Source organism: Siniperca chuatsi, linkage group LG9 (genome assembly GCF_020085105.1).
Source record: "Siniperca chuatsi isolate FFG_IHB_CAS linkage group LG9, ASM2008510v1, whole genome shotgun sequence".
NCBI lineage: Eukaryota > Metazoa > Chordata > Actinopteri > Centrarchiformes > Sinipercidae > Siniperca > Siniperca chuatsi.
The window spans coordinates 22,504,953-22,565,900 of record NC_058050.1 but is presented as its reverse complement, the minus strand read 5'-3'; the positions used below and the strand labels follow the sequence as shown (position 1 = coordinate 22,565,900).

General features: G+C 41.4%; 1 protein-coding gene across 5 annotated transcripts; it reads left to right on the top strand.

Annotated features, from left to right (window-relative positions):
• The first annotated feature begins 629 nt into the window (after positions 1-629).
• LOC122881690 (zinc finger protein 516-like) lies at positions 630-49,551 on the top strand. 5 transcript variants are annotated; one of them, XM_044208210.1, is made up of 6 exons: positions 3,185-3,478; positions 29,456-31,830; positions 35,081-36,394; positions 40,170-40,274; positions 42,879-42,949; positions 45,795-49,551. In XM_044208210.1, exons 2-6 carry the CDS (start codon positions 30,066-30,068, stop codon positions 45,852-45,854), a joined length of 3,315 nt encoding a protein of 1,104 aa, XP_044064145.1. In that variant the 5' UTR covers positions 3,185-3,478; positions 29,456-30,065; the 3' UTR covers positions 45,855-49,551. The 5 variants fall into 5 exon arrangements, with proteins under 5 accessions (XP_044064140.1, XP_044064143.1, XP_044064144.1 ...); XM_044208205.1 differs by lacking the exons at positions 3,185-3,478; positions 42,879-42,949 and adding an exon at positions 630-764; XM_044208208.1 differs by lacking the exons at positions 3,185-3,478; positions 42,879-42,949 and adding an exon at positions 1,479-1,634.
• Positions 49,552-60,948: the final 11,397 nt, after the last annotated feature.

Here is a 60,948-nt window from a genome sequence, read left to right as displayed (position 1 = left end):
CTGGTAGAATCAGTGGACAGTATATTTGGGTAATAAAAGGAAGTGGGTTTTCCCACTAGCCTAGTGAATCAAGTGATTTAGACTTTAATTCAGTCATATTCTTTCTTGGAAAGTGGCCATTACAATAAGATACAATATTTTTTCCACATACAATATTTTTTTCCTTTTAAACAGCTGTCTGGGTGTTGCAGCAGGGTGGATCAACGCGGGTGACTCTTCGGCCATCTGTATAATGACACTCGATTGGCAAAGAGTTCAATTCCATCGCCATCTATGATTGTGTCCCTTTGCTTTGCCATGACATCATTTAAAATCTTAACATTAGTCTATATGAGTTGGTAAGATCGACATTCTCACACTCTTGACGCACTTTTTGTGAGTCCTTAGCAGTATCATCAACTTTTCGCTGATGAGACAATAGCAGATAGTTCCATTTAATGCGGGAGAAACCATTCGGCCGTGGAAAAGGGGGGTCAGGGACTTGTCAAAACACGCACGGAGGCACCAAGCTCAGCATTTTTTATGCTGGTTGTTGCTGTGGTTAAAATGCCACGTCTTAGTTTAGATCTATAATTTCAAAACCAAACGTATTGGCGATATGCAAATAATCGCGGAGAGGAATCCCTGACCCCCCCCCGCGGGACAGAATGGACTCGACCTACTCAATCATGCACTTCAGCATACACTGCAAAGAGCATGCTTTCACCTTTAGAATTGTCTATGCTTCTTGAAGACACCCTGGATTATTCTTTTGGATAAAGCAGGTACGTAGATCTTTGATTTTCTCTCTTTTATACGCATACAGAGTATCTGCTTGACCATCTCGTGTGCTTTGAATGGGCTGTAGGTGGAAGGCGATCTGATCTTGATTTATAAATAGGTTACATGCAGGCAAGGGTGTAGTGGTTGATTTTTAAAAAAAAGCGTGTATGACCTCCTGTCGGTGATCATCTCAAGGTTACAGAGCCAATAGTGTGTAACAAAGAATTTAGAATTTCCACTTTTCATAGACACTAGGCTGTAACTTGCGGCAGTTTGATGATACTTGTGATGTATGCGAGTCATCATACTTAATGTCACGCTTTAAAAAGCTGCCTGAAGTCAGTTATTCAAATAAAAAATGTAGGAATAAACTGAGCATGGCCGTACTCATATCCTCCACCAACATCCCTGAGGTTAAGCAAACTTTCCACCAGCTCACCATACACACTCATCTCTTCCTTTAGTAATTTTTTTTTTGGGAGAACACACTCTTTCAGCGCAGCAGCAAACACACAGATTTGTGGCAACAGTAAAAGTGCATGTAGAATTTTTTTTGAAGACAGCTCAGCGCAGAAAACATCAAGGAGATGAAAGAACAGTGAAAGATTGTTTTATTCACACGGAGACAGACACACAGGGTGGAGGTGGACGTTATAGGGAGGGGTAGGGGGGTGGCATCCATATTAGGAAGTCGTATCCTACATAATAGACATGACACAACTGCCACTGAGCAAGGCACAGGTGCCAGCAGCCGGAACGGCTCTTCTTGTCATCAGTATGAGGATCTGAAACCGCTGGAAGATCTCTGGTGTGTTGCATTTCTTCTTTCAATCTCTGCGCCAATTCAAGCTCTAACAACTCATCTGCATGCGGTGTGTGAGTATGTGTAAATGTGTGTGTGTGAGTCGGGGGGGTGGAGAACAGGCAAGAGAGGAGTGAAGTGAGGAGGGGTGGGGTGTTTCGTGTGTGTGTGTGATGGGGGTGTCTGTGCATGTAACCCCCTCCCAATGATGATACACCTACAGGATGTGAGCCTGCTGTTATGGTAAAGGGACACAGGGCTGCGGGGGGGGGGCAGTGCAAGACAATCCGAAATGACGTTTTCAGGTTTCTCTTTAACTCTGTTATCCGGCGTGTACATACAGGTGACTGTATCAAAATGAGGGTATGTGGACAAAAGTATGCAACCCGACAACAGATAGTGCTCTCGGCCTGTGGCACCAACATGTCTTTTTACGCACGACACCGCCGATTGGGCATGCATGGTGGTTTGACTGCTGGTGAGCTGGGGACAATTGTTCAGTCGCCTCTTCTCTTCTCTGGACACTTTAGACTAAACACACACACACACACACACACAGGAACACACCAGCCGATCCTGCTGATAGGAAGCGATGGAGACATAAATGAAACAAAGACACAGTGTAATGTGTGTGGACTGACGTTTAGTGACATGCAGTACACCGCAGGGACAAACTTTTCTGCTTCTCCTTTTTCGCCCTCGATCTTCGGTGTTTCACACACAGGGCTTCTTTCCATTCACGGTGCGTTCAGGTGCTCCCATAAGCTCCGCCATTTCCATGATTGGATCGCACGAGTTTGATAAGAAATACCCTTTTTTATTTTAGACGGGGGAATAAAGCTGTACTGATGATCGCATGTGTTTCATCACAAGACCCATCTACGTGAGCCTAAACCAGTGCACTTCCTTATAGATGAGTGAATTATGAGAAATGTAGTGCTCATGGTTCCCAATCAATTTCATTCTAGAAACAGCAACAAACAAAAGTTGGTATTCTAATATGAATAAACACATTATTTGTCACGTGTATTAGATTGATTTACCTGTAAACTTGATGAATAAAGCATATTAACAACTAGGGCTGTAACTGACAGCTGGCGATTATTTTCTCTGCTAATCAATTAATCAGTTAGTCTCTAAAATGTCAGAAAATCCAAGTCCAGGAGTCCAAGATAAGTGTCTTCAAATGTCTTGTTTTGTTGGGCCAACAGTCTAAAACCAAAAGCTATATACTATCATATGACAAGGAAATGCAGCATGTCCTCACATTTGAGAAGATGGAACCAGAAATTGTTTGGCATTTTTGCTGGAAAAGCCATTAATTGATCATCAAAATATAGTTGCTGATTCAAATTATTTCTATTAGTCAATTCATCGACTGGGCTAATCATTGCAACTCTGTTAGCAACATAGTATAAACCTACGCAAAATACCAGTTCCTTATAACAGCATAACATTAACACACCAAAGATCCCACAAAACAATGCCCCCACCTTGGACCCCTAAGACACATAGGCTCGGTATATCTGATATGAATTACACCGAATCACACACTCTGATTTCCGACAACACCTGAAGGCAGCACCAGTGAAACGAGAAGAGACGTGAGAGAGCGACAGCGAGGGGAGAGAGAGAGAGAGAGAGAGAGAGAGAGAGAGAGAGAGAGAGAGAGTACTGTACTGTACCCGTACTGTAGGAGATAGGAATTCGCCAGAGATAATAATATTTTTACGCGATTTTTGCAGAGTTGAACCGCGGGTCGCTATTGTCAGTCGCTGCACTGGAAGACGGGCTACAGTGTGCCTCCTCTTGTCTCTGCTGGATCTGGACTCTTGCTTTTGGAGAGCTGCACCGGTCTTCTTTTATTTTTTGGTGTGTGTGTGTGAGTGTTTGAGCTCAGCGGTGTTTTAACTGGTAAGGAAGTGACTGTATATCATTATTATTGTTTGTTATTTTGAGGGTGCGTTCGTCGGGCTGCTGCTGCTGCTGCTGCTAGTGCAATCTTTGGCAGTTACAGACTCTTTGGTTTTAACCTAGTCATTTCCTCTAAGAGTGTAGAGAGGACTACTAGATTAAGAAACGGGCAGCTACAATATACATGTGCTGCAACGGAGATTAAGGGTCATTTTGAGGAATGTTTGATAAGAGAACCTTGCGAAAAAAGGGCGACAGTATGATACAGTTAAGGGTGCTATACAAATATTAGGCAAAATTAAGTTCTTAAAGGAATTTCATAGTAATATTACAGGCGATATAACAATGTTATAAAGTAGTATAAGACAGCTATAAACTTACTAACTAGTAGCTGGAGTCCCCAAATCAAAATTATAGCTATATATAGATGATAATAGGAGGTAAAATATCCATAAAGGTAAAGATAAGGTCACATTAAGAAACCTACTGTATATTTATTATAGGAATATTATATGATTGTCATAGTGATCCTCCCTTAGGGGCAGGCAGGAGTAGTTATCAGAGGAAATAGTTGTAAAAGAATAGTTGGCAGTAGAGAGGAAATAAAGACTGTGCATGTACGTGCGCGTGTGTTAGTACTTGGTGATATAGGCATTTTATTCTGTATGGTATTCCTTTAGTATTGCAGTAATAATCTTTCAAACTCACAGTGTGCACAGGATTATCAACTGTGAGTTTTCTGTACTTGACAGCATCCCCCCCCCCCTCCTTTGATAGCGACTTTCTGCAGTGTGCTGTTTTTTTTTTTTGTCTAGTTGTGTAAAGATACAGCATTTTCTCCTGTGTAAGGTCACACTCACACACATAGAGAAAGAGATAGAGAGAGAGGAGGGAGGGAGGGAGGGAGGAGGAGGAGGAGGGGAGGAGGAAGAGAGACAGAGCGTTGTTTTGCAGAAAGGATTACATTGTCTTCCCCATGTCAGATTTCAGACATTATGTTAAACATTTCTTCTACAGCCTGCAGCTCTCACTCTGGTTATACAAGCGAGCACAACACCCTACAGCAGCGCACAACGACAATAAATGAACTAACTTCCCCAAATTGACTGTTAGATAATAAATAGCCCTTAAGAGCGCCACCCGTTCTCCAACCCATGGATAGTACCAGGAATAGATTTTAGGTAAACACATTTAGTCAGTGAAGCTTTTGGGAAAATGTTAAGAAATGCTTTTCTGAACACGTCATTAATTTCTGTGTACTGGCAGTGCTGGCAGACTTGAGGTCATACTTGTTTTTTTTTTACATGTCTGTTCAAGAGAAAGCCACACACCTGAAGGCTTAAATCTACCTCAAGGTTTCAATGTGGGAGTGTTTTTCTTAGATGGTTATGTCATCTAAGTGTCTGAGATCACATGTTGGGCATTGTAAAGAGAGGCAAAAAAGGGACATCGCTTGACTAATATCAAGCAGCTGCAAAATGACAGAAAAATGAGATTGTTTAGAGAGCCTGATGCAGATGCCTCATATTCACAAGCGGATCCCTCGAGAGCTCACACATGACTCGAGCGAAGCTTTTTGTATTTGATTGCCTTCCACCATTGTGCCTGTTTTCATACACTGAATAAATGCTGCATACATTTGACTTTGGTCAATAGGACTGTTTGTCTTTTGTAAGCAGCTTGTGTGCTTACTTTTCCATCACCATGCTTATCATGATCAAACTTTCAACTCTGCCACAACTTGACAGTTTTGCAAATTAACCCCCCGTTTCTGTAGGAGTAAAATTAGCAATTTAATTTTTTTGTCGTCTCCCTTCAGAATGTGGAAGTATTTTATTGGTGTGGTGAGAAACAATGAGGACAAGGCAGGGCTTTGTGGTGGCAGAAATGCATTTTTAACCCATGTGAATGAATAGCGCCTCACATTCCACAGCAGCAGGCCCTTTACTGAATGGCAGCACTAACTCGGCTGTTTTCATTACTCGTTACTGCCTTGTGCCTTTTCACCATGGACATAGTCATTTACCTTCACCAACTGAGAGGGGAGTTCAACACTATAAAGACTCTGTCATAGGAGATTTTCTTAGGTAATATCACTGAGCTGGATATGGGACACTTTTTTCTGTTCTGGTTCTGCTAAATTTTGGCTTCCTCAGCAGTTAATAAAGCTGCTATAATAAAAAAATGTATATTAACAATGGATCAAATGACTATGTGTAATGTGAAAGGTGTTGCTCACAGTGATGAACCCACTGTGAATGATCACCCACATTGCAGCTCCCCTCACAGATTTATAGTGACTTTTCGCTCATTGTTTTGGTTTTCTGGCCCGCAGCTTTACTGTGTTGATTCAATCTCAATGCTCTCATAGCGTCTTTTTCCAGCAAAAAAACGCTCTAACAATCCACGCTACGTGCTCAGAGCTAAACATGACGAAGTTAGCGACTAGCTAGCTATCAGAGGGGAGCATTTAGCACCTAAAGAACCAGATATTTCCATTGAGGGTGGAGACCACACCAGAGCTAAAAGCATATTGAAGAATAGATACATTCATGAGGTGACCAGAAACAACCCGAAATCATCTCCCTGTTAGTATCTCTGTACTGTTCTGGAAAACGGCAGTGGCTTCAGTGTCTAGATCTCCTACTAGAGACCTCTGGAGTGATGAAAACCCATTTTTTAAATGTAATACTGAGTGTTAGCATGGACCACGGTCTCTGTGGGTGGTTTCCAGCACCTTGTGGAATTCACGTCAGGAAGAGTTCCAGAGCTAGTTGGGTTGTATGTGTGCATACTTATGTCATAGATTGAATCCATGTTGTCCTTTTTAAAGTGCAATTGCCCTGCTTTGACTCCACTTCTTTAGCTCTGTCCAAACTGCTCATGTTAACTAGAATGAATATGAAAAAAAGTAAAGACATCAAGTCACAAGACAGACATGTTTTCCTACCGAGTCAGTTAGGCTGAAGTCCTGTCCTGTTCTTTCTCTCGTCCTTGTTATGCTTTAGTTTGTATCAAACCTTTCTACATGAAAGCAAAGATGTATCTGCCTTCACTGGCTTAAATAACTTTTGGCATACTGAGGTTGGATTATGGAAGCAGCAAACAACAAGTGCAAACCCATTTTTAGCAGCTGTTTCTTTTTTGGGGGGGTATTAAAAAAAAAGAAAGAAAAAAGAAACAAGTAAGAAGTGCTCCTCTCTTTGCTGGTGGTCCGGACACTCACATCATTTTAATATGAGGTCTAGTGTCTGTTCTGTGGTGATGGCATTGATTCCCTGCTGCATGGTGGGGGTTTCCACTCTGAAAGGGCAATCTCTCTCTGTTAGCCTAGAAACACCAAGCTCCTGGATTAAATTATAAATGAGCCCTCCATGGGAAACATATTGCTTACTGCCTAGGATAATCAGAAAGACTTTACATTTCTTGCGACTATCTTCCTACACATTTACAGCATGTGTCACTTCTTTACTACTAAAACCACTCTTGAAACTTTGTTAACAGGTGGGTAGTTAATCCATTTATTTTGGTCACACCTGCATCCTCCCCACCCATATGGATCAGTGGAGTCTCTGCCAAGCCAGGCAGCACTGTCCAGGTAGTAAAGTGTGAAGCCTGATAGCTGTCTAAATTAGACCCAAAGAAAATGATATTGTATCGGAGGATTGATAGGAGAGGGGTTAGAGTTGGTGGGGGTTAGGGGAGGTGCTGGCGGGGGGATTTAGGCACAGGGCCATTTTAGCTCTCACCCATGGTGGCGGGGAGGGGGGAGAGGAACGTGGTAGTGGTGTTGCGTGGGGTTCAACTGTTGCGCATACTGCTATTTTTTCATTAAAGCTGCTGATTTTGTGCTGAGATTGTTATCATTTTTACCAGTATGACAAAGATTCAGTTTTTTCACCAGAAGTTCAGTGTTGCCGTGGTGGAAACCCCCTCTGACACAGCATGCCATCATGGGACTCAAGAACTCCCCAGTAAAAGCCACACTACATGGATATTTTCAGACAGGCTGATCATTAGAGCTCCATGTAGACTTTTATCAAATAGAAACAGTCAAACATAGCACAATGTGCAAATTTAGATATATACCTGGTGCAGTGTATTCACCTGTAGGGGAGCATGATGTTTGAAAATGTGGCTGTTACTGCAAACTGTAAATTGCAAAATGCTTTTATTGAGAAGTCCTCTAAAAGACAAACAAGCATAAAGAAGGAGATATTTAGAAATGGAACCAAGTCAAGTGAATGAAGTGGAAAAGAAAACGTCACACTGTTAACTGTAATTATTTAATATAGCTTTGTACTGATGTTTCAGCACACTGAGCCTTTATCGCTGTTACTAATAAAAAGATGACATTTACACAGGTCCTGTCATCACCCAAAGTAACAGCCGCTGAATGTGGGTGTGGGCTAATTAGTTGTAGTTATTTTTCCATGTTTTGTCATTATATATTACAAAAGACTGCATTATAAATATTATTATCACACTTGCACACATCAACAGTTGTTTAACACTGACAGCCTAATAAAAAATAATTAAGATTAAAAGTAAAATTTGTATAAATAGAGCCTACACTAAATAAAGTCCACACTGTAAAAACAAAGGGTACACCTGCTTTTCAGTTACAATAATTGCCAGTGTTTATAGAAAACCTTTCAAGTCATTCAATGTAGAGATCACTCCCGGTGATGAGCACGACTCCTAAATATTTTAATGATGAAAGAAGATGATTGCACTTGTTAAAATGTGCGGCTATTAGAGAGTTCAAGTTGTGACAATAGCTGTAGTTAGGGCAAGTAGTTTAACAAAAAACATATTCCTCTGATTGGAATTTTCTTTCTTAACTGGAACTGAACTGTAGTAAAAATCCTTGAAAAGTTACAACTAATATAACATTTGATTTGTAACCGATGCCAAAAGGTTGGTACGAAGCTATTCTAAATGATTAAATAATAGGAGTGGCGATGAGTGGCTCAGTCGTCTTCACCTCGCACATGTAGGTGTGCGTCTGCAATGTTTGCGCTTGAACATTTTTCCACTCTGCAAATAAGCCCACTGACAGTTAGCCTGGTCTGAGTACTGCTACCACCACGACTAGCAGTTGTACTAATAAATACTAATTTCATCAGAAACCAGCTTCAGCTGAAACCATCGCTTAAATCAGAGGTGGACCGCGCTGAGCGGCTGATAATCAGGGTCGGATATCGACCCCATTTATCAGTGCAGCTCTGTTTGTATTAACTGAGGACACTCACAGCAGCCCGGGTGATGCAAGCAGCTTTAGAGCTCCTGGTCAGTGCATAGATCAGCTGAATTGAAAAGGATGTTTTGGGGTTTTACATAAAGTAGAATCTCGCTTCAGTTCAAATGGAAGCCCGTTTACTACATTACAAGCTGCATCATTCATTATCGTCACTCGTGTTGATTTTCCATCTTACACATTATTCATGATCCAAAGAAGTAACAGTCACGAGCACACGATACTGAGCTGAATGTGCTGGATTCATTAGCAGTGCTCATCAGGTTTGAGCTGACGTAGTGATCATAGTTAATAGATTTCTGCCTGCGTCTATGAACCGACGCTTGGCATTGTTGCTGTGATTGCTGCGGGATTAAAGAAGAGAAATAAGCTTAGCTGGGAGAAATAGCCCAGAGAACCACGTGGCTGTGATCAGGGATTGAGAGAGAGAGAGATTGAGAGAGAGAGAGAGAGAGAGAGCGAGGGGAGAGCTGCCGGGGGAAGGAACAGCACTCTTTGTCCAGCCCAGATGTCACTGTAGCAGACTACCATTATTGATCCACTGCTTTACACACACACATCCTGCACACCACAAACACACACTCACACACTCATACCTTAATTAGATAGCATTAAAATGGGAATTTAAAAGGGATTCTGTTACTTAAACACCTTTTAGCATGGATTCACCCTTTACTCTTAGAAAATGGATGTCTCTCTCTCTCTCTCTCTCTCTCTATATATATATATATATATATATATATCTTTTAACCAAGATCATGCAAAGCACTAAAGAGTTGGACATGTAATATAGATCAGTTTAAGCATATTTTGATGTGTCTTACACAGTACATCACATCTTGCAGTTGACTAATCATTTGTAAAACCATCTTTTCTCGCCTCTGCATTCTTTCTACCTTTGTCTATCTAGTCTGTTTATCTCTCTGCAAGACTGTGGCCTTGCTAATGCCCTTCTTCATATTTGACACACAAACTCGTATGTTTTGCTGGGGTGACGGCTGGGTTCGGTAAGGAGGGGACATAGCACCCAAACTTAATCCAAACTCACAGCAGCCCAGAGGGCATTAAGGGTGGGTGGGGTTGGGTGAACTGTTTCCTAAGCAGAGAGGCTCCTTTTTAGCATTCACCGTTCTGTTCCAGTTAATAAACACACTCTAAATGGGAATGAAAAAGTCTACAGAAAATTAAACAGGTCTTAGATGATACAAATTTAGGTTCTTTTTATGGTTCTTTCCGAGGAAAAACATCCTCTGATGCACAGGAAGACATGCTTTGTTTGCAGCTGTTTAAGAATAAAGAGAAGAAGTAGTTAGCGTAGGTGGTGATGGCCACCACTGCTGTGCAGACAAAGAAAGGAATGTGACCCATGGGAGTCAAACTTCACAAACAGAATAATCCAAGATTTGATTGATAAGTGATTTCTGGGAAGTAGGGAGCAGAAATACAACTGTATGAGCATTAAGGACTTCAGTTGGAAACTAAGTAAAGAGAAAACAGGATGCTATGGGTAAACACTTTAAAGGTTTTAGAAAATATTTGCAACCTTTCATTCTCACTTTAGTTTCACTTTGATGCAAATATGTAACTGCTACCTACTCCACCGCTTTACACACACACACACACACGCGCACACACACACACACACACACACACACACACAAACACACACAAACAGTGTTGTCTAATCTCCCTCAAGGAACTACCTTTGTTACTCCATTTGAGCATGAAAACAACTTTAATTACAACATTATTATATGCCTGTTCTCTGCTTTTCCAGTAGACTTCCATCTCAACTGCCCCACATACACTACATTGTTAGCATCTATTAGTCTGTAAAAATCTTTTCTCATTTTTGCACAGAGTCAGAGAGAATGGAAGAGAGTGGATGCAGCCTAGTTAGTGCAGATTGAAGGCCAGTGATGTTGCGTGTCTGACCAACTCAGGGAAACAAGCTGGAAATGTCTCCAGGCTACTGCTGCTAATCATTCAGCCCACAGAGGAACTGATCGTTAGCCGCTGATGTCAGCCTAACCTTGCCGTGATGCGTTTTAGTGAGTGTGTGTGTACGTGCACGTGTGTGTATGGGAGAGGGGGGTATAGATGGATGGAAGTTTGGACTTTATCCTGTCAAAAATGTTTGCTTTTCTTTGAGGAGAAAGACATGATTCTTTTTCTCAATTATGGGATTACAATTTAAAAATACAATTAAATTACAAATTATAATTATTCTAATAAATTCATATTCCCAAAAGAACAATAAGTAAAAGTGATAAATTGCTTTTTAAATGAGCGGGTCTTTTGTACAACGCTGTTATTGACTTGCCTGCATGTTGTTTTGTTCTTTTGCTGTGGGGAAAGAAAAGAAATCCTGATCTGGTAGGGCAGACCCGCTCATATGGAAATATAGAGGCAGTTTGACTTCTCTTTTGCTGCCAGAAACTGTTGGCTGTCACAAAATGAGTCAAAAGAATAAATAATAGTAATAAGTGACCATATTTGTGCAATACTTATAGTCATACTATGACAGTCTTACTCCCTTCCATTTTATACTTAGTATGCGACTTCGTAGTGAAGGGATTGAGCAGGTGTTAGGAAACAGGGTATAGGGAGTAGTAGGAAAGGAAGGAAAGAGTAAAATAATAAGTAATAAGTAAAAGCCTACTCTTATTCATTTTTCATTCCTCTATCTTTCCATCTCCCTGTCTTCAAAAAACCCCCAAAGAAAACTTGTTTCAGACAAAAATAGCAAAATACTCGCCTCTCAACCACTTGTGCTGTTATGACAGAGTGATATACATGACATTATGCTCTCTGAAGTGAGACACTTGTTGAAGCCTGTGCTTTGTTCATGTTGGCAAATCAGATTGTAGAAATTATTTTCACTTTTCACCTAAATGGCTTTCTGTTTGACAAGATGGATGTATTACATAATATTAAAGGCAAAGTGTGCCAAAGTCTGGAGCACTACTGTATATTTGAAAATAACTGTATAAAGCCTTTTGTGGCCCCAGAACCCCGTTAGAGTTTGTGTCCATATAGCTTAGCGTTTTTTTTTCTGGCAGAGAAGCGCTGAAGTGAAGCGCGTGTGTGGTGAGAGAGAAAAACGCTGCACGTGGGTTTTGTTTCTATGACAAGCAGATTGACATTAAGCTAGACAGCTAAAAAAAAATACACCCAGGTCAGAGAGTGGTGTTTACCCATATTTTTTCGATGTATGAGGCTGGGATGTAGCCAGTTTCCCCCGAGCTGCAGCGGGACCCCAGCCACCAGTGTCAGTGTCCTCTCCAGGAGAAGCTTTCTCCGGCCGTGAAGTGCAGCGAGTTGCGCTCCGCAGATCAGAAGGGTGCAATACTGGAATTCTTGCGGAAACTACAGATTTGGCTGCTTTCATGTGTTGTGCTGCTAGCTTGATGAACTCTTTCTCTGAGCTAAAAACAGCACATAGATGCGCCGAACGTAAGACGAAAGAAGTTCACAAACAGTGTGTATAAATGTTGATACCTAACCACGCAGTAGTAAAGCATGAATAACACATATTATACTAACTTACATATATCTCAGAGGTTTTGCGAGTCGAGTGGAAATCTGCCATTCAGGTATACAGGTTCCCGGGTCACCTGACTGAGTGACTCAAACAATCTATGTCTAATCTTTCTAACAATCTATCTTTTTTTTTCTCTTTTAACCTGGAAATAACAGCATAACATTTAGAAATGCAATACTTGATGATTAAGGGACACTATTTCAACCTTAAATGTCAACTTTTTTCTTTCTTAATATCTATGTGTTTATTTATAATATAATGGTTGGGGAAACACTGGGGTGTCTGAGTGGAAATATCAGCTCTGTCATAGGTGATTTTAAAGGGTTCATTCTTAATGTAAACATGAATATTTTTATTAATGCACCAGGTTAGAGGGTTCCTTGTACAATTTACAGCATTAGTTCTCTGAAAATCTCTTTCATGTCCAAGCAAAATTGCTATTGTTACTAAAATATCCCTAACCGAATCGAATCAGAAATCGAATCGAGACCTTGTGAATTGGAATCAAATCGATTCGGGAAATCAGTGGCGATACCCAGCTCTACTGAAGAGTACAAGTTTAAAAATGAAAAATATCTGGGGTGTAGAGTTAGACAGAAGTGAGTTTACCAGACCTCTGTAGCCTGCTCCTTTAATGTCTTAACATTGAATTTAGTTTCCTCAAAAGAAAGGGCTTAGAAGGTATTAAAATACATTTAATGTAAATATTTTCTTTTGCCTGTCAGACAGTACTATTAGTCAGGGGCAGGCTGTCCGGGGACTAAAAGTGGGATTGTTGTGACAGTGGATTGTGCTGCAGGAGGCTGTTCAATCCCTTTTTGTGGAGTTTCAGTCAGCACCATCAGACCTGTAGAAAGCACCGTCACTACTACTAGCTACAGTAGCTAGGAAGCTCATTGTCTCATAATGAGCAATGCTTGATTTAAGCAAAAACTTAAATGAACTTAAATGAATTAATAATTTTTCATTGGCAAATCCATTCAACCATTTTATGCTGCTTATCCTGGTCCAGGGTGCATTAATTTAATAACTTCTATCATTAGGAATTATTGCTATATACCGCTGTGAAGTACAGAAAAAATGTGATATAATAATAAATAATTCTAGGCCATATCACCCCTATCAATATCTCTGGTTCTGCTGCATCGACTGTCCATTGCGAGTCCAACAATGTTATAGAAGTGGTATAGAAGAGTACTGTTTTAAATCTCCTCTTTTTGTGTGCAGTGGCTTTATGTGGTTACATTCCTTTGACTCCTGAAGTGTTTCTAAAACTGTATTTAAAAGTGTATGTCTAAACCTGGAGTGATGACTTATTATATCCAGTGTATTTGCCCTGTTAAGAGCAGAAACGCTAGATTTTTACTTCGTCTGGATTTGTGCTTCCACATTGTGTTTCCTGGGCTGCTGTTTGCTACTGACCTCAGTTCCCAGCTGCCTCTCTGTCTGTCTATTGCTCGGGGCCTTGCAGTCAACTACACAGGGAAGAAGAGACCAAAGACAGGGAGCTTTTTAGTACCCCCCTCCCCACCTTCTCACCACCACACCACTACCACAACACACACAACCCCAATGCCCCACATCTACCAGCAGCAGCACCACCACCACCACCTTTTTCCACTGGCTCTTGATGTTTTGTAAAGAATGCCCCAGCACACTCACACCCTCCCTTTAGCTATCCCCTGGCCTCAGTGCCCTGTTCCCACATTGTATCCAGATGTGAGGAGGATAGTTGAGGGGAGGAAGGTAGGGGCCCCTGGTAGTACCCCCCCTCCACCCCCAGCCCCAAACACACCATCCCAGCTAAACATATCCCAAGACTGGAGGTTTTCCAGTATTATCAGCTCAGAACTAGAAACAAATGAGTGAGACCTGCAGAGTAGATATCCCACTTTAATCTTATCTTAATCTTATTTTTAGACTTTCATTTCAATATTCCATGATGTTTTGAGTTATGCACACAGGCACGAACACCTATATAGAGCATCATGACCTACTGTATCATCCTAGTGACTGCTTCTACATTTTTCCCTTAAACTAAAACCATAGAGATGAAAATCTGTTGCTCTTGAGGCCGACTAGCTGTGATCATCTAATCCCTGGCCATAGAACTCTATTTAAAGAGCATAGCCGCTAATCCTATCAGATTATACCTGAACCAACTCCACAAAATCACCCAATTACTAGTCTTAAGAATGGCCACAACAGCCTGTCTTCCCTAAAAAAACAAACCCCAATAAGTTGCAAAGAAAAATCGGACCCATTTATGGAGTCATAATCTAATACTTAGTCTCAAACAGAGAGGCAGGTGGGGTACAGCCTAACCATGGCCAGGACTTGCATTTAGAATAAGCGCTGGCAATGGGAACTTCAAAAAACAACACGTGTTAGTTTGCACTAAACCATATTGAGACCATCTTTATCTGAGATGTCCATAACACCCAAACTATGTGAAGATGCTATGGTTGCACCATCTCCTAATGTAGTTATTTAAGGTTGTAGATATGACTTCATGTAAATTCCATATTGATTTTTATCAACTAGGTTGTGCTGGGAGTCCCACAAGCAGTTGGTATACTTAGGTTTAAATACCTGGACAGCAGGCTCCACAGGCATCATTGTCCCAGATAGATCTGAGGTGGAGGTTTGTGTGCTATACTTGTATGTATTAGGATTTTTGAAGGCTGGTACTGCCAACTCTTAAATTGAAGCAGCAGAGAAGTTTGTGCCAAATTTCAGTATTTTTATAACTGCCATTTTTCATCTTAAAACCTTTTTAGGAATTCCAAATAGTCAGTGTGGAAAAGCCCCCTGAAAAAGTGTTTCATACAACGCTACTATATTAAAACACGTGCTACTAATAATAGTGTGAGACTAATTCAGGATATCTCATTAGAATCAGTTCAACAAGTGTGGTATTGATTAATTCTAGTAAATATGTAATCAATTAAGATGCATCATATCACGTGTGGCCCCTGTCTGATCTGCAATAACTATTATCATCTTGTTGATAATAGTCAATCTCTCATGTATACTGTATGATGCACATTCAGCTCATAATTGCTGCTGTTAATACAGTATTTACACTGGAACTTCTTTTGATCCTTTAATAACATTGTCTGCACATGTCAAACCATATTTGTTGTAATCACAATATTGATTACTGTCACCATCCCTCTGTTCTTTCTTTGTAAGCTAAAGCTTTGTGTTTTCCTCAGTTCATACTCACGGCACTATTTGATTTGCTTATCTTAGATTCATACAAATACATGCAAGTGAACCAGAAGACTCTGTCTCTCTTTGTGTGTGTGTGTCTCTAGGAGTGAGTTGTCTCCATTTTTAGTAACCCATCCAGCAGTCTTTGAGTCTGGGCTTAGCACAGTGTGTTGTGTAAAGCTGTCCACTGGTGCAAAGTGGAGAGAATGAGAGTGGGTAACCCTGTGTCGCTTCTTTCTTGTGTAACAGGCCTGTCGGTTTTTAGCGGTGGCTGATTGGCCGGTTGGCTTGCTTAATGGCTGTTTTGCTGCCTGGCTTTTGCAGGTAACTCCCATTGGAAGCGTCTGATCTCTCCAGGGAGAGCTGCGCAAACATGACTGCTTGATGAACATTTGCTTAGTCCTGTATTACCCTCAGTTGCTCCTCTGATTTAATAGTTCAACATTAAGTGGAGTGTGGAGTGGAGCTCATATTCTGTGATGTTTTGCACAATTTTGAAAATGAATGATACTCTTGTCAAAATGCAAAAGCCTCTTAGATATGGTACTGCTAGTATTGCTGCTAATATTGACAACTGTTAAGCCTAATATCCCATATTTCCTAAGTTGGCCTGATTAATTAGTGTAAACATATTGCAGAACACTATTTCCTGTGTTGAGTGTATTTTTACAGTCATTGTTGCATCGTATATACAAACTGCATTCAAATTCCGGCACATATCTCCTGCCAGTTGATGTGCTAAAGAGTGAGGCAAGGCTCACAGCTGCAGAGAGACAGACCTGTTTGTTAAAGAGTAAGATCCTTTTTGTTTAACCAGAAACAGAAGTCTCGCTCTGAAATCTCGCAAGAGGTGAGTTGTTGCAGGAAGACGATGGTGGAAACGTGAGTCAGTAAGTCATCAAAAGATCTGTCTCTGTAGGGATCCTTTCCATAATGTTGTCAGACACTTAGAATAACACTCTGAGACTGTCAGTGGCAAAAACAAGCACTTTTTTGCAGCCTGTTTCACAGCTGAGGCGAGCTACTGGACCAATTTCAAAACTCTTTGTACCTATTAGTCATTTAGACCCCATAATATGTAAAAATAGGGCCCAGGTATCACTCACTATCAACCACAATATGAAACAAAATGCTGACACACCCTGTGCCCTCATCAGCCAGGTGATAAACAAACAAAAAGTACAACATTTTCCTTCTTCAGAAGGCAAACTTTTACTATGCAGACATTCTGCGCATTTATGCCTCCTTCTGGCATTACACCTTCAAAATCAGAGCTCCAATCTTTATAAAATATCACAAGGGACAAGTAATACCACAGCATTAAGAAAATATCTATGAAATGAATAAACATTAAAAACAACTAATTATTAGAGTATATTATACCAAGCTAAAGCTTATGTACACTATACATTATGTTACTCTGTACCTGCTGTTACCGGATTAAAGTCTGATAACCTACTGTAGTGTCTCCAAAAGAGTTTTCAGGAAGTAAAACCAAATAAGGTAGTCTGCCATACATATACATGTGAAAGAGTTTTACAAACACTGACCATACACCTTTTCCAAGCCTGTTCCAAGCCGATTTAAAATAAAAAACTTCGAAAGTTCAGTAACAGGAATTTGTTACCATTAATATTCCACTGACATTTTGTTGCCCATTGCCAGTCAGCCTGATATGCATGCCAGTGTAGGTGCAGCATGCTTCCAGATGTCGATATGGTAAATCCACTACTGTCTAAACTTAGCAACTGCTGCAGATCAGGTTGTGCTGGTGGGTTTATTGCAAACAGGCGGGTTGAGGAATGCTACTTGTTTACCGACAGGATGCTGTGATCTGGTTTTCTTAAGCCCACCTGCACCAGAAGGGAAAATGAACCAGAGGAATGGCTGATTCAGCTACATGATGGAGTTTTTGCTGCCTTCATGTCTTGGATGTAATTCACTTAGTCATTCAACTGAAATGTTCCTATTTTTAAATATATCATCTATGTAGGTGTGTTCGTTCTTTGTACATATTTTGCAAGGAAGCATTTCACACCGCAGATGATGTCATTTTTAGTAGCTGCTTTCACGAAATTGGCTTTCCCAGTCAAACCTCTGGAGACAGAATTAGGGTGATTTTTCTTTTACTGGTACTTGAGCACAGATAGTGGAATTGCCAACTCTTTAGTGGGAGATTTCTTTGACTTTAAATGTTTTTAAACCGAAACATCTGTCATAACAGAGGAAAAAGTACACACGCAGCCACCCACCACACACAACACCTGATGAATACACACACATGCACACACAGCTACATATGCACTGTACAGTGTAGATTGATTTAGGGTGGGGGGGTGGGGGGTGTCTCTTTAGGACTATTGGATGGACGTTGACAGAGTGGATTATGGCCAATTTCCTGTGCTTTGGTTACACTGTAAAGAATATCTGTCATAACAAGCCGTGTAGTCTGGTATTGAGTGTTTCAATCATTCCTCCTTAAAGAATGTTTGAGTGAGAAAACACCAGACAGAGCTAATAACAAGAAAGACACGTTTGTATTTCACACTCATCTTCTTATCAGACAGTGGTGATCAAAAGTCCTGAAAGATGGACATTTTCTGCAGTGTGCAGCCCACGGCCTGCATTTCTCTCTCTTTCTTGCTCTCTGTCTGCCTCTCTCTCACATCTCCCTCTCTCTCTCCCTCTCAGTCGGCTCTATTATCCCAATCTATCTCCTGCCGTGACTTTACATCACTATTTACCACTTATCTTCCCTCTGCTGCCCTCCCTCTCATTATTTGCTCTGCCTTTTCTACTCTCCTTGACATGCATCTCTCTCCCTCTCTCTTCAGATGCTGCCTTGTTTTCCTCAGTATTAGTTTAGAGTTTTTCCACTGGGTGGGTTAACAAGCCGGCATGATTTCATCAATGCGAATCAGTCAGCCTGATAAGACGTGACCCAGATGGGATCTCCAGCTCTTTGTATACAGCCATCCATCACGATCACGTAGCCACATAAGCTCTCGCTCACGGTACTGCCTGTCAGCCTGCGTATGAAAGAAATGTGTCATGTAGCTTCAGTGCACTCTCTAGAAAAACTCTGTGTCCTGTATAAAAGACTAACAACGTTTGTTATTCTCATCTAGCAGCCCCAGTTCCTGTGTGGTGTTTTTCTTTCTTTCTTTTTTTCCCTTATTTTTGGCTATGAAAGCCTCGGCAGATGTTTCAGCACACACACACATTGGCTCGCACACACACACACACAAACAAAAACACTCATTTAGGGACTTATGATGGTCAATAATGAGTTTATGGTGACCTTATTGAACTTTGTAGTATTTTTTATTTCCAGTTGTATCGCTTTCATATTCCTATAATAATCCCACGGGGACTCAAAGTATGTCTATATAAAATAGTGAATTTAAAGGCACCTTATTACAGTGGATGGTAAAAACTTTTAATGGTAGTTTGACATTTTGGGAAATACACTTTGCTTTCTTGCTGAGAGTTAGATGAAAAGATTTATACCACTCTCATATCTGTATGATAAATATGAAGCAATCAACAGCAGCCTGTTAGCTTAGCTTAGCATAAAGACTGAAAACAGGGGGTAACAGCTAGCCTGGCTCTGTCCAAAGGTAACAAAATCCACCTACCAAACCCTTTAAAGCTCGCTAATTAACATGTTATATCTCATTTATGTCCTATACAAAAACCGAAGTGTAAAAAGCTAAACTAACTTCATATTTGCCGAACAGCTATAAGAGTGGTATCAATCTTCTTATCTAACTGTTGGCAAGAAAGTGGATAAGCGTATTTCCCAAAACGTCAAACAAGCTTTTCTATAACATTCCTATAGAGAACATGTGCCCTGATAGTGAATTTATAGTGGCCTTATAGTATGTATTTGATTTTTAAAAAGTCTCCTCTGGTTTTACTGTAACATTTCTAATAACATTATACACATTGTCTTAAGGTATGTTCATACAGAAAGCGAAGTGAACTTTTGCCTCTAGTCATACACGCAAATTTGACCACTGGACCGTTTATGTTTATTCGCCCCAAACAGCCAATTTATCAACTTTGCATTAGCTGTAAGTTAGCTAGCAATGGACGAACTGACCGTGTGTGTGTGTGTGTGTGTGTGTGTGTTTGTGTTCAGCTCAGCCTGACTGAACTCAGAACTAACCAAAAACTCCAGTTATTTCTGTTATTTCTCTCCAGTCTCTCTCCTTTTCCTCTTGTCTCTTTTATGAAGTGGATTCATAGAGCCCTGAGATACACGGAAATCTTTGGCTCAAGTAGAAACATTTTCAATTTGTGCCGCCCTGGGTGAATTCAGGTCTAATCGCGTCTTTCCATTGACTTTGTATACAATCGTGATGCCTCTAAAATTCGCTGTGAACACACAGTTCGACTCAGTAGTTAGGTTAGGGTGTCTATAAATGTAATTATTCAAAGCAAATTGTAATGAAAACCAGAAGAAACAGAAATAGGCTAGTAATTAAAGTTCTTGTTTTACATGCATGTAGAGTTTTGTCTGATGTAAAGCATATTTATACCATATCATGATATATGTCAATATTGGGAAGAAATAGTCTTATTAATATTGTGATATTGATTTCCACCATATTGCCAGCATTAGTAGAATTATTTTTAATACTGAGTAGTATGCCAGTGGTGAAATAAGTGACCATATCATGTTATATACTACTTTTATCTCATTAGGTATCACACTCATTTTCTATAATAATAACAATCCTTATAATTTCTATAATAATCCTATGAGTATTAATAGTGTCTATGTGGCACCCAAAGGTAATTTATAGTGAATCTATATGGCACTGCTTTTTATTTTATGTGGTATCACACACATTCACACATATGCACACACAGAGGGTTCAATACTCAATACAGTGTGCTGTGCAGTGTGCACAATAACATTTTTTCCAGGGGATGAAATTGGATTTTATCCACAGGTTAGTTTGTTTGGAGTTGTGCTACTTTATAATATGTATGTGTTTTTATTCCCGTTTTTATTTTTTTTTTTGTTGCCGTGTGTGTTTGTACTTTAGAGCAGTGTGTGAACCACCTTGCAACAACAACAACTGCCTGTTGGAGCCCACACATTCTCTCTGTAGTAGAGCCATCAGGAGATTTCTGTGGAAACCCTCCCATCCTGCCTGCCAGTTTGTGTGTGTGTGCAGGCGGTAAGGAAGAGTCAAAAGCAGATCTGTTGCCCTGTTATGTTCTCATATCTCCTCTTGACAACTCTTACAGGATGTGTTCTTCAGATTTTGCCTCAAGGTAAAGACAGGTTGGAAAACAAGGCGCACAGCAAGTAACAAAAACAAGTAACCAAGTAAATGAGTAGTCAAAGAACATTCAAACAGACACACTGTATTCATGCACAGATAAAAGCTACCAGAGTGGCAATGCAACACCTCAGCATGGACTTTTATTCCTAAAAGCATGCATTGATGGTCTATTTAGCTATTAAGGAATGAGATGACAGACACCAAAATTCTTTTTGGTTCTCCAGTCGACATTGGCCTGACAGCTCCATACACATTTTGAATGCTGTGCTGAATAGCATGTACTTGCATTTGAGATAATATTTGTGATTGTTTCATGAATTTGGTATCGGCGTTCTTGGGGTGACAGACAAGTCAGTTTCCTGTAAGACGCAGGATTCTCACATCAGTCTTGCTGTGCGAAATGACAACTGTATGCAGTAGATTTGATCAGCTGTAGCTTATTAATGTTAATTTCGTGACTCAGCCAAATTACAATAAGAAACTCTTGGCTGTTGTTTTATTAATGTGCTGTCTTTGTGCTGCTGTACGTGGCCATTTACGCTAGACCAAAGATGCACATTTATACATAGCAGTATGATTAGTTTGAAATGTATGCTCTGTCTTGGTAAAGAACTCTGGATCAAATCCATTCCACCATGTTGTTTGTGAGTGATGTGTGTGTGTGTGTGTGTGTGTGTGTGTGTGTGTGTGTGTGTGTGTAAACTCACTAACCGATGAGCCATCTTGCCACAGCGAGCAGCAAAATAAAATGGTTATATCAGAAAGTGTGACAGTGTGAAAGACTGGTGGTCAGCTTTGAGGTCACCAGTCTAATTACACTTCAGAGAGACTGATTTAGGTTCAGTTGCAGAGGTTGTTTAGGGCAGCAGACTGATGGAGGAGCGCCGAGGAAGAGGAGGGAGAAGGCAGTGAGAGTTGTGAGAAGAGCGGACAGTTGGGCATGGAGTGAAAAGGAATGGAGGAGTTTCAATTTAGATTTAAATTGAACACTATTACCATGAGTGCCTCTTCTGCTTTCGCTGCTGTTACACCAACAAGTTGCAGTAGCGCTCGTTTTACCTCTGCTACTGGTCTGTTTCTGTTCCATCCTTCTCCGGCCCATACTGCCTCTGCATGCCTTTAATTTAAATGTGAGGGAACGCGTAGAGGGGAACTGGTTTTGCAGCCATTTGCCATCTGAACAGAAAACAATGAAACAGCTTATCTTTGATCAAGCACGCCTGTAACTTTCTAAATGACTTGTTTGTGTTTGTGTGAAGAACATGTTCTTAAATGTCTGTTCTTGTAAGGGAAATTACATAAGCATATTACGTAAGCACATTTTGATCATCCTTACATCTACTTTAGTAGTTTAGGATTAAGATTTAGGTTTACAGTTAGATTAAGGTCTAGGTCAGGTTAATGAATGATGATGAATGATTAAAACCAGCAATTCTGCACAAGAAGAGTTTATGCAGTAAGTATATGTATTGTTTGTGAAGTCTAAGGTAGTTTAGATCATGTAATGATAGTTTAGTCTGCGTTGCACAGTGACAGTAAATCTCAGTGTGTGTTTATGTGTGTGTGAGGAATGCTGCTGTGGTTCGGGGGGGGGCCTCTATGGGCAGGAGCACCCAGGGGTTAACGAGCAGTGTGAGAAAAACAGGCAGAGTTTGAGAAGGAGGGGGCAGGGAAGCATTTGCGCACGCGCACACACACACACACACACACACACACACACACACATACACACACACTGAGTCCCAGAGGAAGCTGAAGATGGTCGGGCCCATGAGAGCAGGTAGCTCTTGTTGGCTTTATACAGAGCTAAATTATAGCAGCAGGTATCACTCCATGATGATCGGTTTAGTACTATTTTAAAGAGTCAACTGTTTAGTTCTGGAAATGGTGACAGATTTTTTACTAATTTAGGCTCATTGGTCAAAAATTAATAAAAAAAGATGCCAAGAAAATACACAATTGTCACATGGTGCAACAGTCCAACAACAACTTGCAGCTGCATACCAATCATTTTGAAAACCAATCATTAATTAATAGTCAGCTGTTGCCGTCAAATTTATATCATTTACTCCAAAGTGTTTTGTTGGTGTGTGATGTACTCTGTAGTGTACGCTATAGGGCTGAGAACCGCTCTCTTCTCCTCCTGACCCGTCCAGTAATCCCACTAGCATGGACCGGTCACCGAAATGTGACATGACAGTATTGACCCAAACACCTGCCACTTACTACACACACACACACACACACACACACACACACACACACACACAAACAGACCCAGTGGACTCTTTTCTATCCAAAGGCCCTTCTCACGCAAATAGAGTAGGCAGGCAGGATCCCTTCTCTCGCCTATTTATCAGAAGGGGGGGGTGTTGAGAAGGGGCAGACAGCGTGGACCCCCTCTATTGTTCTGGCTGGGTTTAAGTGATGGGGGGGCAGGGATAGAACTAGGGATAGGATGGGAATTGAAGACCCCAACAATGCCACAAAGCCCCCCACTGCTCTTCCTGCGTATGAGTATGACCTGCTCTGACAGACCAGAGACAGACCCCGACAAGATGGAAACTAGACCAAAGTTATAACATAACCCAGCCCAAACTGCATCCAAAGTGGTTGTAGATCAAACCTTAAATGGTCCAAGTCAAACTAGACAGGTGTCACATCAATCAAACGAGAGCCAAACTACCAAACCTCAGTCTAACTATGACAAATTTTCTCACGATTGAGATATCTGCATTGTGCTGTTTGAGAAAACAGAAATAAGCCTGTGATGTGTTCACCATGTGTATATGTGGGATTTTTCTACCCAGTGTCAAACAAAAATGACTCAAATGAGCACCAATGAGCCAAACTAGACCAAAGTCAGTCATACCTAAGCAAAAAACTAGAGGTAAAACTGAGTTAAAATTGAGTCAAAATAGAGGGGAAAAGAGAGCCAATCTTGAGTCAAAATTAATGAGCCGCCAACTAAAGTTGCTTTTTGACACAACCTAAAGTCAGAACAGACCTAAATCAGGGAGCATCTAGTCCAAAACTGACTTAAACACCTGCTGCACCACAACCATCTGCATTTAGTCTGAGGATTGTCTCATCTAGCTTGCATTCACCTACAAATGCATACATGTGTGGTTACAGATGTGGTTATGTGCAAGTATGTGAGTAATGTATGTAAATCCTGGAATGAGCACATAGATTTTAACAATGTAGTAATAACAATGCTGAAACAATGTAAACTGCAAAATTCTTTGAAAATACATTCTAGGTTGAAGAGGTTAAGAGAAGAACTTTTATACGTGTGTTTTTTACTTTCAACTGCAGGCAGAGTTTTTGATATATGGGATGTAACCTAATCTACAGTACTTAAGAGCAGTTGAAGCAGACCCTTGTCTGTCAAGAACAAAGTTTACAAAAGCTTCTTTTTTGTTACACAGCTGACATGTTTGTCACCCTAAAAATGTCCTAAAGCTCCAGCGTGTGTGTTTTGCAAACAGCCTTTGTGTGTGTGTGTGTGTATGTGTGTGTGTGTGTGTGCATCCAGCTGTGCTTTACCCCTCTCTCTCTCCATCGTGGAGCTTGCAGCAGACCTTTGTCTGCCGGTTTAGAGCAGGGTGTGAGGTGAAGAGCAGTTTGTTCATAATGGAATATTGATTGGTCTGAGAATACACTGGCTCTGCACTGTGTGCGTGTGTGTGTGTGTGTGTGTGTGTGTGTGTGTGTGTGTGTGTGTAAGGCTCCATACCATTCCCTCTGTCCCACTCTGAGCACTGAATGTCTCCACTTTATGAGCAACTGCACAGAGGATAGCAAGGTTTTTTTGTAAAGTGCCCTCTGTATGCAATGCTCTGTGAAACAGTGTGTGTGTGTGTGTGTGTGTGTGTGTGTGTGTGTGTGTGTGTGTGTGTGTGTGTGTGAGCAGCTCTCTGTATGGGTCGTTAAGCTCTCAATGCTGCCTGTATGAAACAGTGTTAAAAGCCCACAGTGTGCACATATAGACTTTCAAAAGATGTGTGTGGACAACATTAAAAGACCCCTCTGTTTTGCTTCTTGATTCCTCAGATCCCCTGCATGTATGTGTGACTGTGCGTGTGTGTTTGTGTGCATTTAAACAAGAGGTCCACTCTTTATTTTTTCCCCTGCTGTGTATTTTTTCTTAACCTCAAAAGCTCGTCTCTGTGCTGCTGTGTGGGAGGCAACCAGATCCCATCACGGCTGAAGGATGTCCCACACGAGAACGACCTACAGTCATTATCAGTGATAAGGTGACAGTGCGAGTGAGTCAGTGTGTTATGAAAGCCAATCTATGCACCCTTGGGTGCAGGAGATTTGTGCCATGGCTGCCTCTGAGATGATTGCTATGATGAAGGTGCTTCCTGGCTGGATGACAGTGTTTTCTATCACAGAGGAGCAAAACAGTGAAGCTTAGCACCTTCTGCTGAACCTTTGTATGACTCTTTGTGAAAATAAAAGGCTCTTTAAATAGGAGACTGCAATAGTTTTATTTTGTAACCAAATATGAATACTTTTTTCATATTATTGCACCAAATGTGTTCTGCAAGCAGAATTTCTGGCCTCTAGAGGGAGCAACTGAGCAGATTGCAATAATGACTGAAAAAGTCAAACAGACCACTTAGTTTAGAACTGGATTCTTTTCCTCCTAAACTTGTTGACAGGTATTGAGTGGTTTCACTAAGAGAGTGAATAAACATCAAACGTTTCTACAGAGCTGGCTTAGTTATTGTACTGCTTCATATTTTGTTTTGTGTTTTTCATGGTATAATTTTACCTTTATTTATATTAAACTTTTTTTTAAAAAACTTCGTTTTTAAGTTTAAACTCTGGCTTTGTGACAGTACTAATGTGTGGAAACGAATATAAAACAGAACACCTTACAGCTGTAAGCAGGTTATCAGCTGGCTGACACTGTTTGTTTCACTCCAGATGTGAACCTCAGGAGTCTCAGGAACAGAAATAGCCAGGCTGCTCTGAAAAGGTTGTGTATGGATGGGAAAATGAGAGTGGATTTCCTCCTCTTGCCGGACCTCAGCAGCTACGGTTCAGCGTTCAGAAAGCAGAACAGCGAAGGTTGAGCATGCAAGGAAAGAGGCAAAAAATAGAACAGTTTGTTTTTGTTTGACACAGCAGTCATTATCAGCTGAGTGTAGGCCTCCACTCACTTGCAGTGACTCATGGTAGGGCAGCTTAAGTGTCCATTAATGGCATGTCTAATATCAGAGCAATGACGTTCCCAACTCGGGTTACACAAGTATTTAAAGGTGATCATTTCCCTGCAAGAAAAAACTACGTGTACGTGTTTCCATCAGAATACAGCATTTAAACACGCTATACTAAGAAATACCAATTTCAGCTACACACGATCTCTGTCAGTCTCATTAATCCTTGTGTGTGTGTGTGTGTGAGAGAGGTTCATTAGCTGGATGATGTCAATCATTTACAAAGTGGACTGCTCTTGCTAGCTTCAGGAAGTCACTGTATCCATTTATTGTACCATGATGGCCTTTAACAGAGCTTTGATGCCTCTTCTCTTTTTTGATGACTTTGATGATTGGTAATCACGTCCGTCTCTCCTGGACAGTTTCTCCCTCCTTAAGCCAATTTGTCAATTTTTGTCCCTTTGCCTGTATGGCGAGGAGCCTGCATTGTTTCCCTTCTGGTGGCTAATCTCATTACATTTCAATTTGCACATGCGGCTGTCTGGTGGATGACAGGCTTACTGTTGAGTAGTCTCAACCCCCCAGCCCTCCTGACCCCCAATCAGCAAGACCATTTAATAGGAAATAAGATTATTATCCTCTGTTTTAGCGCCAGAACTGGAAAAAACTACTAAGTATTAATGAGGATGTGGAGACAGAGAGCAGATGGAACAGATGGAGGGGAAAACTACAGTGGATGGATAGATGGGTTTGAATGGCTTTGCTTTTCTTATTTTGCTGGTTTATGTTCATCATCAAATGATTCTCTATCATGTCATGTGTTAGATGTGATTCCCTCAAGCTTCGTTGTTCCTTGCTCGGTCAGATTTGAGGTTTTTATACTTCATAATCAGTTTGTGAATATCTTATGTAACTGAGGAACATAAATTAGTACTATCAAACAAAATGGTAAAATGCTAATGTTTAGCAGGCATATTGTTTACCATGTTCACCATCTTTTGTGTGTTAGAATGCTAACATTTGCTAACATAAAGTACAGCTGAAGATTTTGGGTATATATTTAGTTTTGGAAGTAATTAGTCACAAACCAAAGTATTGGACAACTTGAGATTTTGACCTGATGATGTCTCTAGATGAAAAGTCAAGAGATCACTAATTACAGTTCACCCTGAGGGGGACATTAATGTCTGTACCAAATTTCAGGGCAATCCATCCCATAGTTGTTGAGACATTTCACTCAAAACCACAAATGTGAACCCCGTAGTGGCACTACAGGATACGTCAGGGATCACCAAACTCATTAGGATTGATCCTGTGGGATCTATGAACGTCTGCCAAAGTTTGTGCCAATGCATCAAGTAGATGTTGAGATATTTCACAGAATAAGTGAAACCTTCTACCTGCAAGTGACACTAGAAGAAAAGTCAGGGGATTACCAAAGTCGTCAGGATTCATCCTCTGGGGAACATGAATGTATGCAGAAAATCTATGGAAATCCATCAAGTAATTGTTGAGATATTTCAGTCTGGACCAAAGTAGTGGACTAACTGACCGACAGAACGTTGTTGAAATCCATAGAGCCACGCCGCTAGCATGGCTAAAAATGTAAAAGGTTAAGAGTGTTCAAATACAAGCAGAGATAGTGAGCTTCTATCCTATTTTAGATCAACATTGATAAAGCCTTGTATATTATAGACTGTAACACGTCTGGATCCGAAAATATATTATGTTTTAAAATAATGTCAGCCACAGCTGCACTTCTGGCTGCAGTACTGTACTTGTTAGTTGGAAGCCTTAGCTTACTAAGCACTTCAGGAAGACGCATGGTGAACCATTGAGGCCACGCCGATTTCAATAGCATAAATCATTCTAGATAGATAGGTGGCTCTGGCGCAGGGTAGTCATTTTCAGTGCGAGAGTTTAAGACATATGATTGTTCTTGTGCTAACTTCCCTCCTCCACCACCTTATCCTCTTATGATTATGATCAATTATCCACTCATAATTAGAGCCTGGCAGTAACTCAGCTTATGGGCTCTGGCACTTTTAAATAATAGCCTGTAATAATGCTGTCAGTCACATTTCATATAGTGCACACTTTCAGGCTCTAGCATCAGCTGAAATTAATACTCCAGTAAAAAATGTGTCAGTTTTATCAACAAAGCTGTAACAGAAAGGGGTCTCATGTTATCAATGAGCTGACAGGGAGAAAAGACTAAAGATGTGATTAACCTTGAGTGATTGTGTGAAGATTTGGACTTTGCAGCAAGAAATAATAATAGGTCATAATAAAGAAATGTGGTGAAAACATCTGTCAAGTGTGACATATGTATAACATATTAAAATGTAATATATACATATAAATTACAGCAGGATTGTAAGGTTTTAAAACAACAGTAGTCAGGCAAACTAATTTAAAAACTGTTGATGAAAATATGCAAATTGTGAAAATATTCCACCGATTAAAGGAAATATCTGATGTAAGTATGAAATTAGTCAACACTGTTTGAAAGTCTTTGTCTTTCTCTTCTTATCACCCCCTCTCTTTCTGTTTCTGTTTGGCTCGCTCCCCGACCCCATTCAACTCCAGTTTGAGAAATAGAGCAAAGCAAACTGTCTGAAGAGCCACTTCCTGTTGTGTACTTAAGATCCCTGTCATGTGATAGTGTCAGTTGAGGCGGGTGTGTGAGGCCAGTATGGGGAGGGAATATGGTGGCACTGCTGATCTTGCTGATGTGAACACAGCCCCCCCTAACCCCCCACCCTGATTGTGCAAAGTGTCGACTCAGCCAGAGTGGTGTCAGAGCCCCCAAGCCCTGCACGACTCATGCACAATCACAACATGCACACACACACACACACACACACACACACACACATGCATGCGCATAGTGGATTTCATACATAATAATAACCCACCTAAACTCAATTTATACTGATGCAAATCTTTATTAGGTAAATTTAAACTCATGTGAGTGACAATGGATTTGGGGGTTTAAGAAGGGGTAAACAATCTGTCAGTAAAAAGGGCTAAATATAACTGTAGCTACTGGTGTCATACTTGATTGTAATGATCCAACTTTTAAAAAGTGAATCTAAAAAAACATTTTCACTTTACACTTTTAATCATAAGTAAGTTTGTGTGTTAGTTTGCCGTCTTACCTGAAAACCACACGTGTCCCTAAAGATGTCATGGATTTTGTTTTATTTCTCTTGGTAGTTTGCCTTATGATGATCTCCAACCTGAGGTCTTAGTTTACCTACTTTTTAATTCATAGCTACATTACAGCACAAACATATGCAGATCTACCTTACAACACATACAGTCCACCTACATACTGTAGCCATACATACTGTATGCAAATAGCAAACGGAAAGAGCCTTAGAAATACTTTTGCTTTACACGTTGCTTACACGTTCTTTGTTTCTTTTCTCACCCTCCTCCCCACTTTGTCTCCCTCAAACTCTCTCTCTCTCCCATTCTCAGGTGAACAATATACAGTACGCACAGGCCGTGCTATAGAGAGCTCACTGTTATATTACCTGGAAGCTGCTAATATGCTTAAAAACTGAGGAGAATGAAGAGAAGCCAATAAAATGAAGAAAAGAAGTATGGAGGATTAGCTGCCCTGATGAGAAGACCTCTCAAAACTTCTCTCCACTGACACAATGATCACCTGGACCTGGACCTTCACTTCATTCTTACAAAGAGATTGTTAAATATAAGTTATAATTTATATGTTGGTACTTATTTAGCCTGAAAAGGAGTTAGCATTTTACTAAATGTGATTAAATGAATGATAAAGCTACATACATTGGTTTCTATGGTGCCGGTGGCACACAGATGGTTTGAGCCACTGATTCATTGACAGTGCTAGATGAAGATGGATAGATGGTGTTGCACCCAGTAACTGGAGAGTGCTAAATGAGCTGCTGTGTAAGCAGCTTGATCTCTGGATGACTGAAGGCAGATAGCGTTTTAACTGACCAACAAAGGCACGCTAGACATCCCTTGATGTGCAACTGCAGATAGCAGTAGTTTCAAATTTTATTGAGCTTGTGAAAGGCCAGGTAGACAGGATAGTTTAGTTTGTACAATGAATCCTAGAGACAGTGTGGAGATGATGGATACCCAAGCGGGAGGTCAGAAGGAGAAGCTGGTTGGAGGCAAGGTCAACCCTGAAAACGACGTTGAGGGAGAGGATGACAAAATCCCTGGGGCTTATGACTGCAACATCTGTGGACGCAGCTTCCCGTTCCTCAGCTCTTTGTCGCAGCATATGAGGCGCCACACAGGCGCACGCCCTTACAAATGCCCCTACTGTGACCACAGGGCTTCTCAGAAGGGCAACCTCAAAGTTCACATTCGCAGCCACAAACTGGGCACACTCTCTAGCCACCACTCCAATGAGGATGAAGAGGGTGGGGCCGAGGAGGAGGAGATGAGTGTTTCAGAGGGTCTTGATGGAGGTACAAGTCCAACTAAGAGCAGCTCAGCCTGTAACCGGATGATCAATGGAGATAGCAGTGAGGAGAGTCGGAGGAAAGTGCCTGGTAGGAGCATGAAAAGAGAGAAGTCTGTTACCGACCAGAGGCCTTACTGTTGCCGTCTGTGTGGCTATGAGGCCCATCGAGAAGACCAGCTCCTCAGCCATATTGAAAAGGTCCACATAACAGCAGACACAGAAGATGAGACCACTGTTAAGGAAGAGGCTGTGGCCGAACCTGATGTCCTCCAACCCCAGAATGATGGGACCTTCCCCTGTGAGACCTGTGGCCAGGTCTTTACCCAGGCTTGGTTTCTGAAGTCACACATGAAGAAACATGCAGGGATCCTGGACCACTGCTGTCGTATTTGTGGACGACGGTTCCGTGAAGCTTGGTTTCTCAAATCGCACATGAAAACACACAACACCAAATCCAGATCACGGTCAAAAGCAGATTCAGCTGAGCATCCGGCCACCATCAATGACGTAGCCCAGGATCCTGATATTGTCACTGGCTCTGTTACATCCATCTATCAAATGTGTTCCAAATGTGGGAACCTGTTCCAAAGCAGAGAGAGCCTAAGGGCCCATGAAAAAGTCCACAATCTTGGCTATGGCAGGAAATCCCAGAGCCAATGCAGACTCAGTGATGATGAGGACTCACCAGCTGCTAAGAGACGTTACCTTGACTACTTACACCTCCAGCCTGTTGAGGAAAAGACCCTGGACGAAGAGGAGGAGAATGAGAAGAAGATGCTAGGTCAAAGAATCCCAGAGCTAGATCCAGTTTGCAGCTACCAGGCCTGGCAATTAGCTACTAAAGGAAGGGTTGTGGAGCCAGTGGAGCCGAGCTACAAGGCCTCCTATGGGGGAGGAAGTATGGGGGAGGATGCCCTCGCTGGAGCTGCTGTGGTTTTTGAGAAAGAGAGCAGCCGTTATGTCCTGAAAGGTCAAGAGAAACGCAGCTCAGGGCGACGCAGCAGCTCCGGTTTGGGAAGCCATGCTTCTTCAGGTGACAGGACACCAGAGAGCCTCAGTGACTCAGAGTACCGACCTTCGTCTCGCCAGGACCGACGGCGACATTCTCAGTCGCAAGCTTCCTCCAAGTCCAATGAGTGCTTTGAGTGCGGGAAGGTGTTTCGCAGTCGTCACCAGATGATCGTCCACCAGCGTGTCCACAGGAAGGATGGAGGTAGGGCATCTGTGGGAGACAAGGAAAGAACTGCAAGAGACGACCGATGGGGCTCCACCAGTGATCCGGAGTCAGGCTCCCCTAGCCGGCCCAGCACCCCAGGGTATGGAGACTCTCCACCAGCCTCCACCCTGGGAGACCAGGACTCAGAGATGGGCACCGCAAACTCTGGAGAGATTGCAGGTTAGTCAAAAACTTCAGTCTTTTTCTATAGGTTTTATCCTGTTTTTTTGTTTCCTTTTACTTTGATTTGAAATGACCATCTATAATCAAAGGAACAATGTAAGGGCACTAAAGAACTTGTCTTCAATTTGAGTATTCAGGCATACTGACTTGACTTTGACTTTCTAGCATAAAACAATAGGAACATGTAACTGCTCTACAAGTAAATGAATAGTATACACATAAGTTCGCTAGCTCTGCAGGATTTTTAGTGGCAGAAATGACTGCAGCCCTTTTCAAGCCTCCCACTCGATGCCTCTGACTCTGTCACTCTGTAGTAAACATCCTCAGCTCATTGGTCACTATGGAGTGGGAACTAGAGCCACCGTGTGGCAAAATATAAAAATTACATCCGACTTCTCCTCTTTTATAGAGTGCTGCACAAAAATACTATTAAATATGGTCAATAAACTTTAACTGCCACTGAAAAATCTGTTTACAACAGTGCAATTACTGTGTATCACAGAGCAATAAAGCTAACAGTTAAGTGAAACTTTGCCTTTCAGTGGCATGTCAGTAGAGGAGAGGGCATTTTTGGAATGCCTATCATTTTTTCACCTCCACAACCAATAAACACTGCAGAGCAAAAAAAGAAAACCTACCCATGCAAGGGCAAAACACCCATAATCACGGCTGAAATATGCTGCATATGCAGGAAGGATTCCTGTATATGCAGCACTTCAGAGCTCTCTGGCTCTTGTCTTTTAACTTTTAAAATCACTAAAAACAATGTTTGTACAGGTTAAGATGTAGTGGATAGCCATGAATTGTAGTGATTGCTTCCATTCCTCCCTGTTAGTACAGACATTCAAAAATAGCAGCAACATTTCTTCAGGCCTGATCGAGCTGTGTGCTATTTCAGGTCTTCCTGTCTCAGGAAACTCCCCTCACCCCCCTTATCTGTGTGTGAATATGTTTTTTGCTCTCCTTATTATGTCTTTGCCATGAAAATCTATTTGCATGTTTCCTTTTACTCTTCACTGATGTTGTTTATTGTATAACAGCTAATTATTAGCTATGAAACACCATAACAGCCCTGTACTCGAGCAGTTAAAGGCGTGGTTCCTTAATAGCAATAAATGTACTGTATAGTATTCACTCTTTCCCAAACCAGTGGCATCCTGGTGTCTGGTTTCAGGAATTGCATTTGCATTTATATATATATATATATATATATATATATATATATATATATATATATATATATATATATATATAATATAGCAGATACAAAACGTGCAATATCAAGAGACATTGTAAATGTGATAGAATCTGTTGATTCATTTTTTTGCTAATATTTGATGAAATGTATTAATATTTGTGACAAAGCCAACTTATATATAAATGTATGAGAATTTAGCATTTACTAAAAGAATATTCTTGTCAAGATGTAAAGGCTTCTGTCCATCCATCCATCCTTTTTCTCTGTACCTTTCCTCCCCGTCCCCTCTGACTCTTTTCTAATCTCTAAGGTTACCTCTTGTGACACCAACTGTCTCTCATCCACTCCTCTTACCATTGAGCCAGCCAGGCTGCCTGATGTCTGAGGGATTGGTTATTTATAGAGTCACCTCCCGATGGAAAGGGATGCAGGCAATGGGGAAAGAGACACTCAGAGGACACTCTATTCGCAAACACTCTGATGTCCCTTACAGCCATTTAGCTACTTTTTGGGAATGCAGATGAGAAGCCACAGTGTCCATGCATATACCAATATGATAGGCTTTTAGACAAATCAGTTATAATTAGTTATAGATTGAAAACATTTTCCTTGGTGGTGATTTTTGTTCAAGTATAGTAAGGAATACAAACACATTCACACAGCTGTGTCTACATTTTTCAGTTCAGTTTTACTACTGGTGAGAGCTGACATCTGTGCATTCTTTTGAACAGCTCTATACAAGTGTGAAATTGGGGTTACTTTTGTAGGTTTCAGTGACATGGCTTCATGGAAAATTGAGATAGCGGCTGTGTTTGTTTCCAGGATACATACTGTATGTTGTTTTCTCCTCCCTTTACAAAACAAGAGTTACTGCGGTGACAGACTGTCAGCACAATGGCATACTTAATTGCCTTACACTCCTGCTGGGCGGGGTTTGTGTTAGTGTGTGTTTTTATGTTTGTGTGCATGTGTGAATATGTGAGACTGACAAGGGAGAGTCTGATTCAGGATTGGGAGGGATAGTGGAGAGTACCATAATGTGCTACTTACAAAAGCTAATCTGTTGGATCATAGGCGACTTTATTGTGTGCATGTATTTCTGTGTACGATGATGAATATGACCCGTCCATTATCTCATTTTATGGTTATGTTCAAAACATCTCAATTCCAAATTGAGGATTATCATGTTTTGCATTACTTTATGTTTAATAACCTTTTACATCCACTGTGAATGCAAATAGCTTACTTCTACTACCATAATTCCTATTTTTATTTGTACTCTTATACTCTTCATTCCTGAAATTGAACACTCTGGGAAATATAAAGTTTTCCAGTGACAACAGTAAAATTCACTTGTAAAGAAAAACGGGTCACAAACGCCATCTTGTGGGGAATTTATAGAGCTGCACTTCAGGAATCAGTAATATTGAGTCAATACAGTAAACACATCCAATGCAATTCAAAGAGCCTTACAATAAATAAACCAACTTTATAAGCTTTATAATATCCCATTTGTTTTATGTGTGTGTTTATTTAACTGTATGGTAATGTTTGATTTTATGATGTAATTGTTTCATACCATATGAACCATAATACATCCCAACAATTACCATAGAGATGAATCAACGCCTCTCTGACATCATTTTAACATCTGAACATGATAACCTTCATAGAAGTACTATCTATTACAGGGTCACTGTGTATCCTTGAACAAATAATCAAATCCTTGAAAGAATATCTAATGATAATATGATATAATTATTCATTGTTTATTTTTGTGTTGATATGTTTATTATCCTTGTAATAGTAGAAGTAATAGTTTTATTTCGAGATACCTTTACATGTAAAATATGATATGGGAATACTGGCCAATACTACAGCCTGGTGGCTGTTCACCAAAACTACATCTGGATGGAACAATATAAATCTGGCACAGTGAACTGACGTAATGAGCTCTGATTTATATAGCTCGTTGTAGAGAAGAGTGTAATCTAGATGATTTCCTTTGCAGGAAATTGATCTTTATGTTGTCATTAATTTCCCCTACAGATGAGAAGCCTTACATCTGCAGCCTTTGTGACTTTGTCACCACAGAGTTGAAGACCTACTTGACTCATGTTCGTGTCCAACACCCGGCTGCCCCCGAAGATAGACCCAGCCCTAGCTCCAACTCGGTCAGACGCACCTCCAGTGGTTATCCCAAGCTGAAGAAAGCTCTACTCCAGGGGTTGAACAACTCTGCATCACCTCCTGCTTACCTTTCAGCTCGATCCTCCCCGCTTGATCCCAGCGTGACCCCTGTGGATCTATGTGTGAGGGCTGAAGGCTGCAGGGGCATAGCCTCCCTAAACCTGGACAGGAAGAGCCTCCCTAGCCACAAGTGCTCCTTCTGCTCTCACTCCACCCGCTACCCCGAGGTGCTCTGGATGCACCAGACTGTGGCGCACCGCATCAACAGCAGCAGCTCCAATCTTGCTCCAAAATGGGCCCTGAAAAACAGCTCCAAGGGCTCCAGGGACAACTTATTATCCTCCAGGAGACGCACTGGCCCCCCGCCAGTCCTGGAGGGAAAGGAATGTCCACCGCTTCCTCTGCTGATGCGTGCCCAACGTACAAGGCCCCCTACCAACTCCGGTGAGGTTCTAAAGAAGAGCAGGCCAGCCAGTCATGCAGCCACTCCCTCATCCTCCTCTTCTACCCCTTCCTCATCGCTCTCCAAGGGCTCCTCATCCACTTCAGGCACCCAAGCTGGGAAAGTCCCCGTCCGGCCAAGCAGCAGCACCAGCAGCAGCGTCAGACACAAGGAGGACCAGAGTCATCAGTCTCGCTTCAGACCCAAAGTGGATATTTACCCTCGGGGAGGCTCATTGTCTTCCTCAAGTTCCTTGGAGAAGAGCACTGGTGCCCTCTCACATTCCTCAGCCCCAAGCCCCAGCTCTGCTGCCGCATCCAGGATTGCTGACCGCTACTTGATGCCTCAAGAGGGCCTGGGCTTCATGCTGTCAAGCAAACATGGCCTAGCAGAGTACAGCAGAGCTAGGGGTTCCCCTCATCAGCCGCTTCCCAACTCCCACAGCCAGGACCGGGCTAACGCTACGAGGCCCAGCACCATCACCCATAGCTCCACAGCAGCACACAACTACGGAGCCTCCCAGGCACATGGAGGCACTCTGCAGAATTCCTCCTCCTCCTCCTCTTCTTCTTTGCCTTCAGAGGCTCATGGAGATGTGAAGCAGGAGCCAATCGCAGAGGCTCCGGAGATGCCAAATGACATCCTCAGTTTCCTCAAAAACTACAGCCCGCATGAACTGGCTGCCCTCTATCACCGCTGGGGTGCAGCCAATGCCCTGCTGGATCCCACTGGTAGGGAGCAATTTTTGTTATATTTTTACTGATTAGCATATTTGTTAAAATTTGTAGTAACACAATACAAATTGTGTTTTTTGTTAGTATATGTCTTTGTAATACCATCATTCAGAAGAGGCTCTCTTGGAGAAAGTCTTGTGAAATCCCTCATCATTAGCTCACATACCAAATGCCCAGAGGATCTTTGCTGTGGAGAAAATGCCAAATGTCAGGAGTTGACTGAGCGTTGTGTTTTTAGCTGTTATGAGTAGAATTGGCTAAACTTGATAGGCTAAATCAGGAAAAAACACCCACAGTCACATAGATCCACAACATATGAACCATATTCTATCAGGTACACACACGCTGACTCTCTCTCTCTTTCTCTCTCTCTCACACTAACTTGCCATCTGGCAAAAGTGATTGACAGACACATATACTGCACGATTCTGACAAGGTCTTGAATAATGAAGAAGACATCCATTAAATGGGCACACAAATGTGTACTCGCATGTTTGTGAGTTATGATAAAAAGCCGTATCTGGGGCGGCGTGTGTGTCTGTGCATGTGTGTCCATATGTGCTTGGGTTTTTAGATGCGAAAGGAGCGTGTGTGTGTGTGTGTGTGTGTGTGTGTGTGTGTGTGTATTTATTTATTTATTTTTTTTTTTACTGTGAAAGACGTGAGAGAACCTTTGCTACTCTCAGGTCTGCGAGGCATGCCTAGTCTCCAGCTCCACTCTCCCAGAAAGCTGTCACAAACTGTTTAGGTCACGGCTCTGCCTGACGAGAGACTCGCACAGATGCAAATGGAGGGAGGCAAAACAGAGAGAGAGGAAACATAAGAGGCAAAGAGAGAGATGAGACAGAATAATTACCCCACCAGCTGCTTTGGAAATGGTCATTACCGAACATCCGCATTATTTGCCCATTTTCAGTTGTGTCTCTAAGGTCAAGTGGGGCTGTATGGAGCCAGGGGTCAAAGACAACAGCCCCAGAGCAGACGCATGACATCGCTGTCACCTGTCCAGGCGCATATCGTCACGATCCGCCTTAGCCCTTTGAGTCACATGCTATAAAGTGACCTTTTTTGAGCAACTGAGTCTTTCTCCCATTCCTCTCTGTAATACGTGTATGAGTGTGTGTGTCTGCTTGTGTTTTCCGTCCAGCTCTGTCTTGTCTTTCATTAGTGCATCAGTGAGAAGGGCTGGCGGCCCAGAGTAGAAGTAGAGTAACCAGGGGCCAGCAGTTGGGCTGCCAGAGACACTCTCTGTCACCTCCTCTGCCTCCCTGTCTTCCTTGTCCTGCTGTGTCCCTCCAACACCCCCCTCACTTGCCACACACACAACTAATGGGCACTGCCCAGGTATATAACAGCCTCAATGCTTGGGGGGTTGATGTGTCTGCTGGGGGTTTGTGCAGTAAGCGTCCCCCTCACCGAAAGCACCCCCAAACCCCCAGGTCTGTTATCTGTCAGCAAGAGAGGTCACAGGAGTGCATGTGTATGAGTGTGTGTGTGTGTGTGTGTGTGTGTGTGTGTGTGTGTAGTGTTCACAATGTCGTCAAATAGATCCAACCATCTTTAAATGCTTTTTCCTCTTGCTGCTGTCTCTGTGGCTCCAGCTGCTCTGACCACATTTACATGCACACCAGAAAAACAACATGATAATAAAATGCCTGACAGGTTCTTATTAAACAGTTATCGAAATTTAAAAAATTATGAAAAATATATATATAAAAATATAATGTCTTAAATATAGTCATTCCAGTTCTCCTCATCATGTAACAACAGGTTTCTTTATGCTGAATGGCCACTCTTAGCCACTCAGTATGCAATCTGTCTGCTTTGCCGAAAACAGGTTTCATGTCCCTTAACAATTAATTTCCTGGTGGAATTTGTCTTATACTGCCGCATTATAGTTTCAGAACTCTCATTAACTATGTTGAGTTAGAAATTGTCTGTTTTTGCCAGGATTCTTTTTGTTTTTTTAAATGATCTTAAAGTAAAATCCATGTAGCTTTAAAAAGTTTAAAAATCTGCTAATGATATATTGGTCGACAGTAATTTTTCAATATTAATGCAAATATACAAACAGTCTTGATACAGATCCCTTTGATTTTTTGTGTGTGACCAAGATACGTTTCTTGTTTCTTAACGGTCGACATATACACCAATGTTGGGCATAAAGTTGCAAATCTGCAATAAGCGAAGATCGGCTGATATATGGGCTGACTTATCAACAATGGTTGAATCTTTTCACCACCTCCACTAAGAAACTCTCGTGTCATGTCACGTGAGAGGATTTATGAGTTTTGAAGTCATCAAAAATCAACAAGTTTCTTCTTTTTGCCAATTAAGGCCTTAAACATGTAAAGCTGACTTGTGCATGTAATGGGTGTGATGTCGTGTCATGTGTGTATATGTGTGTGTGTGTGTAAACGTAGCCAATGTGCGCCACAGCCTATGCCTCACTTCCCTCCCTTGGACCAAACACACATATATACAACTCTTGAAACACATACACATGCGGACACACACACCTGACATGTGACACATGGGCAGCGGAGCGGGCACATCACAGCCGGGGCGTTTTAATTGCCTGTAATTTATGCGGTGTGTGTGTGTGTGTGTGCGTCTAGCTGTCAGCCTCTGAGATGATGCTGTGTGACAGCTGCAGTCCAGCCCCTGGAGCTAGCCGCTCATAATGACACATTAGACATACTAATGATGCCTGCGCGAGTCCACTACTGACGCTACCTACCTCCACCGCTCCAGCCAGGCTCTGTGCTTCTGTACACCCACTCACTTTCTGCCCATTACTGACCTTTATGTCTTCATTCGATCTCTGCAAACACTGCCATGTGAAAATGTCTTCTGCCTTGGAATAAACTGATGCTGAACCTTTTCCACCACTCTTCTCAGAAAAAGTCACATGTGAAATCTCACATGGGAATTCAAAGCATATGTGATTTTAGGACATATTGACCTTTGTATATTTCCTTGTTAAAATATTTTAAACTGTGAATTGTCTTTTGGTATATGAAATTAAGATTCCGTATGTGAAAGACTATGCCAAAAAGTGCTTATATTTTGAATTCACCTTTCTTCAAGAGAGTGGCATCGTTCAAAGATCAAAACTGCTAACAGCACAAACACCTGATCAAGACCAAATTTGGCAAAACATTATCTGCTGAGCTAAAAATTGTTGCAGCAAGAAAGACACACTTTGAATTTGACGATATGGATTCATATTCAAAAGTAGCTTCAACTCACCTGTGGAGAATACACACTCACTACTTTACTCTATAGTGAGCAGTAAATCCAGATTTTGGACAATTATGAATGACGACAGTCGCATAACAGTCATTTTAGCATCTATAAAATGCAACGCATTGCATTGTGGTGCTGTTTGCAGAAAGGAACCAGGAACACTACTTGATTTGTTCCATTGTTGGGGTTTTTGAGGGCATTTTAAAGTGCATAAAATTCACTGTCAGAATTCAGAAAAAGGGTGGATAGTAAATTCAGTGCACTATAGTAAATAGAGAGGGATTTCGGACACAGCCCATGTGTCCATGTGTTTTTGGGCCATCTTTAAATACAAATTTGTTAACTTTATTAACTGAATAAGTTCTAGAACCATCTTAACACAGCTGTATCTGTATGGGATGTATCAGTACATCCCATATGTTTGATTTATATAGTTTTGACTGTAATATGAGGAACCTGTGATGTTTTGTTGCTCTTTAGTACGTGATTTAATTGTGTGTTTCTCTTTCCCGTGTGTGATCAGGGATGCTGAGGTCTCTCATGCGGCAGGGACAGTATTTCTGTCATGAGTGCGGGAAGAGTTTCAGTCAGCCCAGCCACCTGCGCACTCATATGAGATCCCATACAGGTAAACAGCCATTAGACAGTGACACACAAACACACTCAGAGGAACACAGATTGCATACGTACACATATGTCCAGTGGCTCGACAACATGAAAAAGCGTTTTTAAATCAACTCAATCACAATTATAAATTTGAATACTACCTGTATGTGTCATCTTTTAACCCTTGTGTTTTGTTGAAATTGGCTTTACTTCCTCATCGTATGGGTCCCACAGACTCCACTGCTTTATGTGTAAAAATAATAATAATAATTGCAGAATTCACCATTTTACCTTTAAATATTATTTTCTATTCTTCTGACCTTATTAAAACCCAACATGAAGGACAGCATTTAAGTGGCAACCCTTCCATTTACCACAGACTGAGCTTAAACATTTGATTAAGGTGACAAAATCCGAAAATGACAATGAAGCTTTGGTATTACACTAAATATGGAAATATTTCATGTTTTATATATTATATGGGCTATGGATGAACAAATATTATGTATATTCCTTTTGTTTGCCAAAAAGTTATTCACGGGCAAAAAAAGTACAGTATGTTTATGTTAATTCTGTTTGGGGTCAATTACACGACACATTACAACAGAACGCATGAAGTATCAAGGTGATAAAACAATGAAATAGGGCCCTGGGTCTCTGGACCCCAAACAGAACAATGAGGTTAAAGAGGTCTGATATTAAGTCCTTTAACATGAGTTTTAAAGTCATATGCAGTAACTACAAGAGGTTTTGGATGAAAAATGGTTGGTAATCAAGTTGCAAGAGCATCAGTCACAAAAACTGTAAAATTATTTAAAAGGGAAAGGTATGACAGACATAGACAAACAACCTCAGCAAAGAAGTAAAAGCCAAAACAGTTTAGTATACTGGATGTAAGAAAAGTCCAGCATACTGCTTTAACCTGTAGAACAACCTTATTAGCTACTTGTTATTCATGTATTACTAGATGTTTCAATTTTCTTGGTCACTTCTTCAACAGTCACTCATTCCTGTGCCACCTGTGCGCACACATCATCACCCTCGCAGCTATTTATTCACCCAGAAACACTCACATGAGATATATGCATGGGGATTCATATTCTCAACAATATTTCATCATCTGACTCTCCATACGTCCGCTACGTTCCTGCATTCTCCAAAATAAATCAAAACAGATCTTTTTGTTCAGTTGAGTGTGACAGCAAGTCTGTGAGTCTTTCCCCGCCCTGGGCTGGGCAGCTGTCTCTATTTTTTAAGCTGAAACATGATTTGCTCCGGATACTGACCTGTGACAAATTGTATACATTATTAATCACATGTCAATTAGAGAGATGGAATTGCGCATTCTAATGAAGCAGAACAGCATTTGTCCATGCCAACCCTATGAATCCATTTGCATGCGTCCCAATGCTATTCACTAAACAGCTTGATTTAGACATCCTACCTTTTCCTCTACTTCCTCTGCTTTTCCTTAGTGTCCTTTCCGTTCCTTTCCTCTCTTGTTTCCTCTTATTTCGGCCCTTCCTATCTCCTGTCCTCTATCTTTTCCCTTTCCCTTTGTTTCCTCTCATCTCACCCTTTCACATTTCCTCGTCCTCTTTCATTTCATTTATTGTTTTGGGTCATCTTGCTTTTTCTTCTCTCCTCTTCCTCCATCTTTTCCTCTCTTGTTTCCTGCCATTTATTCTGCTCTCCTGTTCCCGTTTCCTTTCTTGTTTCTTCTCATCTCACCTTTTCCCATCATCCCTTTCTTTTTCCTTTCCTCTAATTTCCTCTTTCCTCGCCATTTCTCCTCTTCCGTTTTACTTTCCTGCCTTGTTTCCTCTAATCTCACTTTTTCTCCTCTTTCCTTTCCTCTCTTCTTTTCTCTCATCTTTTTACACTTCTCATCCTCTGTCCTTTCCTCTGCTCTCCTCCTTTCTCTTTCCTTTTCCTGTCTTGTTACCTCACATCTTACCTTTCCTTTCCTTCTCCCTTTTGTCTCCTCTCCTCTCCTTTTTTCTTTTTTTCTGCCTTCCTCCGTCTTCATTTCTCCCTTCCTCCTCCTCCACTTCCCTCTCCTGTCCTGTCATGTCCATCAACCGGGCCGGCAGTGATCACAGTAGACAGTGAGATAAGTAGTTTCTTTATAGAGAGTGTGAATGATATGTGGCACAGCCAGTGATTCTAAGTGACAGAGGCCAAATGGTAAGTGATGCAGCGCTCAGCATCCCCCCAAGCCGTATTGTAAACACACACACACACACACACACACACACACACACACACCCATGCATAGGGTCTGTAAACACTCGCCGAGGCTGTAATTAATGTTGTCACCGACGGTTGTCTTCAGCATGGACGTGCACACGCAGAAAAGGCCAGCCACCCCGAGGCCCCTATTAACATGCGTCATATTAAATCAATGACTTGCCTCCACCAGGTTCCATCACTATCATCACCATCATCAACACTGCCAGATCGCCTCTATTAGCAAGGGTGCTGGTGGCAAACGCCACTGTGTGTGGGTGGTGGTGGGAAGAAAAAATGCTTGTGTGGATCTGGTAGAGCTTTTAACCAAATGCCCTCCTCCCCTCCTCCTCCTCCTCCTCCTCTTCCTCCCCCCATCCTCCTTCTCCCCCCACAGTTGGGTTTGATTTTAACGGACTCCACAGAAGTACTGACGCTCACACCACCGCTTCTGAAGCTCCCAAACAAGTATGTGGCACGATGGCTAACCACTGGGCTTCCTCATCGCTTCTGCATGTTTCTTATTATTATTGTCTCACCTCTGCATGTGCGTGTCTGTGTCAATCCCACACCCCCATCCTTTTGTGAGTGTCTTTTTTTCATGTGTAAAAGTCACACGTGGCACCCTCTGCACCTGGCTGGCATCAACACCTGGCATTCTCACATGCTGCTGGAAATTAGTGTGTGTATCCAGTATCACAGTTGTCTCATTGAAAAGCTACGAAAACTTCAATTATGCTGACTTTCATGTTTTAATTACGCTTGAAGGGTTGATGGTTGTTTTAGTGAGAAAAAGCAACCTGACTCTTGTAAATTTCCCTCAATATCTTATTGGATTAAGTCAGAAGCACATACTGTAGTTTTTGTACTTCTTTAATTGTTTTTTTTTTGTCTCACCATATTGCTGATTCTTTCAATACATGATTGCATCACTTATTATACAAGTGTGGTTTTGACTTTGCCTGCATTGAATTTACACTTTTAAATATATACAATCAAATCTGTAACTATGTCCAAAGGTAATTTAGGCTGACTGGCTCTACAGCACATTTTGAGTCCATCTCCCGATTATATTCTTTCCTTAACAAAATGATATAACACACAACAGCAATTCAGCATATAACCAGTTCATAAAAACTTTATGAAAGCAGTTTATGAAAGTCTTCAAAATGCCAATCAATCAATTCACTTTAAAGGCCACGCAGCTAAACTGGTGGAACTTGATTCACAGCAGTGAATGTGCTGTCTGGTAGGATTATTTGTTGTTGGCTTATTTGGAATGTACATCCAAAGCTGCATACTGGTAGTTAGCAAGAGCAGTGATCCTACGTGCATACATTTGTAGCTGCAATATACTGCAAACTGCAGTCAAAGCATAGAACTGTCAGTTAATAACAAATACATTTGTTTCAGTGTTGGCTGTGATTCTCTCACTGCATCGCTGCAGTGCAACACGGGGAAAAAGAAGAACATGGTTCTACTCGCAAGCAGCAAATTAACTAGCACTAAACGTGTTTGTTTTTTAAATTTCAAATGGCAGTTGACACTTAGACATGCAGTCTGTAATGTGTGCATACAGGATAAGGATTCATGGCTTAACATACAGAAGAGCTCCATCTAGCAGAACTCAAACTTCAACAACAAATGACCAGTAATTTCTAGGAAGTGCAGTGTGAAAAGCATTGAGCGCCTAGAATCAAAGACAGAGACCAGAGCTAAAACGATTAGTTGATAAATCAATTTGTCGATTGACTGAAAAATTTTTGACAGTCTATTAATCATTTAGGTCACTTTTCAAGCAAAAGAGCCAAAAATGAACTGGCTCTAGCTCCTCAAAAGTGAGGATCTGCTGCTTTTCTTTGTCTTATATGATAGTAAATTGAATATCTTTGGGCTTTGGACTGTTGGTTGGTCAAAATAAGACATTTGATGATATTACCCTGTGGTTTAGGAAATTGTGATGGACATTTCTGACATTTTATAGACCTAACAATTAGTTAATAAAATGAGAAAATAAATGGCAGATTAACCATTAATGAAAATAATTGCTAGTTGTCCCTATAAGAAGTAATGAAAAAGAATGTTGAGGATTACCACAAATACATTAGTAGCCGTAGTTTGTTGAATGTCTTTTCAGAGTTTTCAGAGACAAGCATTGAGGCAGGGGGAACAGAGGAGTAAATCTGTTCTGCTTTGACATTCGGAGAGAGCTGGGTTCTACAGGCTGCGCCTCCATCTTAATTAATCACACACATCACACACTCACACACCCACATGGACTCAGATTTACCGCACACTATGAATGATGGGAGCAGGCGCAGCAGAGGGGTCCAATTAGATGTAGTGTTGACGCTGCTTTACGGTGACGATAACCTTTAGTATAATGTAGTGCACCGGTTCCGTCAGCCATGTTTCCTTGCAGGACGATGTCATGGAGGTTCTCGCTTTCCTCTCACGTCTCGCCCTCGCCGTCTCTCCAGCTGTTTTTTTTTGTGTGTGTGGTTTTTTTTGTAGATTTCTGTGTGATTAATTATACCTTTTTTTGTTTTTATCCCTCTCTCTCTCATCCTCACTGACCCCCCCTTCTTTCTCTCCGTTGTGTTTCTTATGATGTATGATAACAGCTATATTTCCTTGTTTCTTCTTTAGGGAGAAGGGTGCGGGAGGGGCACGGGGATTCATTTGTTTTCCCGCTTTGATACGCTTCCATTTATCAAAATGATAATTAGGTGCAATTAAATGGCAATCTCATTTGTTTTGTTCAGGTGTGTGTTGCTTATTATTTTATTTATTTTTTTCAGATTTTTGCAGAGGTGTCTGTGCCATTGTAGGTCAGTCTAATTAGAAGAGGGAGTATAGGGTGTGTGAGGAGTGTGTTTGAGTGTACGTGTGGGGGCATAAGGAGGCCCAGGTGATTGAGAGAACTACACAGAGACAAAAGTAGGACTGTTCAGACAGGGGATGTGTAGCGCTCTTCTCCATATGGCAGGGAAGAGAAAGTTTTTAAGCGAAATTAGGTGTAAAAAATTTAATGTGAATGCTGCTCTTGACCTGCATAATGTTTCCCAATTTCTAGTTGAATGCCATCACTTGTCTTGGTTTATGTTTGTCTGTGTGTTTGCTTGTTTCTCCCCCCTTTTTTGTTTCCACTGCAGCGAGTCTTATCTGTGGTCTACATCGTTATGTCTTGTTAAATCCCCTGTGTATTCAAAATTCTCTAAAAAGTCTTGTCCTCTCCAAAATCCTATGCATGACGTCCTCTCTGGCCTCCGCCTGACCTTTCAACTGAATGTGTTGTGTGTGTGTTCCTCAGGGGAGAGGCCATTCTGCTGCCAGCTCTGCCCATACCGAGCCTCTCAGAAAGGGAACCTAAAGACGCACGTCCAGAGTGTCCACCATATGCCTTTTGACAACAGCCAGTACCCAGACACAAGGAGCTTGTTACTGAGCCAGGAGGAGCGAGGAGCGCTGGCTGCCAAACACCCATCAACACCACAACAACAACAACAGTAGACCATCTGATATTACAAGGATCTGGACTTGGGACCAGACTAGTCAGGGAATCACACAACCCGAAAACACCATCTCCATTCCTAAAAATCAGAGGACTGGAAGTAGGACTCATGCTTGACTTTTTGAGCCTCTCCTCTCTACCCACCATCCTTTAATGACCTTAGAAGAATTTTCTACAATGAAGTCTCTTGTAATTTTTGGAAGTTTTTTTTTCTAAATAGGAGTTTGTTAAAGCTGTACTAGGCAATTTTAAAATCACAGTGTGGATTTGCAGCAGACAAGAGCATCTTATCTAGTAATAGAAAGGGTTTCTGGTGAAATTCTGCAGTTTGGAATTCAGGTGTCAGGTATGCACACAGGTGGGACATTTTCCCCGCGCAGAACAAATTAAGGGTGAAATATAAAGTGTCTCCTCAGCCGGAAAGCTGGACTGACCAACGGTCGATCTTTTGCTTCTCTTGGTCTTCTTTAGTATGACGGTTAGCAAAAATGAGCAGATTGTGTGTAGTTTACATCAACTTAAAGGATTTCTGAATATAGAAGCCCTCAAAATTCAAAGAGTTACCTCTTGCTGCCATTTTGGAGGTACCAACAAGCGAAGTTGCCTAGTGCAGCTTTACAAGAAAAGCAAAGGTTTTATGAAAAGAAGCGGCAAAACTGAACTTGAGTGCAACTGCTAGCGTTTTAATCAAGGACTGTGGCATTGCATGGCTGCTGTAGTTGCCCCCCTCTTTTTTTTAGCTTTATTGTATAAGAGTGTGTGCATTCCTCAGGACACCAATCATCAGAGATGAAAGAGAAGATGTTCTGCAATTCATCAACAGTCAACTGACACACTGCGAGTCGTTTCCTCTGGGTCAAGTCATGAAGATGAAGACTTGCATCTATCTATCTGTCTGTGTGTTTCTGCATGCACAAGTGTGTTAAAGTCACTTCCCTCCACTCCAGAGTGTAATGTTAGGAGTGCAGTGACCAGTCTGTGTACCTGATGATTAGAAGGAGAGAGAGCGAGAGAGAGGTAGGATTAAAAAGAGAGAGAGAGAACGCTAATGGGGGTGTCTGCTTTAGTGCTCATTAAAAAGAGTGTGCGTTTTTAATAGCCAATATAAATGAGCGTACCATTTTTATGGACATTCAATTATTGTCCATTTAAGAGGAAGGGACTGAGTGGAGGCAGTTTTCCTCCATAACTCCTTCATATTAGGGAGTGTTTCCGACACTTCTGACTTTGAATTAGACTGACAGTAGGAATGACAGGAAGACACTAGCTTGTGTATTTGCAAAAGAGAATATGGTACTACTAGTGTTAGCCAGCAAACATGCATTAATTTCATATTGCTAAAGGGCAACACTGACTTTATGGCCTGATGGTCTCCTTAACCCAATTTGGGATGGAAGCTTTGGTACCAAAACCACTCCAGGCTCTCTATTAGAAGGCCCGACAGCAGCACAGAATACCTTAGCACAATGCTTCCAAACCAGTGTAATGTGAGGGTTCACAAGATACTTAAAGCTAGGTTAGGTAACGTTGGAGAAACTAGCAAGAGACAGCTTGATCCCCCCAAATTTTTTTCCCCATTCAGGCCTCTAAAAAGTACTCAGATTAAATAAATTGTGGTAAGCTAAGCTAACTGGCTGCTAGCTGTAGCCTCATATTTAATGGACAGACATGAAAGTGGTATTGATCTTCTCATTTAAGTCTTGGCAAGACAGTGAATAAATGTATTTCCGAAAATGTCCCAAACTGTTCCTTAAAAAACTGGCTGTATATTAGCATGCTCATCCCACAGAATAAACAACCAGAGATGTAGAGCTGACTTTGTTACGAAAACATTTAAGCAGACTAATGAGCCAAACTCCCATGCCGTCAGCCTAATTTCTTGAATGGTGATGGTGAAGATTTGCATTCTAGGAGGAAAGAGGGAGGAGGTCAGAGAGAGAGAGAGAGCAGCCAGAGGTCAGGAGGTCAGGCTTCCAGAGAGATCAGGTATGAATACACGAGATGGAGATGTTTTGAAGCCTATTGAATTGTAGTGCTGTCACAGCCTTAACACAGGTGTGTGTGTGAGTGTGCATTTATGCGTGTGTATGTGCATTCTTTTCAAACCTCTCCATACTGTATAAGAGGTTGACTAACTTCTGTGTACTCCAGCCTCCCTCTAGATGCTTTGTATACTAGCCTACCTCCTGTTTGAAGTTTATTGGCTGGTGTGAAGCGTGGACTGTTCTTTTACTAGGAGGAGATGTTTTCTTTCTGTCCTGGGCTTGGTTTTCTCTCCTCAACAGCCTCTATGATTGAAAAAGCCATGTTGGGGAAAAGAAGAAGAAAAGCAAGGCAGTTTAAAGCAGCTCAGACTTACAGAGCAAGAGTAGAACTGTGGATTTGCAGACACATTTTTGTACACAAAAAAAATCAAAATTCAAACCAATTAAAGATTATGGAGCATACAGAGTACTGTACTTCCCTTCTATTTTGAAACCTCAGTAGTTTTTAAATGATGATGAAATGGTTGCTATACCAGTGGGTTGTTGAGTTATGCATACAATATTGTGTGCTTGAATATGCCTAATAATACACAAATGTGTATTTTGAAGGTATGGGTAGTGAAAATACTTGAAACGGATACTCTAGCCTTCGAGGTAGTGTAGTACTAATACCAATGTTGTACAGAATTCCCTTTAAGATTAACTCCTCAGTTATGAATTTGTACTCCGAAGTGTGACTTAGAAAAACTATGAAGCAGGAGTGAGTGTATGTAATATAAACTGTATATCTGTAATTCACTCTTACCAAACCCTTATATACAGCGGTAGAAACCAAATGGCATTACTAGTGCACTTAGACTAGGTTACTGCTTTAACCGTTCTCATTTTGTCCGATTCTAGCTGAGGTTTCTTTGAGAATGTCTTTTTAATGGTGCCGGGTAACACTCTTCAATGTCATTTCTGGTTTAGAGGCTTTTTGTTAGGATGATTCCATCGATTTTAATGGCAAATGATTTGTTCTGTGTTTGTGTGGCACAGCTTTTTAGCTATGTTTCCTCATGGAAAGCTTGATAATGCTAGGTGCAGCAGTGCTTATTTTTTCATAAAGATGTAAGAGTGTGTTTTTAGTCTTTCTCTTTGCTAAATTGTAGGATTTGTTCAGTAGCTAGTCATGGCTGCCCTCTCAGAGGGGCTGGCAGGTGTTGTTCTTTTCTCTTTGGTTGGGTTTTTATCATGCCTCTTAAGTTGTATTATTTGTGTCCGTATTGCTTTTTATATTTGTTATGAACTTCATGATTAATTTACCTTAGACATTATTATTCAAAATGTATTTGGTTGATATCTGTATTTATTATCACTTCAAAAAGGATAAGAGGACAGAGGCAGACAGGAGTGTTTGTTTAATTTGATTTTTCTGGGTTGTTTTTGTTTTTATACTGTGTAGTTTTCATGCCAGCAAGCCGACGTGAAAGCTCTACCTCGTCTGAGCCATTCTCAGTTCTGTTACACTTTTGTACATCATTTCAAAAAGATGTAATGTCATGTCCACAATAAAGACACACAAAATGGCACCTGTTGGGGCTTTTTCATCTGGTTTTGCTTGTTTGTTTTAAATTTACCTCAGCCACTGTGACTGAACACGTCCAAGTTTAGATGAAAAAGCTTCACAGATTCACAGTTTGCAAATTTTCTTCTCCCCTTTTTCTCACACTGCCGGTGTGAAATTTACGAAGAACCATGCAGTGCACTGTCTCTGAATATTGACAGGATTAAAAACTGAGCATATTTTGTATTCTTTTGTGTCTCTCACACGACTTATTCTTGCCATGGTCACTAACTGTCATCAGATGTTACTGTCAGCACTGTGCACACAAGCTCTACTGGTATATCATTCACTTTGCGAAGGAAGAAGTACGCCTCCTGGAGCTCTTTAGAAAAGACTGACTTTATCTTTGACTTGCCTATGACTCCAATGGCGTGTCCAGGCTTCTTTGACTGGTGTGGCCCAAGTGGGGCACTGACTTATGCAAGGGTGACATGAAGTACGTGCACACACACACACACACACACACACACACACACACACACACACACACACACACACACACACACACACGTCGGAATAGCATTAATTTACCATTTCTGTCTCCACTACTCATATCTACTTTAATTACTAACATTACAGTATCTTACAGTTTTTTACATTCCTGTGTTTAAAATTTTAATTTATAAGATAAATAGACCTTGCACCTATAAACGACAGTCCCGGACAAACCGGGATGTATGGTCACCGCATTATTTAGGCTACACAACCAGCAGTTACGAAGCAACATTAGCATTCATTTAGAGTCATGTTTCTGGCCACCTGGTGAATTTAAGATCAATATTCTCTCTCTTTTAACTCTGTTTTTGGTCTCTACCAACTCCTGAGGGAAATATCTGGCTCTTTAGCTGCTATATGCTCCACTATGCTCATCAGCTAGTCACTAACTGTGTCTGTCTGTTGTTTGCTGTTGAGCTGGTAGTGCACAGTGGGTTTTTAGAGCCTTGTCACTGAAAACGGTGGACTGCTGTGGTCTAATCTGCAACTTCACTCCAAAAAACAACTACTTGAATGTTACTTACTGTCTATCTCAGGCAAATTTACTGCATATTGTCTGTCACTTTAAAAACTCACTTACTTGATAAAACTCATACTAATGTGCTTCTTGAATACAGTCTGCTCTTTTAATGGAGTCTGCTTTCTAAAACCACGTGGCTCCAGACACAATCTCCATTACCTGCAGAAGAAAGTGGAAGTGGTCATTATTTATGAAGATGAGGTGAAAACATATCAGACCTAAGTCATACTGCAACCTGTTTCCTTTCATAGCATGTGACACATTTGATGGATAGCGACTTTGATGTTCGTCCCGGCCCGTTGGCACCTTGATGTCCATGTGTGGCCGTGCAGTTGAAGTTGAGCTGCCAAGCAACGGTGATGAGAAACCCTCACCCTTCAACTACGAGGGACCACCTAGGGATTCGTTGCTACTTTGCCAGTCTCTTTCATGTTCGGTGTCTATGTGCACCATCTGTCTGTCGGTTTGAGCGACGGCTGAGTGACGGGTTCCCTCTGAGAACATGGCACATAATGTTAATGCCAGGCAGGCCCGCAGGCTGAGAAAAGACTGCAGCTGCCCGTCACTCTTCCCAACCTCATCAGTCACTGCGAAGGCAGACGTGACGGCCCTGAGCTCCCTGAAAAACCTGTTCGCTGACATCTCTTCTTTCTGTCACAGCAGAGAAAAGCTGACTGACTGACTGACTGAATGACTGGCTGAGGCGGAAAATACACCGAATGTCAGGCTGACTCAGATTTGATGGATAGGTGTGGTGAATAATGTTCTTTTTTTATTTCACATCTTTATGTAGTAAAAGAAAGCTGTTGTTGTTCTCTTTGGAAATCTTTGCTTTTCCAGAGGTGTAACCACAGGGGTATCTATAGATGACTTTTTTTTTTAAGGTCTTTTTTTTTTTACCTTTTTAAATACATGTTTATAGCTTATCTATATTATATGTGGTTGCAACTTGGGTTCAACTGATACAGGTATTTGAGACAGGATTTTTGTATTGACAGTGTGGCAGATATTATGATTTTGATAAGGTGTTTCACTCAGAATCGTATTCTGAACAAGGTGAGAAAGCCTAAAACAACATTTAAACTTCCACGGAACAGTAAAGGCATCAATATGCTTCAAAAGAAATGTTTTTCGGATTGTCGAACAGCCTAGGAAACCCCCTCCCTCCACATCTTTTTGACGCTGGAACTGAGGGGGCTATGTCTGACAATTTTTGTAACTTTACAAAACCAAGTCTGACAAGCAAGCCCATTTCACGCAGCACTGAGGTAAGAAGGTAGGCAGGATTTAAACTCTCTAGCTCTCTTCTTTCATTCTTCACACAAATACTTTCATCACTTTTTGTGTTGTTCAAATGAGTGCAACACCAAGAATAACTTCAAGAAGAGACTGTACAAAACTGTGCACCCCCACAACGATTACTGCACCCCCCCCCATCCATTTCTATGGCAGCTTTTCACCCTGCAATTGAATGTGGCCATGTAACCCATGACCCCAATTTTTTTCAAGTGGGTCAATGGTTCTTTAAGACCAGGGTGAGAACAAGACTGAGAGTCTACAGCCATGGTAGCAGCTCTGTGAGGCTGTACTTAGGCACAGCAGTGCTTTGAACTAAATGCTAACATCAGCATGCTAACATTCTCACAATGTTAACATGCTGATTTTTAACAGGTATAATGTTTACCATGTTCACCATCTTAGTTTAGCATGTTAGCATGCAAACATTTGCTAATTAGCACTAAACACAAAATACAACTGAGGCTGATTGTTATTAGTCTTGCAGGTATTTGGTCATAAACCAAAGTAAAGGACAAGTTTAGACCTGATGATGAGGTTAGATGGAAAGTAAGGGATTACCAAAGTGATTACAATTCATCCTGAGTGGAACATGAATGTCTGGTCCATGGCCAATTCCATGGCAATTCATCTAGTAGTTGTAGAGCTATTTCAGTCTGGACTGAAGAGGTGGACTGACTGATCGACAGGCCGACATTACCATCCCTAAAGGTACAAAGCTAGCAAGACTAAAAATCATTTCATATTACACTGGATTCATTTTCTGTCCTCACACTTCAGATCAACAAATGAATAATAATAGCTGGTGCAAACTGTCTGGGTAACTTCCACTTGTTAAAAACCACCTGTATGTGTAAGATTTGAAAATTTCTTACTTTGGTGTCATCCTGTGGCAGTATCAAGAATGGCAGTCAGCAATGCACAATGCTACACCTCCCCCCAAGGAACTGAGTAATGCAGAATAAAGGGGCTGAAACTTTCACCAGAATTGCTTGATTTTTCAAAACAAAAACTTCAAAACTTCATCCATCAAAATAATTTGAAAGAAAAAAAATCCATCCATAATAACTAATAGAGGGCCAATTTCTAACCCTTGTTACAGTACACTATATAGTGTGGCTCACCCTGAGCATACCAAGTCTCTGAACCTTACATTTCATCCATGTCTCTCTGGTATCTCTTGTGCTGTTCCTGCATGGCATCCCCCGAGGAGTATCTTCCTTTCTTAGTAAAGCTCTGTAGCTCTGCTGTGTACCGTCCAAGTCAGAGGGCATGATCTATATCTGCCACCAGGGAGCACTATCCCTCTCTAATGGCTGCTAAACGGCCTTCCTCAGGAGGATAAGGGCCACATCACAGACCAAATGGCACTTGTATATGTGCAATGGCTGAGGCAGCGTGGGCGGTGGAGGGGTAAATATACTTAAAACACACTACGGCGTATATCAGCGCGGCAGCCTTGACTACAGTTACCACCAGAGAGTCCGACTCCTCCGCATTTCCCAGGCAAAAGGCCAAACACATTTACAACACTTCAAGTGTCTGCGACACAAGAACGCCCTCTCCACTGTGAAATATGTAAATATTGCACTAATCAAAGGGTTGTGGAATTGCAAAATGCCACGGAAAGGTTATGACCCGAAGCCTGTGCTAATAGGGGAGTGAGGGAGAGGGAGGAAGAGGAGGTGATGGAGGGAGGGCTGGGGTTGAGTTGTGGTGGGGGGTGGTGTTGGGGGTATAGGAGTGACAGCTACCACAGGCGTTTCTCCTGCCTGAGGAGGACCTTCACATGCTGACCTCCGCCTCCTGCACTCCAACGCTCTGACAGTAATGAATAGGAAGGGGCTGTTTATGCATATCAAATGTTATTTACTCTCCCACAGTCAACTGTAGCCACAGAGGAAAGAAAGAGAGGAGCAAAAAACAGGATATTCCCAAAGACCGTGGGCTGCCATTAGAACAATGTGGTCAAGAATGCAGAGGCCTCTGTGGTGCACTGAGGTTAATCTATCTATCGCAATGAATTACATGACATGGTTTTTGTGCGGCTTTAGCTCGACTTGCTTTTAAAATGCTGCATTGTTCACTGCTTTTATTTTTTTTCCAGGATTGCAGTGCTTGACAGATACAGAGTACCTACATGAAAACAAGCCCTTGTAAGTATATAAGTGAACTTGACAATGAACTCCTCTTGATATCTAGCCCACATGATTATTTACTTCAACTATCTCCTGCTCTACCAAACTGAAGTCTATATCCAGAGACAGAATCAGGGGGATGTTAACATACATTCTAGTCATGTAATATATTTTTAAGCAGGATTAATTCTTTTCCACATTGACATGATTGGTCTTAAATAGCACAAACCTTAAAGCCAGAGGGAGGAAAAGCCTGAGCGGAATTATTCAAGGGAATGACGTTCAACGACAGGCTCAAGAAAATAACCTTGAGCGCGAACAATGAAGAATCAGCCGCTAGAAAACGTTTGTGTTTTTCCCGAGCCTGCGTGTCATCGTCATCGCTTTACGGCTCTGCTTCATTTTCCATCACCTCTTGTGAGAATTAAGTTGGATCTTAAGTATGTAAATGAGAACCTATTCTGTGGCCCCCACCCTCTCTTATATGAATCCCAGGACAGGCTATGACATTTAACATCGCCTTCACTAATTTGTGCTTAATAGCCAAAAAGTGATTAGAATTAACATTAATGACATTTCATATGTCTCCCCTTCTACATTCATTACCTCTTCTCTGCTGCTGATACTTAACCAGCTAATGCTGGTGGCTGCTTCTTGCAGCTTAAATTTCACGTTACACTTTTGGCAGAAATCTTTCAGTCGCCCTTTTTTACACTTTACTTTTCTCTGCTCCTTTGCAAGAAGACAACAAGGAAGGAGAATTAAAGAAGGGGAGGGAGGGGGTGGTATAAAGCCTTTAAGTTGGGAATCTATTCTATCGGTCACACCCTCTTTACCAATTGACATGAGCATCGCAGCAGATTAAGAAAAAGGGGGGTCATCTCTTTTCTGGCTCAATGCCTGCTCTATCACCCTCAGCCCTTCTTGTTGAAATAAATACTGTCCGATACCCTTCATCTCTTCTTCTCCTTCAGCTGCTTGAACCTCACTCTGCTATAGTTTTCCCCGAGTAAAGCCAAATCACAGAGGATAACAAGGCCTAAAGAAATGCTGGCATTTTATTATCTTTTTTTTTCTTTTTTGCTTAGATCTGTACATGGTGGAGATTATTGCGTGAAAAATGAGCATTGTGTTTCTATCAAACGACAGTCTCCACCAGCCCTCCGCCTTCCCCTCTGGTAATTAGTAATGGTCTCCAACCTTGTTCAAGGGCACTAAGCTTTCCCCATGTGTTTCTATAGGGAGGTCACCCGAACCTATAGCAAGCATATGACATGGTGGTTCAACATCAGCCCCTCAGTTATAATTTTTATAATATGATGGTAATTTAATGGCAAATTCTTTCTGAGGGGGGAAACAGATGCAGGGATGCAATATGTGTAAACCACCCACCAACCATGTAACATCACCATTACATTTATAAACTGGCATTATTTAGAATTTGTAAATTCACAATATATAACACTGTAAAAAATGTTTTCCAACAGTTTTTCAGAGTTGGGTGAACTTCTGCATATTTTTGAGTAGGGCAAACTCACTAATATGTATTTGACTTTATGCTAAGAAAATGTTTAACCAATGTAGAAAAGTTCTGCATATTAACCACATCAGACCTAATTAAATTGAGTAAAATTTAAAAGATTTTTTTTTTGTTGAATTTATATTCTCAAGTTTTATTTTTTATTTTGATATTCAAAAAGTCTACTCCAATTAAAATAATTAGCTAGCACTGACACATAACAAATTTTACAAATAAAGGAAAGAGAAAGGTATTTTGTCAACATATTAGCATTCCATCATTTATTTAACTTTTGAAAAGCCAAGGTCAACTAAACACTGCCACATTAGCCACATCTTTTCTGAGCTGTTTTGTAACATTACTGGCAGTATTTTAATAGTCCAGAGTAATTTAAATGTTACATGTAAACCCAAAGAAACAGTCTTAAATGGTGTTAGAGCAATTTAAGTTTTACAAAGTCGAACCTTTAAAAAGGCCCAAAGCCCATTTATTAATGCCTTTCTGCAGGTTTATCTGAATTTTATTAAGTTGGTTAAGATCATTGACTGGGGGGCAGAGTTTAAACACCTTTTTTTGTTTACCACCACAACAGCATTGTAATACACGGATGGAGGACAGAGGTGGCAGTAAAAGAGGAAAACACGGAGGAATGTTGTGGACAACAGAAAAACAGGGGGTATTTTAGTGCAGGGGTGGGGGGTTAAAAGGGTAAGAAGAGCTGGGGGTGATCATGGGTAATGGCAGGGACCTGGCCGCTGACAGACAGGCCAATCTCCCGCCTGGACAGACTCAAGAGAGATGTGTCAGTCTCCAACAGCACCCCGGGCCAGTCACACCACCACACTGCTAAATGTGTATTGGCAAAGTGTCGGTGCCAATGCCATTAGCCAGCATACTTAAATTCCCCTGTAATTTTCTATGGCGCTCCTCGTTATTGGCACCTCTGATGGGTCGAGTATTTGAATCCTGGTTCAGCTTTAATGGATGACCGGTGGTGGTGAGTGGCCGGGCGATTTGTTATCACTCTTACAAGACACGTCCATATGCACACACAAACACACACTCACACACACACGCATGCACACTCACACACATTGGTGTTACTGTCCTTCTAAGGACACCAGGCAAAATTCATTCCCTATTGCTATATGGTTTACCCTAAAATAACCCCATTCTAACCTGAATCCAAAACTAAGGTTTCAATCTTAATTAAATTAAAATTGCAGCAATATATATATATATATATATATATATATATATATATATATATATATATATTGTCCTCACATAATAATTGTCCTCACATTAAATTAACACAAAGGTAAAAAGTACAAAACAAAATAATGGAAATCTCCCAGTGGTGGAAACACATTGTTAAAGATTACCATGCTGTTAAGAGGTTTGTGACACCTTATAAAAATGTTTTCTGCAGTTCCACCAAAAAGAGAGTTACCCTATAAACATCTCAGATAGTTTCATTTAAATAACTTCCAGGACCAAAGAGGTAAAAGCATCCAATATTTCACAAAAAGTGAACAGAAGATTAGAAAATTAGAAGTCCAAAATTAATACAAACTTGTATAACAAAGCTTTGTTTTCTTCTTCTTTCCTACCCTCAGACTTGTCTAGTGACCCTCTGGAGGGGGCCCGACCCCTAGTTTGGGAAACACTGGACTAAACTATTAATCTACAAACTAAAATAGGGAAAAGTAGCTCCTTCTCCACCAGCCACAGTCGTAAAATGATACTTTCACATTGATGCATTACTAGCAATCACTCACAGGCGCCATTTTTCTGCTTTTGATACTTTAAGTAAATGTTGCTGATAATACTTCTGTACTTTTACTCAAGTAGAATTTAGACTGCAGGTTGTTTACTTGTAATGGAGTGTCTGCTTTGTTGTATTTGTACTTTTACTTATGTTAAGGATCTGAATACTTCTTCCATCACTGAAATGTCCAAAGTTACAGGTGTAAAACACACAGTAGTTCTCACAAATAGAGCAATAAAGTACAAAGTACAGTACAGACACACAAACACCTAAAAACATCCCCAACACACACCTTAACACCTCTTATTACCAGGATAGACCTAATGAAGAACTGACTTCCAGTGCTGATCTGAGATCCTTTGCCAATCAAACCTCACCCATTAGCTTTATGGGGCAACAAGGACAAACTTGCATGTGAACTGATTGTGATTAGCATTTAACTTAATTTTTAATTTTTCAGCTTAATTCTCCCTGGATCATGATACAATGAGTGCAATGAAATGAGATATTTTTACTTTCTCTTACCATCTGTGACCCAAAAACACATTAAAACTGCTTGAATTTTCATGAGCAAACGATTGTGAAGTTGTTTTGGACTCTTGTGGGATTTGCAGCTTTGAACGTCTCTTTTGCAATTTTACAAATCTGCTCTCTCCCTTCCAGCGACATTGCCCGTAGTGTATCGAGGGAATACAGCCTTCATCAGGCCAAGACAAACACACGCTCAAAAACACACATGAGCCACCACAAAAGTTAAATAACTATACACAGGAGCAATTTAGCTCTGCTGTAATTTGTATATAGTGTTTGACAACCTTGCTGGAGAAGTTTTCACCCCAGAAATGCTAAGTAGTCCCAGCAGGAGTCAGTCAGGAAGAGGAGAGGGGCTCTTTGCTGTTTAATATATTCTTCGGCAGCCCAGAGGCCTCCAAAACGCTGCATGTCTTTACCATCCAGTGTACACACACACACACACACACTCAGACACGTGCTCACGCACACACTCACATATCTGTCGGCAGTCAGGCTCTGAAGGAACACTGCTAATGGGGCTGTTTTTAATGAGCCAGGAAGAGGAGAGTGACCCTTCGAAGGTGAATATCTCTATCTGTCTGTATTTTGCTGTGTGGAAGTGTATGCATGCCATTCACACACACACACACACACACACACACACACACACACACACACACACACACACACACACACTCACTCACACATGTACGCGCACAACTCCTCGTGATTTTATACAAAGTTGTAATATTTATGTCTAATTGTTTTTAACCGCCATAATTACTTTCAGCTCTTGGCTCATTCATTCATCCAATCCTCTCATCAGGAGCGAGCGTGTGAGACATCAGAAGGCAGAAATGTGTGTGTTTTTACGGCTGGAGAACCTGCATAAATTGTAAGGGTTTGAAAAAAGAGCCCTGCAGCAATAGTCCTCCGCAAAGCTGCAGGAGATCCGTCGATTTCCTCAAGTTCCACTTCACGTTGCAAGGGACATATCCATCCCCAGACAACCATTTCACTTTATTTCACTGATTTTATGATCTTTTTCCTGCAAAGAAAAAAGGAAAAGACAAGAGGCAGAGGAAGCAGTTCTGTGAGTGGCCAAAAGATGGCACACTATGTATGGCGGGAAGAGGGTTGTGCTGAGCGTCGTGGCGGCTGTGGTGTCTGTATTTAACCTAGAACCTGGAGAGCGTCTGTGTTTCCTCTGCTGGGAATCTTCTGCTTCTAGGATTCATACAGGAGGAGGAGGGAGAAGAAGGAGCTAGGTAGGTGAACGGATGTCATGCTTCTGCTCCTGTTGCTCAACAAGCCCTACTGTGGCTGCTTTCTACACTAAAATGAGCCTGAGGATATATAGCTGTGACATTTCATCTGAGAGCCCCCGGTTCATTTTGTCTGCAGAACATGTGGAGTTACAGTGCAATCTGAGACTACGGCTCAAAATAATGGTTATTCTGATGATTTGTGTTTTTAATGTCTCGTACAGAAAATAAATGCACTAACTAACCAGGTAGGACATATTGTGCAGGTTAATATCTTTGGTTCCTAAAACAAATGAGAGGGGAATAAAAAAGATCCTTTCATACATCATTTTTTAAACAAATTTGTCATGAAGCACATTAATCCCACCAAAATTGTCTTTTTATGGGTGTTGCTGATTTCTTTTAATCACTCTTTCCTCGCGCCGGTGCCGCAGAGGCAGTTTTAAATCTGTACTAAACTATTTCTTTTTGCCAGACATGAATGATTGGAATGTTCCTTTTTGGTGGGTTAGTTGGGAATCATTACATTATCATTATCACAAATATAACATGTGAAAACGTGAAATTTGATTCATGAACTGCCAATATTACAATTTATACTCACACATGTTAAGAGCACAAGCTGATATATATCATATATTATTGGGTATGAACACTAACTTGTATTGGGTATGAACACTAACAAATGTAACAGTGTGTTCCTACACTGTGATTACATTTGCTCTGTTACCACACAAACACTTAACATCTGCGCTTTGAACATGGACATGCTCCTATACTCTACACACTCCACAAAGACACACACACGCACACACACACACACACACACACACACACACACACACACACACACACACACACGCCCATGCTACGAGACCACTGAAAATCAATGTGACAGGTTTCAGTCGTCCCTCGGTGTACACATCCTCTCTCAGACTCTCTCCTGACATCTGCTCGATTACCTCCTACAGCCACACACGCACACACACTCACACACACACACATACATAGAGAGAGACGCCCTCCCCGTGGCCGCTCTAAGCCCCTCTGAGCCATATGAAATGTAGTCGGTGCAGGAGAAACCAGATACTGCTGGCTGTGTCACATTGCGTTTGCCGCCACCCGTCAGGAGCGGGTCTGTTTGACTGCCAGACATTATGACAGCGTCAGTCATCCTCCAACCCAGCAGCAGGCTGTGGGACAGAGAAGGGGGGGGGGGGGGGGGGGCAAGACCACGACCACAGGCTGACTAGGAGGTGGTGGGGAAGGGAGTTTTTACAGGCAAATGAAAGAGGAATCTCTGATTTCACATGCACACATGCGTCCTGCATTTGATTTTAGATTTTTAACATTTAGATATAGAAGAAGGTGACAGAGCTCACATGCTTCACATTCATACAGTCACACTTGCTAAGAAAAGCTCTCTAACCTCTTGCATTATGCTTGTGTGTGTGTGTGAGTGTGTGTTTGTGCCTGGCTTGGGGATTTGACAGCTGGCAAGTTGGTGATTGAGCTGCTTATCCATTCAGACCTGACGGCTAGACTTGCATTTTCATTTCATTTTATGCTGCTTTATATATTTTTTAGCCTAAGCTGCAGGAGGGTGCAATATGTCACCCCAGAAGGAGCGCAGATAACAGCCCGCTACAAACACTCATGACTGTCAAGGACACACACACAAACACAGGTGTACACTCAACAAACCTGCACTTCATACTTCCTGTATACACACAGAAGATGTGACGGCAGCCCGGTTTGTCAGGTCATCCGACAGCACCGGCAGCGGCGTGAGCTCCCATGTGGTCTGGAGAGTTTCCAGACAGCAGGACAGGAGGCCCGGACAGC

Excerpts from the sequence above, each read along its gene's own strand:
- LOC122881690 (XM_044208205.1), top strand. The coding sequence starts at position 30,066 with ATGAATCCTAGAGACAGTGTGGAGATGATGGATACCCAAGCGGGAGGT. Across the intron at positions 31,831-35,080 it reads AAACTCTGGAGAGATTGCAG|ATGAGAAGCCTTACATCTGC; the intron begins GTTAGTCAAAAA and ends TTTCCCCTACAG. Across the intron at positions 36,395-40,169 it reads TGCCCTGCTGGATCCCACTG|GGATGCTGAGGTCTCTCATG; the intron begins GTAGGGAGCAAT and ends GTGTGTGATCAG.